Below are 72089 nucleotides of genomic sequence, written 5' to 3'. Positions count from 1 at the left end.
TCAAAATGATTTAAAAGTATTGACATATTCACATTATCTTCAGGGAAAGCAGAGTAATTGCTCTTGTTAAGAAAATCAAACTGGCTTACCAATCTATTGCATTTGTGACAACGGTTCCCTTAGAAGTGGTCAGTATAGTGGTTATCAAGTTGGTTATCCCAAGTTATAGAAAAATGCTTCTTGTGTGCTAAATTGTCAAAGCAGAATCTGAACCTAGTTCTACTGATAATACCAGACTATTATGAGATTTAAAAGAGGCAAATTCGATTTCAAATCTCACCTCTGTCACTTTAATATTGGCAAGTCACTTAATATCTCTAAACCTAATTTTAAAAATAGAGATTACAATTAAACTACTTTCTCACAAAAGTTGAAGTGAGAATACAGTAGTACAGTATCTGAGAAAGTAAGTGATGGGAGCTACATCTTATTTCATGAGCAGTGCAGTTTTAGTTCCTATTCATCTGTCTGTCTGTCTTTCTCATTACACATAGACATGTGTGAATTTTCACAGCCTAATCTTGCAGTTGTTATCTGGTATATTTTACCTTCTGCCAGAGTAGAAGCTGACTCTACTGGTCTTCCTTAGGAAGCACAGCAAGTGCAATGTTTTGTGAGGCATTGCAGCCTGCAATAGCTTTGTTCATTGAATTGGACTTCTGAAAATATTTCAGCAATTGCCACCAAAAATTTGGAAATCAAATACTTTGTTTCCTTGAATAATGTCTGAGACATCAATTTTTCCTCTTTCTCATTGTGTTATTTTTCCTTGCCTTTCTTCTGTTCTGCAAATAAAAGAACTCTGAGCTGTCTTTATTTTGGTGGCAGGGGCGTGGCCGGGGAGGAGGCGTGCTGCTAGGCATTTGGCTTCCCAGGTGGCACTATTGGTAAAGAACCCACCTGCCACTGAAGGAGATGTAAAGGATGCAGGTTCCATCCCTGGGTCAAGAAGACCCCTTGAAGAAGAGCGTGGTAATCTGCTCCGGTATTTTTGCCTAAATAATCCCATGGAGAGAGGAGCCTGGTGCCCTCCAGTCCATAGGGTTGCAAAGAGTTGGACATGACTGAAGATACTTAGCACACATGCACTCTAGGCACATGGGATCTTAGTTCCTTAATCAGGAATAGAATTCATGCACTCTGCAGTGGAAGTGAGCCAGGGAAGTCCCAAGCTGTCTTTTCTTAAGAGGCATTTCTGGCAGGAAGGAAAAACAGTGGTCTGCATGACATTCTTCTTATTTGGTATTTGTTTCCTAAAACCAAAGTCCACTGAAGCAATCAGTCTAGGTTTCTTAGAGGAAGAAGACATAAAGAAACATGAACAGAAAGAAAAGATTTCTTTCAGAATAAAGGCAAAATCAGGAGATTGAAAAAAGCTAGTTAGGTTGTAGTTCTATGGTGAGAACAATCAATGAGGCTCCTTAACCTGATGTGTAGAGATTTTCCAAGAAAATATCAAGAATTCCTAGTGGAAAAGTGGTGCAGTTCCAGCCTGTGCAAAGGTGTATGAGTTAGAGAAGCAGTAGGAAATATTGTGAAATGAACCAGTAGTTTTCTTAGAGGGAAGCAGTACCCTCTGATGGCCAAAAAGTACAGGAGATATCCCAGGAATTTTTTGCTCCTGCCTATGTCCAAATTCTCCTCTTTCACTTTCATCAAGAGGCTCTTTATTTCTTCTTCACTTTCTGCCATAAGGGTGGTGTCTTCTGCATATCTGAGGTTATTGATATTTCTCCCGGCAATCTTAATTCTAGTTTGTGCTTCCTCCAGCCCAGCGTTTCTCGTGATGTACTCTGCATGGAAGTTAAATAAGCAGGTGACAATATACAGCCTTGACGTACTCCATTTCCTATTTGGAACCAGTCTGTTGTTCCATGTCCAGTTCTGACTGTTGCTTCCTGATCTGCATACAGGATTCTCAAGAGGTAGGTCAGGTGGTCTGGGATTCCCATCTCTTTCAGAATTTTCCACAGTTTATTGTGATCCACACAGCCAAAGGCTTTGGCATAGTCAATAAAGCAGAAATAGATGTTTTTCTGGAACTACTTGTTTTTTCAATGATCCAATGGATACTGACAATTTGATCTGTGGTTCCTCTGCCTTTTCTAAAACCAGCTTGAACATCTGGAAGTTCAAGGTTCATGTATTGCTGAAGCCTGGCTTGGACAATTTTGAGCATTATTTTAATAGCATGTGAGATGAGTGCAATTGTGCGGTAGTCTGAGCATTTTTTCGCAGTGTCTTTCTTTGGGATTGAAATAAAAACTGACCTTTTCCAGTCCTGTGGCCAATGCTGATTTTTCCAAATTTGCTGCCGTATTGAGTGCAGCACTTTCACAACATCATCTTCTAGGATTTGAAATAGCTCAACTGGAATTTCATCACCTCCACTAGATTTGTTTGTAGTGATGCTTCCTAAGGCCCACCTGACTTCACATTCCAGAATGTCTTGATGCAAGCGAAAGAGGGGAGTGAAAAAGTTGGCTTAAAGCTCAACATTCATAAAGCTAAGATCATGGCACCTGGTTCCATCACTTCATGGCAAACAGATGGGGAAGCAATGGAAACAGAGGCTGACTTTATTTTTCTGGGCTCCATTATCACTGCAGATGGTGATTACAGCCATGAAATTAAAAGACACTTACTCCTTGGAAGGAAAGTTATGACCAACCTAGACAGCATATTAAAAAGCAGAGACATCACTTTGTTAACAAAGGCCCGTCTAGTCAAGGCTATGGTTTTTCCAGTAGTCATGTATGTATGTTGGAGAGTTGGACTATAAAAAAGCTGAGTGCTGAAGAATTGATGCTTTTGAACTGTGGTATTGGAGAAGACTCTTGAGAGTCCCTTGGACTGCAAGGAGATCCAACCAGTCCATCCTAAAGGTGACAAGTCCTGGGTGTTCATTGGATAGACTGATGTTGAAGTTGAAACTCCAATACTTTGGCCACCTGATGCAAAGAGCTGACTCATCGGAAAAGACCCTGATACTGGGAAAGATTGGGGGCAGGAGGAGAAGGGGACTACAGAGGATGAGATGGCTGGATGGCTTCACCAACACAATGGACATGGGTTTAAGTGGGCTCCGAGAGTTGGTGATGGACAGGGAGGCCTGGCGTGCTGTGATTCATGGGGTCGCAAAGAGTCAGACACGAATGAGCGACTGAACTAAACTGAACTGATATCCAAATTTCTCATGTCTCTTGATGGTCCAGTCAGTAAAGAAGTTACCTGCCAATGCAGGACATCCTGGTTCAGTCCCTGAGTTTGGAAGATCTTTTGAAGAAGGAAAAAGCAGTTCACTCCAGTATTTTTGCCTGGGAAATTCCATGGACAGAGTGGTCATAAGAGTCAGACATAACTTAGAGGCTAAAAGCAGCAAGTTCAGTTCAGTTCAGTTCAGTCGCTCAGTTGTGTCCGACTCTTTGAGACCCCATGAATTGCAGCTCACTAGGCCTCCCTGTCCATCACCAACTCTCAGAGTTCACTCAAACTCATGTCCATCAAGTCAGTGATGCCATCCAGCCATCTCTTCCTCTGTAGGTCCCTTCTCCTCCTACCACCAGTCCCTCCCAGCATCAGAGGCTTTTCCAGTGACCCGACTCTTTGCATGAGGTGGCCAAAGTATTGGAGTTTCAGCTTTAGCATTAGTCCTTCCAATGAACACCCAGGACAGATCTCCTTTAGAATCGACTGGTTGGATCTCCTTGCAGTCCAAGGGACTGTCGAGAGTCTTCTCCAACACCACAGTTCAAAAGCATCAATTCGTTGGCGATCAGCTTTCTTTACAGTCCAACTCTCACATCCATACATGACCATGGGATAGACGGACCTTTGTTGGCAAAGTAATGTCTCTGCTTTTTAATATGCTATCTAGGTTTGTCATATCTTTCCTTCCAAGGAGTAAGTGTCTTTTAATTTCATGGCTGCAATCAGCATCCACAGTGATTTTGGAACCCCAAAAAATAAAGTCTGACACTGTTTCCACTGTCTCCCCATCCATTTCCCATGAAGTGATGGGACCAGATGCCATGATCTTGGTTTTCTGAATGTTGAGCTTCAAGCCAACCTATTCACTCTCCTCTTTCAATTTCATCAAGAGGCTTTTTAGGTCCTCTTCAATTTCAGCCATAAGGGTGGTGTCATCTGCATATCTGAGGTTATTGATATTTCTCCCGGCAATCTTGATTCCAGCTTGTGCTTCTTCTAGCCCAGCGTTCCTCATGATGTACTCTGCACATAAGTTAAATAAGCAGGGTGACAATATACAGCCTTGACGTACTCCTTTTCCTATTTGGAACCAGTCTGTTGTTTGTCTCTTTCAGTTCAGTTCAGTCGCTCAGTCGTGTCCGACTCTCCACGACCCCATGAATCACAGCACGCCAGGCCTCCCTGTCCATCACCAACTCCCGGAGTACACTCAAACTCATGTCCACAGAGTCGGTGATTCCATCCAGCCATCTCATTCTCTGTCGTCCCCTTCTCCTCCCGCCCCCAACCTTTCCCAGCATCAGAGTCTTTTCCAGTGAGTCAACTCGTCGCATGAGGTGGCCAAAGTATTGGAGTTTCAGCTTTAGCATCAGTCCCTCCAATGAACACCCAGGATTGATCTCCTTTAGAATGGACTGGTTGGATCTCCTTGCAGTATAAGGGACTCTCAAGAGTCTTCTCCAACACCACAGTTCAAAAGCATCGATTCTTCGGCGATCAGCTTTCTTCACAGTCCAACTCTCACATCCATACATGACCACGGGAAAAACCATTGCCTTGACTAGACGGACCTTGGTTGGCAAAGTAATGTCTCTGCTTTTTAATATACTATCAAGGTTGGTCATAACTTTCCTTCCAAGGAGCAAGCGTCTTTTAATTTCATGGCTGCAATCAGCATCTGCAGTGATTTTGGAGCCTCTTTAGGTAAGTTTATTCCTAGATATTTAATTCTTTTTGTTCAATGGTGAATGGGATTGATTCCTTCATTTCTCTTTCTGATTTTTCATTGTTACTATATTGAAATGGAAGTTGCTTCTGTGTATTGATTTCATATCCTGCAGTTTTGTTAAATTCACTATTTACCTCTAGTAGTTTTCTCATACTCTCTTTAGGGTTTTCTATGTATAGTACCATGTCATCTGCAAACAATGAGAGCTTTACTTCTTTTCCAATCTGGATTTCTTTTATTTATTTTTCTCCTCTGATTGCCTTAGCTAAGAATTCCAGAACTATGTTGAATAATAGTGGTGAAAATGGACACGCTTGTCTTGTTCCTGATCTTAGTGGGAATGCTTTCAATTTTTCACGGTTGAGAATAATGTTTGCAGTAGGCTTATCATATATGGCCTTCATTATGTTAAGAAGGTTTCTTCTATGTTTTAAAGAGTTTTAATCATAAATGTGTGCTAATTTTTGTCAAAGGATTTTTCTGTATCTATTGAGATAATTATATGTTTTGTATCTTTCAATTTGTTAATATGTTGTATCACATTGATTGATTTTCATATATTGAAGAATGCTTGCCTTCCTAGTATAAACCCAACTTGATTATGGTGTATGAGCTTTTTGATATGTTGCTGAATTCTGTTTGTTAAAATGTTGTTGAGGAGATTTGCATCTACGTTCATCAGTGATATTGGCCTGTAGTTTTTGTATGTGTGTTGTGTCTTTGTCTGGTTTTTGGTATCAGGGTGATGGTAGCCTCATAGAATGAGTTTGAAAGTGTTCTTTCCTCTGCAATTTTTTGAAAGAATTTTAGAAGAATAGGCATTAGCTCTTTTCTAAATGATAGAATTTGATAGAATTCTCCTGTGAAGACATCTGGCCCTGGGCTTTTGTTTTTTGGGGAGATTTTTGATCACCGCTTTAATTTCAGTGCTTGTAATTGGGTTGTTTGTAATTTCTACTTCTCTCTGGTTCAGTCTTGGAAGACTGAACTTTTCTAAGAATCTGTCCATTTCTTCCAGGTTATCCATTTTATTGCCATACAGTTGTTCATAATAGTGTCTTATTATCCTTTTTATTTCTGCATTATCTGTTGAAACATCTCGCTTTTCATTTCTAAATTTTTTGGTTTGATTCTCTCTCTTTTTTTCTTGATGATTTTGGAGAAAGGCTTGTCAGTTTTGTTTATCTTCTCAAAGAACCAGCTTTTAATTTTATTAATCTTTACTATTGTTTCTTTCACTTCTTTTTCATTTATTTCTGCTCGGATCTTTATTTCTTTCCTTCTACTAATTTTGGCTTTTCTGTTGGTGTTGTTGTTATTGTTCTTTTCCCAGTTGTTTTACGTATAAAGTTAGGTTGCCTATTAGATGTTTTCTTGTTTCTTGAAGTAGGATTGCATTGCTATAAACTTCTCTCTGAGAACTGCTTTTGTTGCATCCCATAGATTTTGAGTTCTTGTGTTTTCATTTTGTTTCTAGAAATGCTTTGATTTCTTCTGTAATCTGTTGGTTATTTAGAAACGTGTTATATAATCTCCATGTGTTTGTGTTTCTTACATTTTTTTCCTTGTAATTGATATCTAGTCTCATAGCGTATAGTCAGAGAAGATGATGCAATTTCAGTTTTTTAAAATTTACTCAGGTTTGATTTGTGACCCAAGATGTGGTCTATCCTGGAGAATGCTCCCTGTGCATTTGAGAAGATGGTGTATTCTTCTGCATTTGGATGGAGATATCAATGGTCTGAAGATATCAATGAGATTCATCTAATCAAATGTATCACTTAAGACTTAGGTTTCCTTATTAATTTTCTGTTTTGATAAACTGTCCATTGATGTGAGTGGTGTGTTAAAGTCTCCTACTATTATTGTATTGCTGTCGATTTCTCCTTTTATGTCTGTTAGTGTCTGTCTTATGTATTGAGGTGCTCTTATCTTGGGTGCATGCTGCTGCTACTGCTGCTAAGTCACTTTAGTTGTGTCCGACTCTGTGTGACCCCAGAAATGGCAGGCCACCAGGCTCCCCTGTCCCTGGGATTCTCCAGGCAAAAACACTGGAGTGGGTTGCCATTTCCTTCTCCAATGCATGAAAGTGAAAAGTGAAACTGATGTCGCTCAGTCATGTCCGACTCTTCGCAACCCCATGAACTGCAGCCTACCAGGCTCCTCCATCCATGGGATTTTCCAGGCAAGAGTACTGGAGTGGGGTGCCATTGTTGGGTGCATAGATATTTACAATTGTTATGTCTTCCTTTTGGATTGATCCCTTGATCATTATGTAGTGTCTTTCCTTATCTCTTGCAATCTTTTTATTTTAAGGTCTATTTTGTCTGATGCAAGGATTGCTACTCCAACTTTATTTTGATTCCCATTTGCATGGAATATATTTTTCCATCCTCTCACTTTCAGTCTATATGTGTCTTTAAGTGTGAAGTGGGTTTCTTGTAGACAGCATATATATGGGTCTTGTTTTTGTATCCATTCCGCCAGTCTGTGTTTTTTGGTTGGAGCATTTAATCCATTTACACTTAAATTGTTGATATGTATGTTCCTATTGCCAATTTCTTAATTGTTTGGGGTTGATTTTGTAGATCTTTTTTCTTCTTTTGTATTTCTTGACTATATAAGTCCCTTTAATATTTGTTGTAATGCTGATTTTGTAGTACTGAATTCTCTTAACTTTGCTTATCTGAAAATCTTTTTATTTCTCCATCAATTTTGAGTGAGATCCTTACTGCTAATCTTGGTTGTAGATTTTTCCCTTTCAATACTTAAAATACATCCTGCCATTCCCTTCTGGCCTGCAGAGTTTCTGCTGAAAGATCAATCGTTAAGCCTATTGGGTTTCCCTTGTATGTTACTTGTTGCTTCTCCCTTTCTGCTTTTAATATTCTTTGTGTTTAGCCTTTGTTAGTTTGGTTAGTACATGTCTTAGTGTGTTTCTCATTGAATTTATCCTGTATGGGACTCTTTGTGATTCTTGGGCTTGACTGACTATTTCATTTTCCATGTTGGGGAAATTTTCAACTATAATCTCTTCAAAAATCTTCTCATACACTTTCTTCTACTTTTCTTCTTCTGTTCAGTTCAGTTCAGTTCAGTCGCTCAGTCATGTCTGAATCTTTGCGACCCCATGAATCACAGCATGCCAGGCCTCCCTGTCCATCACCATCTCCCAGAGGTCACTCAACTCATGTCCATCAAATTGGTGATGCCATCCAGCCATTTCATTCTCTGTCGTCCCCGTCTCCTCCCACCCCCAATCCCTCCTAGCATCAGACTCTTTTCCAGTGAGTCAACTCATCACATGAGATGGCCAAAGTATTGGAGTTTCAGCTTTAGCATCAGTCCTTCCAATGAACACCCAGGGTTGATATCCTTTAGAATGGACTGGTTGGATCTCCTTGCAGTCTTCTTCTGGGATCCTTATAATTTGAATGTTGGTGCATTTGATATTGTCCCAGAAGTCTCTGAGACTATCCTCAGTTCTTTTCATTCATTTTACTTTATTCTGCTATTCAGAAGTTATTTCCACCATTTTCTCTTCCAACTCACTGATTTGTTTTTCTGCTTCAGATATTCTGCTATTGAATCCTTCTAGAGTATTTTTAATTTCAGTAACTGTGCTGTTTGTCTCTGTATGTTTACTCTTTAATTCTTCTAGGTCTTTGTTAATTGATTCTTGAATTTTCTCCATTTTGTTTTCAAGGTTTTTTATCATCTTTACTATCATTATTCTGAATTCTTTTTTGGGTAGTTTGCCCATTTCCTCTTCATTTATTTGGACTTCTGTATTTCTATCTTGTTCCTCCACTTGTGTAGTATTTCTCTGCCTTTTCAATTTTTTTTAAAACTTATTGTATTTGAGGTCTCCTTTTCCCGGGCTTCAAGATTGAATTCTTTCTTCCTTCTGGTTTCTCCTCTCCTAAGGTTGGTCCAGTGGTTTTGTAAGCTTCATACAGGGTAAGATTTGTGCTGAGTTTTTGTTTGGTTTTCTTCTGATGAGCAAGACTGAGTGAGGTGGTAATCCTGTCTGCTGATGATAGGGTTTGTATTTTTGTTTTGTTTATTGTTTAGATGAGGTGTCCTGCACAGGGTGCTACTGGTGGTTGGGTGATGCCAAGTCTTGTGTTCAGGTGGTTTCCTTTGTGTGAGTTCTCACTGATTGAAACTCCCTAGGGTTAGTTCTCTGGTAGTCTAGGGTCTTGGAGTCAGTGTTCCCACTCCAAAGGCTCAGGGCTTGATCTCTTGCCAAAGACCAGCCTAGGTCTAATATACCAAGAGGAATTTCACCTGAAATGGAAGGACCTTGACTTAAGTTCCAAAAGTCAGTGCACAAGAACACAACGGAAATCTCCGACTCAGCAGAAGCTCTTCCTTGCTTTAGTTGCAGGAGATGTTGGTCCTCTTCTGCTTTGATCTGTCCCTCGTTTCTGTGACAGCTTCCCAGCAGAAGCCATATGATGCCACTTTGTTCATTACCTGGATGAAAGAGTGTCTCCCTCTCAGAGGAGCCTCTTACACATATTGGAAGGTTTCCTGGGGAGGCAAGGGTAGGGAATGGCTCACCGGCAGGCAGAGTCCTAGAAGTTGGAGGTAGAGGCTTCAAGGAATAAGGCCATCAGTTGATTTTTCAGCAGAAAGTTTTATACACAGTAGTCAAAGAAGGAATCTCTGAGGAAGTAATGACGCATAAGAAATCTATCTGAATGGTTGAATTCATCTTTTCCTTCAGTGTCACCACCTCTTTGCAAGGCCTGGGGAGGGCAGACTGCTGTCAGCGTGAACCCCACAATGTCCCAAAGCTGATACCCCCAATGGGTCCTGAGGAGACCAGATGCCTGACAGGAGCCATGCGGAGTCAGGTTCTCAACCCCCAAATACTCTTTTAATATACGATTTGTACTTTCATTCTTATTAGCATTTCTCAAAGAGCAGAAATTTTAAATTTGATGGATTATTTATGAGTATATTCTTTGCAGATCATGAAATAGGAAACCAACAAGCAAAATTCAGCCAAAACCTGCTTCATTGAGGTCAAAGACTCTCTGACTGTGGTTCCACTTCTAAGACCTGGAAACAGCTCTGTACCTTTGAAGATGCAGCTACAATCTTGTTTGACTTTGGTTCTGTCACCAGCACTATGCAGAAAGGGACCTGGAAGGAGTCATACCCACCCATACCTTGAGCAATAAGCATACAAACCTCAGTTACTGCCATAAACCCTGAAGTGTTACTCCTTTTCAAGAGTGTAAATGAATAAAGTTCTTTTTTACCTTTTTAAAAAAAACAATTATGGTATAAATGATTTGATTAACTAATGCCATATCTGTCACACTATGATATTAGATGTACAAATTATACCAGAGGTTTTGAGTCATGGATTTCACGATTTCCATCTTTTTCTACTGTATTTGTTTAACTGTGCATAACTCTGAGATGTATTTGTACAAGTGGGACATGTATTTGTGTATATATATATGCATCTTTACTTGATGAGAGAGATGTTCTCCTACAAAGTACTGGTCCCATTTTTTGGAATGAATTAATTATACTGCTCATGATACCTTATCATTATTGATCCATTTGAATATCCTCTCTTTTGCTCTGACCTCCCTCTCACTCTCCTCTCATTAGTCCCTTTCTTCCTCCCTACATCTCTCCTTCCCTCTTTCCCGCCTTACCTTCATCCCTTCTTTCTTTGCTGTCTTCCTTTATTTCCTGAACATTTTTCTCCATTCCTCCCAACAGGCAAAATTTCTAATATGTTTATTATGCATCTTTGTTTAGTGTTCTTTTAAAATACATATTGATTATGTCATTTAAAAATGTACATAATTGATATTGTGATTTGTAACTAATTTATGTATGTGTGTACTTAATTCAGAGCTATATTTGTAAGATCCAACCATTCTCTGTTATGCGTGTATTCCTTCTTCTGCAGTATGATGTGCATCCACTCCATTACTTCCATCTGCTTTCCAAATGATGGGGACTTCAATTACCTGTAATTCTTCACTATCACTCATGGAATAGTATTATACATCCTACTAAATGACCCTTTCTGAATGCATGTAAGCAGTTCTACATTATGAATTCCTAGAGGCAGAACTGCTAGGATAAAATATATGCATTAGAGCAATTTGATTGTGTCCTGGCAGGTTGCTGTGTGGAATAGATATCATAATCTACATAGTCACCACCCATGCTTGAGAACGGCTATATTTTAACAGTCGCCCACATACTTAGAATAGTTCAATTTTTAAAGTTTTGCCAGAGAAATGGGTATAAGCTGATATCTCATTGTTACTTGCATTTGCAAAGATATTGTGCATACCTTCGTATCATATTAGTACTTTAGTATTTCTCTTCTGTAAATTACAGTTTACAACCCCTCATTTGTTCCTTGGAACTGCTGTAGAATTCTTTTTCATTGACAAGATCTCCTTAATTTGGCAGGAAGGGATATTCAATAACTGAATTTTGGAGATGCAAATATTGTCTCCCATTTTGGCATTCTTCTAATAATTCTGTCTATAGTATTATTCACTTAAGTTATTTGTGATATGATTCAATGAATCTTTATAAAAAGCTTTATTGGTGAGAATTTTTTCATAAGAATTCCTTCACCCTAGGGAAGAAATAGTTTTCACACTTTCTTCTACTAACTTTATAGTTTTATCTTTCACTGTTAGATAATTAATTCAATAGGAGCTACTTGGTGTCATATAAAGATAGAGTTTTACTGTTTTTTGTTCATATTATGAGCCAATTCTTGTAGACTGAACAAACTGCCCTCATCCCTGTAATTTGTAGCAACATATTTATGTTATTTTATGCTTCTTATGGCTCAGATGGTAAAGAATCTGTAGGAAACCCAGGTTCGAACCCTGGGTCAGGAAGATCCCTGGAAGAGGGCATGGTAACCCACTCCAGTATTCTTGCCTGGAGAATTCCATGGACAGAGGAACCTGGTGGGCTACAGTCCATGGTTCACAAAGAGTCAGACATGACTTAATAAATAACACTTTCACTTTCACATGCCCCTGTGCATATGGTTCCATCTCTAAGCCCTTTAATCAATGCCCCCAACAAAACAATACTCTTTTATTAATAGGGCCTTGTATTATGTCTTAGTTATTTATTTCTGATATAGAAAAATGCTATTAATTTTCATAGTTTGATTTTATATGCCTTAGACTTCCCTATATATTTTCCAACTCTATCATTTCCTTAAGTTATCTGAGAATTCTTTAATCTGAGATTCCAATCCACTAATTTCTTCGTTACTGTATCCTACCTATTATGAGATCTGTCTATGTTGTTTCTATTTCAATCATTACATTTTTATATATATAACATCTCAAATTATTTTTACTGCCAATATCTTTGTTTTCTTTAAAAATGTTTACATCTCTTTTAATAATTTTTACTTTCTGTGGGCCAACTGCTTTCATGGTGTTTGTCTTCTTCAGAGATCTAGTTTCTGATTCTGTGGATTTAAGTTACCTTCAGGATGTCAGATATGGTCTGCAGATATGAACTGAATAAAGCTTCAAAGTCAGATCTTTTTTTTGGTGATAATTTTAGCCAGTTTGATTATTTCCATTTTCTATCAGGCCATGAAGAAGATCTTATGGTCAGATTGAAACAATAATGCCCAAGGGGTACTAAATTTTCACCTGTTTTTGGTTAACTCCAGGCTTTTCAATGCATAGAAATAACTCGAGGAAACTACTGTAGATGATTTAGGCAATAGTTGTGGGGTTTTGTTCTAAAGAAATAAGACTACCAGGGGCTAAGGTGGGAACAAAACCTAGAACATTTCTTGAAGCTATCTTCTCCCTGTAGGTTTCAACTATCTTCTTTCCCAGATTGCAGTCACATGTGCCTAAACACCCCAGTCTAAGACAATACTCAGTCATTTTATGATTGTTTTAACTGTGTTGTTGCTTGGTTGAAATAAAGTGAAGAACTGGTGGCTCAGTGGAGTCTGACTCTTTGCGATTCCATGGACCATAGCCCACCAGGCTCCTCTGTCCATGGGATTCTCCAGGCAAGAATACTGGATTCGGCTGCCATTTACTTCACCAGGGGATCTTCCTGACTCAGTGATTGAAACCTGAGTGAATGAAAGTCGTTTAGTCGTGTCTGACTCTTTGCGACCCCATGGACTATACAGTCCATGGAATTCTCTATGCCAGAATACTGGAGTGGGTAGTCAAAATACTGGAGTGAGTAGCCTTTCCTTTCTCCAGGGGATCTTACCAACCCAGGGGTTGAACACAGATCTGCATTGCAGGTGGATTCTGTATCAGATGAGCCACAGCGAAAGCCCAAGAATACTGGAGTGGGTAGCCTATCCCTTCTCCAGGGGTTCTTCCTGACCCAAGAATCCAACCGGGGTCTCCTGCATTGCAGGCAGATTCTTTACCAACTGAGCTATCCCAGATCTCCCCTGTTGCAGGCAGATTCTTTTACTGTCTGAGTAACCAACCATATTGGTTTGTTATTCATATTTTATTGCTATTGTTTATTTGATCAACTAGTTCTTTTTTTTTTATCCCAGTGCTTTTTTAATTTATTATTTATTTATTTATTTTTATTGGAGGCTAATATATTTTATAATATTATATTTGTTGGTTTTGCCATACATTGACATGAATCCGCCCCAGGTGTATATGAGTTCCCCTTTCTGAACCCCCCTCCCACCTCCCTCATCCCCTTATCCTTCCTCTGGGTCATCCTGATCAACTAGTTCTTAAAGGCCATGTTCCCCTCCTGTCTTTAATTTTCCTAGAGTTGAGTTTTGAGGAGGGAGTCATAAACCTCTTTGTGCCTTCTTTGCATGAAATTTGAACTTTCTCCTTAATCATCTTTCTTATGATGCTCATGCCAACTAGCCAATGCAGAAAAAAATAGCATATTTCAACATATATTCATAAAATTTCAACACATTTGAATTCACTTTTACTTCATTTTGAGTTTATTTTTTAATTCCCAGTTGTGCTTTTTTTCTTGCTTTCAAATAATATTTTATCCTCAGTTGTTCTCACAGTACCTGGCATACCATATAAAAATTAAGGTGCCTCTTTAACAACAATACCAATAATAATTGTAATCAGCATTTTTCCTCAAGAATTATCTCATTTAGTCCTCATATCAACTTATTAGTTTAGGTGTTATTTTCACCATTTCTTCCAATAGGGAAATTATTAGAGAAATAAAGTTTCCTGGATACTAGAACTTGGCTTGGAAAAGACTCTGAATTGCCCCAGAATCTGAGCTTGTAATAAGCACTACAGTCTTATTTTCTGACACTAAGTAAATGCTGGTAAATATTTACTGGTAAAAGTCAGAACATTTTTTTTTTTTTAAATAAGCTAAGAGAGAAAAAAAGAACAAGGAAGGAAAATTATTTTTTTCTACCACAGTTTGCCATAGATCATAGTTCAAAACTTTTCTAAGCTCTCTCTATCAATAGAATTAATCCAGTTTTGCCTTATTGACTTTATTCCATCTCATGCTATCTGCTGGGCCAATACTAAAGGCATAGGAAAACAGACTTGTCCTACCAATCTTGACGACAATGAAGTCTTCATACTAAGACCAGGACCAGTTAATTACATCAGGAGTGTCCTGGTGTTCCTGTATATGTTTATAGAGTATTTCATGCTAATGGGAGCCACTTTCTACTGTTGACTGTCATATACATTATTCATAACACATGGAAGTAAAACTGAATAATTAATATCTCTATATCACTGACAATTCACCCTCTTCTTCCACATGCCAATATAAAATTTGGAAATTCTTTTTGATGCATACCCAAAGCACATATCATACTGTGCAAGAGTTCGGCATTCTGAAAGATATATGCATGCACTATAAATCTGCAACATAGCTATTGTGAGTCTTATAACAACAATTATTTTTTCTGAGATGCCATAAATATAAATGAGAAACTTTACCCATATACTTTTTTGAAATTGGACAGTTGGTGCAAGTCCAGTTGGTGAAACCATACATTTTAAAAGAATGGTTATTGAACTTAATGCTACCACTTAAATGTCTGTGTAGAAATTTACCGTCTTGACAGTGCAATTTAAAAGCAGACTTGTTACAAGATTAAACTGGTAAAAATTGTAGGAAGGGATTTTTCACTAACAGATTTCAATTTTTAGATCACTCTCTGTGTCTGAGAATAAACATACATTTTTAAAAGGAGTTGGGTAAGGAGGACTTTTTCCCTCCTCTAGCAGATAATAGTAGCCTATCAATTATTATTTTGTAACAATATAAAATTTAAGTTAAAAGATATGATATGCTCACTTTTAGCAATTATCATCTTTTACCATTCATTAATATCTTTATTACCATCAATTAATATTAACTGAATACCTAAAGCATTGATGCCACTCTAGCAAGAGATCTGATCCCTACAGAATACTGACTTTTGATCTATAGTCAAATAATCTACTATTGTAGTCATGAGATCACAATTAATTACAAGAATGATATGAATTATATAATTGTAGGAAACCATCTCCATTTCCTGAATTCCAAAAATGTATAAGGCAAAACCTAGTATAACTATTATTCTCATATCTAATTCAGATTACAATTGAAATTAAAAAGACAGAAAACACAAAGGCAAAGAGAGGGACTAGAAATGGAAACCCAAAATAGCACCCTTGTCAAAATGACCTTAAATTATGGGGACAGAAAAAATATATAAAAATAGATATATGGAAATAGCCAAATTGATTAAAAAATGGCTTTCTGAATTAGCTCCATTTGGAAGTTAATGTCAAATTCTGACTCTGTTCTGACATATTAGGAAATGTGTCATATTTGCACCCCAGGCCATTTAAATATCCTTTATCTAATGGTACCCAGGTTTTCTAAGGAGACATCTTCATTCCTCTTGAGAGCCCAAAAGCCTACAGCATAGAGACCCAAATCACCTTTTAATAGAAACTCACCCCCAATATAACCAAGACATTATTCTTTTAACCAGTATGTACAGAGAGCTCCCTGCTGTTCTCACCATTGTAAATGTCATTGTTGCTCACTCTCCCTGAAGTTGTAGAATTTTTTTTTTTATTTCCATTAACAAGAGAACATTTCACTTCAGTTGGTGTTTCTTTAGTCACTGAGGGGACATTATCACTAGTGTTAGCACTTTGAAACGGTTACAGACAAGTTTTAGATCACAATCCTCATACCATTACTGAGGGGTAATGGTTTTCAAACAATACAACTGTAAAAGAGAGGCAGGAACTTGCCTGGGAAAGGAGAGGTGGGAAAGTAGCTCTATTGAAAGGTAAGAATCTCCTGTGACTGAAAAATCTCCTTTACGCATTGATTGAACCCCAAAATGGACCTTTCCTATTGACAAGCCAAAGGTATTTCTGAGAACAGAGTAGTCAAGTAACAAAAACTCATTTCCTCAAAATTGAAGTGAATTGCTAAAGCTGCTGCTTGAAAGAATGACCTCTTCAGAAGACAGGGCAGAAGAATTTATCTATGTTCCTCCTCCAACTTTGTACAGTTAGCAGAACTGTCAGCCATTCCTGGCATCACTGGGAGCAGCCCCTTTGAGCAAGAAAGTGTTAAGAGGTCCAGTACTGCAGTGTGAGTCTGTGGAGAAAAATCATTAAATACTTATTACTGCTCTCTTGGTCATTCAGCTTCATCATTTCCCAAGTAATTTAGGCTTTTGTAAGGAATATACAGATACTTGCATGAATTTAACATTTTATCTTTTGCATAAGTGCAAAAATATAAAGTGTCAGTGCCTCAAGTGAGTCCCCATGGGACTCTGTGTTTACCAGATACTTGTACTATGCCATAGACTGATGGACAGTGTCTCTAGGTTGACACTTCTTCCTGTTCTTTTGCATAGGTTGGCTCAGAAAGGTTAAGAAAGTGACAGTTAAACATTTCAGCATTTCTTGATCCAACTCAAAGCAATGTTTAGAATTTGACTCACATTTTTTCCACTTTATAAATATGGATTCTCAATATTAACTATGGCTTTCCATTATTATCCAATACATTGCACCTGTTATTTTTAAAAAGAAAAAAAATCACATAAAGTCATATGAAAATAACCAGTCTCTCATACATAAATCCCACCAGAACGACAGCAGTATCCATATCTAATTTTTTGCATTTGCCTGGTTTTGCAATGAAGGGGTATGTCTTGATATATTTGATTATATTTCCCATATTTTATAATTATTTCCTAGACATTAGAGAAGACAAGTACTCTTAGACCAAAAAACAACATGAAGCTATTTCACCAAAATATTTCAGTTCAGTTCAGTTCAGTCGCTCAGTCGTGTCCGACTCTCCGCGACCCCATGAATCACAGTACGCCAGGCCTCCCTGTCCATCACCAACTCCCGGAGTACACCCAAACTCATGTCCACAGAGTCGGTGATGCCATCCAGCCATCTCATTCTCCGTCGTCCCCTTCTCCTCCCGCCCCCAACCTTTCCCAGCATCAGAGTCTTTTCCAGTGAGTCAACTCGTCGCATGAGGTGGCCAAAGTATTGGAGTTTCAGCTTTAGCATCAGTCCCTCCAATGAACATCCAGGATTGATCTCCTTTAGAATGGACTGGTTGGATCTCCTTGCAGTATAAGGGACTCTCAAGAGTCTTCTCCAACACCACAGTTCAAAAGCATCGATTCTTCGGCGATCAGCCTTCTTCACAGTCCAACTCTCACATCCATACATGACCACGGGAAAAACCATTGCCTTGACTAGACGGACCTTGTTTGGCAAAGTAATGTCTCTGCTTTTTAATATACTATCAAGGTTGGTCATAACTTTCCTTCCAAGGAGCAAGCGTCTTTTAATTTCATGGCTGCAATCAGCATCTGCAGTGATTTTGGAGCCCAAAAAAACAAAGTCTGCCACTGTTTCCACTGTTTTTCCATCTATTTCCCATGAAGTGATGGGACCAGATGCCATGATCTTTGTTTTCTGAATGTTGAGCTTCAAGCCAACTTTTTCACTCTCCTCTTTCACTTTCATCTACATTTCTCAAATTCTAGTTAAGTAACTTACCCATTCAGAGTATTCTATGAATTTGTATTCCTAACCAAATGGTACCACATTAGTCATGAAATGATATAGCGATTTTTACCTATTCTTTTGGTGAGATCCTTTCTGAGCTTAAATTTCTAAGCTGGGCAAGGATATGCATCAGCAAAAGTAAATGGAAAGTGATATTAAGCATGCTGATTTGTTTTAGCTACTACACCTTCATTGTGAAAGTCATTTGTATGTGTTTGCATGCTCAGTTGCTTCAGTCATGTCTGACTCTTTGCAAACCCATGGACTGTACCCACCAGGTTCCTCTGTCCATGGGATTCTCCAGGCAAGAATACTGCAGTGTGTTGCCATGCCCTTCTCCAGGGGATCTTCCTCATGCAGGGATTGAACAGTGTCACTGTGGCACCTGTATTACAGAAAAACTCTTCACCATTGAGCCACAGGGGAAGCCCAAAGATCACCTCAATGACATTTAAAGTGGAAATGAAAAGTTAAGTTTGGGGTGAGGACACATCAACATCAATGGAGATAACCAGGGCTCCTGAGGAAATCTCTCATTAGAATGGAATATAAATAAGTCAGTCTTACCCAAGACTTTTTCTTACAGAGGTGAAATGAGGTACTCACTTATGATGATTAGTACCCTGTGAGTTTGAACTTGAGCTCTATTGACATGATTTTTGAGAAAAATTATCAGTAAAGTAGTATGGTCAGGAGAAAGGCATCAAGGAGAACAGGGAGGGCTAATTTAATTGCCTTTGTTCCTCAGTGACATAGCTTAAATTGAGCTTGCATTTCTGAGAGCACAGGGATATTTGCATGCTTGGATTTTCAAAAATGGAAAATGAACTCAAAGCACTTGGCCTAAAGATAATGTATCACTTTATAGTTGAAGGGCAAAAAATAAAAGAGGGTTTGAAGGGAATCTGAAAGTTCCTCTTTTTTACTCTCATTTTCTGCTGATTGTTTTTTTTTTTTTGGTGGGAATGGTATTAAGGTTTAGTTTAAATATAAAATAAAATGTAATGGATATAGTACAAAGCTGAAAAATGGGAAATTGAAATACACACCCTATACCTTTGTTCTTGAGGAAGAGCGATAAATATTGACCATAGGTAAAATCACTGCAGATGCTAATTGCAGCCATGAAATTAAAAGACACTTACTCATTGGAAGGAAAGTTATGACCAACCAAGACAGCATATTAAAAAGCAGAGACATTACTTTGCCAACAAAGATCCGTCTAGTCAAGGCTATGGTTTTTCCAGTGGTCATGTATGAATGTGAGAGTTGGACTGTGAAGAAAGCTGAGCGCTGAAGAATTGATGCTTTTGAACTGTGGTGCTGGAGAAGACTCTTGAGAGTCCCTTGGACTGCAAGGAGATCCAACCAGTCCATTCTAAAGGAGATGAATCCTGGGTGTTCATTGGAAGGACTGATGCTAAAGCTGAAACTCCAATGCTTTGGCCACCTCATGCGACGAGTTGACTCACTGGAAAAGACTCTGATCCTGGGAGTGATTGGGGGAGGGAGGAGACGGGGACGACAGAGAATGAGATGGCTGGATGGCATCACCGACTCGATGGACATGAGTTTGAGTGAACTCCTGGAGTTGGTGATGGACAGGGAGGCCTGGAATGCTGTGATTCATGGGGTCGCAAAGAGTCGGACACGACTGAGTGACTGAACTGAACTGAAAGCAAATCATTTCACTTCCTGAAGATTCTTTTATTAATGAATTAAAAACATTAAAGAGCCTTTGAAACTAATACCCAAGTAAGTTCTGACCCTAAAATATTATGCAGAAGACACTTCGTCTGTACTACTGAAATACCAGGAAAATGATTCTAAGCTGTTTTAAGGAAATAAGGAAAAAATTAGAAAATTTCCAATAACATTTAACGATTAAAAAACTTGGAAATCTTTCCACTAAAAATCTGGTACTACTGTGTTCCTGGAAGGGGACCTAGTTAGAACACATAAAAAAAGCAATTTATATTTCTGCCTTACAAATCCTCCAGTCAATTTAGGTGTTATTTGAGTTGATTTCTTCTGCATTTCCCATAGCTTGTTTTCACTTAAATTTCCTATCTATGATCATTGTTTAAGATTTTATTAGAATTCAATTTCATCTAACTAATGAAAAGTTAATAAAGCTATTATAAATATAATGAAAACTATAACTTTTCTATAGAGGTAAATAATTAAGTGTTTGTGAAACACTGAATCATAATTCAGTGGAGTTTATGAGCCATATAAATTAATAAAATTCGAATAAATGAAACATCAATAATGTTGCAATTTGAGGAGAGAACAATAAACAGCATCCTTCTTTTTTCCTGCTCAAGTTGGAATCAATTGAGAGACTCAGGGATTAAACAGATGGAGATCAAAAGAGCACACAGAATACTGATAAAGTTTAAATTGGAGAAATTGTCTTTCAGTCTGTTGGCTATGTGGGCTTGCTCAGATTACATCCTGAAATTGAACTTGCCCAGTCAGTTTTAACTGGGGCTGGGGACTTACAAGACTTTTCCATGGAGTCCTGCTCCTGTAAAATTTTAAGAAAAGTGAGGCAGGGACCATGTGTTTTCCTCCAGCAGACAGAGAGAGAGAATAGGCTAGATCACAATTGTTAATTCTCTCCTCTCAATCTCATCCAAGCCAAGAGTGACTCTTCCTCTTGTGGTCAATGGTGACCCTAAGGAGGTCTGTATTTTACTGTACTGGAAGAATTTTCTTACTGGAATTAAAAATAATAGTGATAATGATAATTTCTCGAGTTTTTTTTAATATATCCATATTTGGAATAAAGTACATGAACTATCTGAATACTTTCATTTGCTACCATGCAATGTCAGTATGACTACTAGAGGAAATAGCAACAGAATAGTAGCTGCTTCATATCACTTTCTTGTATGAAAATTCCTTTCATTGTATTACAAAAGGAGACAGCAATTAATGCAGGTTTTAGCTATTGTTATTAAGTGCTTAACAGCAATTATATATCTCTTTGACTGCTATGCTACGTATATGCCAAGAGCAAGGACTGATGTATGCAACATAGATGGTACATTTGAAAATTATCACTATAGTCTGTCCCCATGGGCCTTTGCTTCTCTTATATGTTTGATGGGTTGAAGAATGAAGAGACAAAGGAGTTGAAGGCAATGAGGAAAGTCTATGCTGTTTCACCAAGAAAACTGCAATAAAGCTCCATTATTTCTCAAGTGAGATTTTGAATAGAGACAACAATGTAAAGTATAAAACAGAAAACTAAATCGAATTATTTAAGGTTTATTAAACTTGTGGTTGTCATATGATACTGAAAGAGCATGGCAGATATAGAAACCATCTTTTATGTTGTATGTAAAGCTCATTAGAGCTAAACAGGTGTGACACATTCATGTTGCTTGGGTGGACTGTCAATGCAAAACCAGATACTGATAAGCAGTACATATACAAGGCAATTGTTAAGCTAAGTGGTGGGCAACACATTGATGAAAATTGATGTTGCTGTGTCACAGACTGAGATGGCCAGATATTTGAGGCCAAATCCTAGCTCTTATTGCATTGAATTAAGACACTGTTTCATGTCTCTGTAAAAAAGTCACTTATTTTCATGTTCTTGATTGTATATCAATCATTCCAAGGTAGTATTAATGCAGTATTAATGTAGACAAAGATTTGTAGACAAAGATAAGTAATAATGTAGACAAAGATTTCAAAAGAATGAAATTTATGGTATAGAATCATTACGAGTTATAAAGAGGCCACAGAATTCCACTCTATTAGTATGACCATCTCTTCTATGTTACATTTATTCTATCCTGGGGGTTACTAAGCATAACCACTTAACTCCAACATTAACTGACTTTTTCTGGCTTAGTCTTTATCAGCTAATGAGATGACATTTGGCTTACATCTTCTTTTCCTTTGTTTTAGATATCAATTTAAAACATTTGATATGTTTTAAAGAAGAAGAGAAGTGTTATTTACTGGGAAACATCAAAGACACCATTGTTTTTTATGTATAGGTATTTATCTTTTAATAAACCACTTTCAATACCAAAATAACATTCATGAATACATAAAACCAAGAACATACTTACAAACATACACTTTTTATAGGTTACCAAAATAACTTCAAAAGTTGAAATCTGTATATTTTGAATAATTTCTTATTTGGAAAAGATTTAACATTACCTTTTCCCCCTAATCAATAAAATGGGATACAAGCAGAATGAAATCTCACACACAAAATTAATGACTCAGGAGTAGAATATGATTATTTTATTATTTCACCCAACTTAACCTATGCCAAACTGTGGAATAGTATTAATAAAACTAATGAATCATTTGCATAAATTTTTTCATCTTAATATTTTCTGAATTTGGGCCTCTTTTTATTCTAAAAAGCTTACTTATTTGGCTTCTGAAATCTTGAAATTCAGAAGATTCAGGACAATCACAGGTACTCAAATTATAAATTGTTATCTTTTTAAAATTTATTTTTAACTGGAGGATAATTGCTTTACAATATTGTGTTGGCTTCTGTACAACAATTCAGATCAGCCACAAATATACACATGTTTCTTCCCTCATTAAACTCCCCCTCAACCCCCACCCTGTCCCACCCCTCCTGGTTGTCACAAAGCACTAGGTTAAGCTCCCTGTGCTATACAGCAACTTCCCATTAGCCATTCATTTTACACATGGTAATGTACATGTTTCAACGCTACTCTCTCAATTTGTCCCATCTTCTCCTTCCCACATTGAACCCAAAGTCTGTTTATTTGCATCTCTATTCCTGCTCTGCAAACAGGCTAATCAGTACCACTTTTTTAGATCCCATATATATGTGCTAATATATGAAATTTGTTTTTTTCTTTCTGACTCACTTCACTCTATATAATAGACTCTAGGTTCATCTAGGTTCATTCAGTTCACTAGAACTGATTCAAATGTGTTCCTTTTTATGGTTTATGGCTTTTATGGTTGTATTTCATTGTATATATGTACTGAAAATTCTTTACAGTCACTATGGAGAACAGTATGGGGATTTCTTAAAAACCTAGGACTAAAATTATCATTGGAGAAGGAAATGGCAACCCACTCCAGTGTTCTTGCCTGGAGAATCCCAGGGAGGGGGGAGCCTGGTGGGCTTCTGTCTATGGGGTCACACAGAGTCAGACACGACTGAAGTGACGCAGCAGCAGCAGCAGCAGCAGCAAAATTATCATATGGCCCAGCAACTCCACTACTGGGCCTATCTCCTGAAAAAAAATCATAATTGAAAAAGACATATGTACCCCAATGTTCATGGCAATATTATTTACAATAGCTAGGACATGGAAGCAACTTAGATGTCCACTGACAGATAAATTGTTATCTGTATATTTTTATAACTTATTAATATCTGTTTGCTGCAATTTTGACTAGTAGTTAATCTAGTTGTTTAAAAAAAGAGACTTATGTATTTCATTGTGTGTGCTTAGCTTTCAGACTTGGGCTTACCTGGTGGCTCAGATGGTAAAGAATCCACCTGCAATGCGGGAGACATGAGCTTGATCTCTGGGTTGGGAAGATCCCCTGGAGAAAGGAACAGCTACCCACTTCAGTATTCTCAGTTCAGTTCAATTCAGTTGCTCAGTCATGTCTGACTCTTTGAACCCCATGGACTGCAGCATGTCAGGCTTCCCTGTCCATCACCAATTTCCAGAGCTTTCTCAAACTCATGTCCATTGAGTCAGTGATGCCATCCAACCATCTCATCTTCTGTCGTTCCCTTCTCCTCCTTCCTTCAATCTTTCCTGGTATCAGGGTCTTTTCCAGTGAGTCCAGTATTCTGTCTTGGAGAATTTCATGGACAGAGGAGCCTGGCAGGCTACAATACATGGGGTCACAGAGAGTCAGACACGTTTGAGTGACTTTCACTTCACTACTTCAGCTTTCAGTCTTCCTGTCATATATTTCTTTGGTATCTCCCATTTTTAACTTCTGCTGCTGCTGCTGCTGCTGTCACTTCAGTCATGTCCAACTCTGTGTGACCCCATAGACGGAAGCCCACCAGGCTCCCCCGTCCCTGGGATTCTCCAGGCAAGAACACTGGAGTGGGTTGCCATTTCCTTCTCCAATGTGTTAAAGTGAAAAGTGAAAGTGAAGTCGCTCAGTCGTGTCCGACCCCTAGCAACCCCATGGAGTGCAGCCCACCAGGCTCCTCCATCCATGGGATTTTCCAGGCAAGAGTACTGGAGTGGCTTGCCATTGCCTTCTCCATTTAACTCCTAGATTGCATTATAAGCAGAATACAAAAATACAACTTGTGGCCTTCTCCTCATGTTCTACTTCTGGAAGAAAAATGTTATTCTTTCAGTTTCTTAAGACTACTCTGTTGTTGGCCCTTGTCCTAGGGTCCTTTACTTAGCTTATTAACATCAGCTCAGTCTTGTTGAGTATTGATTTTTGAGGCAGCTCAAATTCATCCAGCATTAGTGTCCAACATCACCATGTCCAAGTGCAAAAGCAGCCTAAAATGTCATTGGAATCTCCAGGGCAATATCATGAAGTGATGGGCCACTCCTCTCCCATATCCTTACCTGAACAAAATAGTACAAGAATGGAAGGATTGCCACTGAACAGTGACTAAAACACTGAGGGAATTATCTACATGTCTATGTCTTACATAATACAAATTGCTGCAGCCAAGAGTTTAACAGAAAGTGACCTAGAACTGGAGTCATGTTCAAACCCTGAGGCTATTCCAATTCTTAATATGATCCTTGGCAATTATTTAAATTATTTCAAACTAAGTCACTTCATTTAAACATAGAGTAGGGGTGAGCTGTTTATAACATGTACTGAGTACTGACTGTCTAGACTTCTCTATATTATTTGTATCTATCATATCATTTAATTTTAATGATAATTGGGTGAGAGCTGTATTAGTGTTTTCCATTTACATTTGAAGAAATTGAGTCCTAAGAAGGTAAAATGTTCTCATGGGTATATAACTAATAAATTGTGGTGGTGGCAGAACACAAACTTAGGTCTGTCTGTCTTCAAGGTGTGATAAAGCTCTAGTTGGTGTTAACAGTTTTTGATTACTGGTTATTTGGGTGCTCTGTGTTGTCTATGGGAAGTAATAAAAGGTCTTGCCATGTAGCATGATTTAGAATCTCTCATATTACTTATATAGTTTAAGGCATGAGGAGTAGTATTTTTCTTAGTAGGCTATCAGATAGGTGCTTCTTATCTGTAGCTTTTCTTTTAGATTGGAAGCTTATTGCAATCTTATTTCTATAATAAATATGGTACAGGACTTAGTATATTACTGTGCATGAATATAACTTGGGGATAATTGAAAAAGGCAAGGAAATCATCCCTGATTAAATTTGTAAATGGTTGTCTAGAGAACCATTGTAATTTACAAGGATTTGTTGCTCAGAGAGTAAATAATACCAGTGACAGCATTTCCTCAGAGAACAAAGATCAAATCTGTTGCAAGGTAAGTGCCAATATTTCCTCTCAAAAATACAGTGGAAGAGACAGAGGTAATAAATGACGCTTCATTTATCTCAATGCTTATGAACCTCCTGGCTGCTTAAGAGCAGAGGACAGCATTTAACTCTTCCCAGAGTAGTAGGACTTCTTACTCCTGTTGCCTACAGCAGTCTCAAATTCTCAGAGCGTAATTGGATGAGGCGAGTTTACCTAAGTGAACCCCATACAATCACATCTGGCATTTTTGGCATATAGAGAAATGTTTGCCACTTTCATGTAATAAGCTTTTTATCTGCCTTGTAGTAATAATGATGATAACAATGTTCATGGTATAAGTTATAGCAATACTGTGTTTATGTCATTTAGAATAATGAGAGGTACTTTTCAATTAGCATTTGTGAGTGTCTGCTAATGCAGCTTGCTTGTTGAAAATTATAATTTGCGGTCCTTTATTGCAGAGCTAAACGCTCCCCCTCATACAAGGTGCAGATTCTAGCTGATTTAATTCCACCTTTAGCTCTCCTACAGCATATAAATTGAAAGCTATGCAGCTTGTCATTCAAATGAGTTATTAAAAATTGAGACCCTCGATCTCACCACTTTAAAATCTGGTAGTGTCAGCACATATTAAGAATAATTTATGAAATAAGAACAGCCATTGGTCAAATGTTAGTCTCATATACTGATGCTGCCATTTTAATTAATACATGTCCTTTTTTAAATGGGCATTTGTTATATCCAGTAAATTATTCTTCTATTCATTTAGCAATATCTGGCCCTTCTTGGTATCTTATTACATAGCCTTAATAATCACTTGACATTTAGCATTTCCTAGCTAACAATGAAATGCAATGATTCATATCTCTCAAATGGATTATAAACTCCTAGAGGGAAGTCATTATGTTCTACATTAATTTTATTAACTGATTAATTAATCTGATGCAAAGTTAGGATATAGTAGAATTAGTAAATACCAGAAGATTGATAAACCGAGGCTCACTTAGTAAGCATAGCTGTATATATTCGTTAGTTGTATTTTTTGTGCTAAATTTGACATGAAATTAAATAATATATGTAAAACAGACAAAACAGTGCCTGTAATAAAAAACAGATGCTGTAATATATATGATTTCCTTTTATTCCCATCCTTAAACCTTTGTGTTCTCATAAAAGTGTGAGTATGGAAAACACACATACACAATTTTCTGTCTCGGCAAGATGTTTGCTTTTGTGTAGGCACAACAGACGTAATGAGATGGCTTCATTACAGGTAGTACTTATAATAAACCTTGCTGCTAAGTCACTTCAGTCGTGTCCGACTCTGTGTGACCCCATAGACGGCAGCCCACCAGGCTCCCCCGTCCCTGGGATTCTCCAGGCAAGAACACTGGAGTGGGTTGCCATTTCCTTCTCCAATGTGTGAAAGTGAAAAGTGAAAGTGAAATCGCTCAGTCATGTCAGATTTGTAGCGACCCCATGGACTTCAGCCTACCAGGCTCCTCCGTCCATGGGATTTTCCAGGCAAGAGTACTGGAGTGGGTTGCCATTGCCTTCTCCATAATAAACCTTGTGTATGCTCAAATCTGTTTGTAATAGCCAACTTTGAAACCCATATAAGCAGGCTAAGGAAGTAAGAAACAATAATCATCTCCATGTATTTTGTTGGGGAAAAAAAGCATCACAATGATTTGCTTTCTTAAGAGATAATGTAACACAGGTCCAGCTTCAGAAGAAAAAAAAAAAGGCCTGTTGGCTCCTCATTTTGCATTTTACATCAATTTGTCCAAATTTTGTTTGGTTGATTGCACTGAATTGTTTTGTTTTTGAAAAATAGCAACAGATTAAAAGAAAGCTCTCTGCAGGAGAAAAAATATGCTTCAGGGAAGAAGAAGAGCAGAAAAGGAGTGAAGGCATTATTAATATGGCTAGTTATATGAATACTCTCTTTGCAAGTCTTTTTTTAGTGCCCAGCGGCACCTTTTGTACTCAATTTGTTGATCACACACTTAATAGATTCTTGAGTAATCAAAGCAGTCTTTATCACACACAGTTAGAATATATTCACCTTAAGGAAGCAAACTAACAAACAAATAAGCATATACACAGAGGTCAGCAATAGTTGAGAATTAATTCCACTTCCTCAGATGCTATGTGTGCAATAATTCAAAGTAAATGATAGTATATTATACTCCAAGTCCATAACCTTAGAAAATAAAATCCTAGTTGGTGCTTGACTTACATGAGCCAAACAAGCTTACAGTGCATGGGTCTGTGTTGTTTGGCAAGTAGTCAATAAAACTGTACCTTATGACTTTCTCTCCTAAAGGTTCTAATCAAAACAATTTATTTCAGGCATGTAAACCCTGCTTTTCAGACTGTAGCTATTGTCAGCATGTGCAGCAGCAACAGCAGATGCAATTTTGGGATTGAGAGTCTCAGAGCTCCCCCATCTGTCTCAGTAATGGTTGGATTTTGTACTAGATCAATACAAAGTGTCAACTAGAGTGCAAGGATTTTCCCCTTAACCTTTATAACAGCAATTTCACTGCATTCTTGCCTAGCATAAAAGCAAAATCTGAGGATATTATGCAAAGGATCTGGAACTAATAGAGCTAGGAGGATATTAGCCACCAAGACACTAATTGCTGGAGGCCAAGCATTCAGACATTACAGCCTGTTTGATATTTTAAATCTCAGCCACAAAAAAGAGACTGTCTTTTCTTGCTAGATGTTAACTTGCTTGCTTCTCTGAGCACAGGACAGTGGGTAAACATAGCAAAAGGATCTGTAGACAAAGCCACCGTTTATTTTCGGGTGAGAAAAATCTGGCTGTTCTGGTTGGTTCTCTGAATGTATTTCTTCTCCCTCGTCAGCAGTGGGAGAGGAGAACTGAATGTGATGTGTTTGTCTTAGTAAAAGGTATAACTAGATCCTGGGGGGAGATAAAGTGTTTTGCTTTGTTTCTGCTCCAGTTCTCTACTGAGAAATAAAACCAAGAGGATTCAATTCTTTTCCTTGCTATGGACTTGGAGCTGCCATGACTCACTGCTCAGTCACAATGAGCTGATTGCTGTGTATCACTGCCCCTTAGTGGTTGGCCACTAGCAAACTTTTTTAACAGCTACTGAACATCACATGCTTATATGTAAATAGAGCATGCAGGCTCTCCTCTCTGCTTCTTAGATTAGAAAAGAGAGACTTTATGTGCACAACTACCCCTTTCTAAGGCAATGTTTTGTCCCTCCCTGTTGGATAATGCAGAGAAAAGGACAAGAACACTGGGGTCTGAGACCTGACATTATATCTCCCTGCTGTGTGATCTTGGGGAAGTTGTTTAATCTTTCTCAGCTTCTTTATTTTCTCCCTCCAAAATGGAATTAGCAACTGTCTAGCTAAACTGCTGCTGCAGGATTAATTGAGATAATGCAGGAGAATAACTAGCAAAATATCAGACATGGCTTGGCCTCCATGATGATTAATTATTATAATAAAAATGTATAAAGCACATAATCCTCCCACTGTTTTGTACAACCTAGAGAATATGACTATGTAAAGTAACCATCACTGTGAAAGACTCTTTGCGACCCCTTGGACTGTAGCCTACCAGGCTTCTCTGTCCATGGGATTTCCAAGCAAGAATACTGGAGTGGGTTGACATTTCCTTCTCCAGGGGATCTTCCCGACCCAGGGATTGAACCCAGGTTTCCTGCATTGCAGGCAAATGGTTTAACCTCTGAGCCACCAGGGAAGCCCTGTAGTCCCCATGAAATTACTAATATAGCCTGCTTTGTTGGGTAACTCTAGGAACAATGCAACATGATAATTTCTGCTTTCAGTCCAAATTACACATTGTAGAGGAACAAAATTTGCCACCCTAAAATGTGGCTCTTAGGCATGAGGGTTGTTTTGGGCTGGTTATTCGAGAAACAGAAGTCCCCCATAACTTTCTAAAATAATTTGGATATAGAGTCTGTGCCAAGAAGAAGCTATTAATATTATCAAAGATGACTTCTTTTTCCATCAGAAAGACTCTTTTGCATGGCACTGAAAACATATGTATATCAAACATTTTCTCTGTGAATTGTCTTCCTTTGAAATCCCACACCCTGATCTGCTTCTTCTTATCTCAGGATAGCATGGAAGCTTCAAACGCCTGCCTGTGGGTCACATATTTTTATGGGGTCTGTGTATGTATATAATCAAATTTTTTTCTCCCATTAATCTGTTTTGTGTTAATTTGATTTTTAGTTCAGACAAAGAACTAAGAAGGGTAGAGAAAATATTTTTTTCTCCCTTACAATCTCATTTTAGTTGTTGAAGTTTGTGGATTAGATTATTGTTCTTCGGAAATAGGATTTTAATTAAGTTCTTCACATATTTATTGGCAGCCTTCTATATTGTATAGTCATTGTACATAAAGAAGCAATATCAATGGTTTCAGTAAGCAGCTCCTAAGTTAACAGAAAAGACAGATATATAAACTTATCTAGATAAAAATTTGACTCTGCTGCTGCTGCTGCTGCTACTAAATCACTTCAGTCGTGTCCGACTCTGTGCGACCCCATAGATGGCAGCCCACCAGGCTTCCCCGTCTCTGGGACTCTCCAGGCAAGAACACTGGAATGGGTTGCCATTTCCTTCTCCAGTGCATGAAAGTGAAAAGTGAAAGTGAAGATGCTCAGTCGTGTCCGACTCTTAGCGACCCCCTGTACTGCAGCCCACCAGGCTCCTCCGTCCATGGTATTTTCCAGGAAGAGTACTGAAGTAGGGTGCCATTGCCTTCTCCTTTGACTCTGCTAAAGTAAACATATGCAGTAAGTGCTATCAGATTGTAGAGGAGAAAGTTATTGGCAACTTCAAAGTAGTTCTCACAGGAAGGTGATATTTGTAATGATACTTAAATAATACTTTTAGAGTTTGATAGGCAAGAGGGAAATATTCCAAGTAGGGATAATAGCAAAGGTAGGTATTTTCAACAAAAGAATTAAACATTCAAAGAATAATTGTAAATTAAGTGGGAGACAAAAACGTGGACCATGTGTTAGGAATAAGGTGCACAAGATAGATTTTGAAGAGCCTCAAATATATGCTGAAGTTTTGCATCCTATATCATAAGCAATGAGAAGTCACAGGGATCATACTTTATGTCTTAGGATATGTTCTTTTGGTTTAAGGTGGAAATATTTAAAAAGTATTTTTCCAGTAGCATCTTTTATGTCAAAGCTAAATACTTTGTATGCATTTTCAAGGTCATGCATCATTATATTACAAAGTCTACTTATCTTCTTTATAAATTTGGCCAATTTTAGTGCTTACTCTTTAATTTTTTTCAACAACCCAATCTTTCACTGGTCTGTAATTTGATTATTCTATTGTTAAAGTTAATGTTCTCCATTCCCAAATAAGGATATTCCATCCAGACAATAACTGGTTTCTGAAGACCCATTGAACTGAACACCTTACTCTTATCACTCTGTATGTGAAATGAAATCTTTGTCTACATTTTACAGATGCATAAATTATAAAGTATCATGGAAAAATGAATGCTATTCATCAAAGAGCCATAGGGAAATATGTCAGCGATAGTTGCAAATATCTGTCTTTTACTATTAATATTAATAACACCTAGGCCTAAGACACCATCATTTCTCATCTGGACTACTATGCTGGTGGTAATATTTTAAAGCCAACCACCTGAACTTCCTTGTTTAAAACAGTCTTTAATTCTTAATTTCATTGAAAATAAATCAGAAACTTTTATTCATGTCTCATAAGGTTTTTTATAACATCCTCAAATATCCCCATACTTCTATGTAGTCATTCTTCTCCAACAAACGTTTCCTTGTGCTGACAGCTAAACTCTTTTCTATCACAGCGCCTTTCTCTCTTTTTCCTGTTTATTTCAATGATCTTCTGTTTATTTCAGTGTCCCATCCCTTCACTTTATCAAAGTTTTTATTCAAGTTCTTCTGTTGTAGAAAATGTTCCTGATCATAAACTATAAGGATGATACTTTCTTCACTCCCTATTTTTTAGTCTCCATCACTTCATGCCATTTTATTTTCTTATTGGCATTTATTGCAAGCATAAATTATCATAACTTTTACTAATTTACTTTTTATAGTCTATCATCTCAGTGACAGCAGTCTCTTATTCCCCTTATGCTTCTCTAATGCTATATAAAGTACAGGTATGTATATTTTATTAAATATTTGTTGCGTGAATGAATGAGGGATTTACTAAAGCCAGACATGTGAGAATAAAAGTGAAATAGAAAGTCACAATGCTAAATTCAAAAGGAGAAAATAAAAGGCAAAGAGATAACCAAATGAAGAAAGCAAAAGCATATACTAACAATGCAACACAGGGGGAGAAAGGAGTCATAGCTAGTGTCCAAATGGCCATGTTACAGTCAGAAGACATGAAGTGAAAGTGTTAGTCGCTCAATCATGTCAGACTCTACAATCCAATGAACTGTAGCCTGCCAGGCTCCTCTGTCTGTGTGACTTCTCAGGCAAGAATACTGGAGTGGGTTGCCATTTCCTTCTCCAGGGAATCTTCCTGACCCAGGGACTGAACTTGGGTCTCTTGCATTTCAGGCAGATTCTTTACCATCTAAAGGCCATTTACATTTATTATGTCAGTGGATAAGTGGGAGCACAAGGAATGAATCCTCCTCTCTGTGACTGCATAAGGTCTGGAGGACCTGCAGAAGGAAATGTGAGAGGGTCATGTAAGCAGCCTAGGCATGAACTCTGGGGTGGCTGGAGGAAGAGGCAATGCGTGCTTATGTAGAACAGCAGCAGTGGCTGGAAGGTCACTGCCACATGGCTGGATCTCCCTATAGATCTTATCGTAGAACTCTGGAGAACACAGGAGCAGGAATTCAGTTCCATTGCTGAGTTGTGTCTGACTCTTTGCAACCCAATGGACTGCAGCACACAAGGCTTTCCTGTCCATCACCAACTCCCAGAGCTTGCTCAAACTCATGTCCATCGAGTCGGTGATGCCATCTAACCATCTCATCCTCTCTTGTCCCCTTCTCCTCCTGCCTTCAATCTTTCTCAGCATCAGAGTATTTTCCAAGGAGTCAGCTCTTCACATCAGGTGGCCAAAGTACTGGAGTTTCAGCTTCAGTATCAGTCCCTCCAATAAATAGTTAAAACTGATTTCCTTTAGAATGGACTGGTTGGATGTCCTTGCAGTCCAAAGGAATGTCAAGAATCTTCTCTAACACCATAGTTCAAAAGCATCAATTCTTCAGTACTCACCTTTCTTTATAGTACAACTCTCACATCCATACATGACTACTGGAAAAGCCATAGCTTTGACTAGACAGACCTTTGTCGGCAAAGTTATTTATAAGAAACCCAGCCAACAGGAGATATGGTCCTAATTTTAACAAGCTGGGTTTTATATCTGCTTTCTGACAGAGAAAAGAGAGAAGGGAGACAATGAGGTGAGAACCAAAGTACTAGATAACCATGTTTGTTGTTATTTTGAAAATTTTGTCAGGTGGGTAATTCCAAAACTGATAAAATTAGAAAGGAAGAAGTGAAAGTGTTAGTCACTCAGTCATATCCAACTCTTTGAGACCCCATGGACTGTAGCCCACCATGCTCCTCTGTCCATGGAATTCCCTAGGCAAAAATACTGAAGTGTGTAACTTCTTTTCCAGGGGATCTTCCTGACCCAGGGATTAAACCCAGGTCTTCTGCATTGAAGGCAGACTCCTTAGCATCTGAGCCACCAGGGAAGCACAGAAATGAAGAAACAAAGAATTAGACCAGTAGGTATTTAAGGTGTGTTCAGACTACTGGTTTAAGTATCTCTCTAAACCCCCTACTTAAGGCAGATATTAATGCTGGAGCTGTCTCTCTGGGTTTGAAAACAAGTGCCTTCAACTGAGAAGAGAAGCTAGAATCAGGGGGTTCAGGTAAAATGGTAGCAATACTTGCATTCTAGTTTGATCTTTTTTTCTGTTTTTTTTTTTTGTTGTTGTTCCTGAAGCAAATAATAATATTATTGCAAATAATTAATATATATAAATATATATAATTAGCCATGTTATTCATCATACAAACTTTCCTACAGACACTCTGTCTCATTTGGCTGAGCTACCTGTAGGAAGAACTGCCAGCTGGGGAAATGGATCTGTGTGGCCCAGAATGCTAATATAAATGCTGATCTCCTGAATCCGTGAGAACCACAAGGAATGAAAAGTAACACAGGGTATTGCAGGTTTTATGCAAGAAAAAAATGCCTGTTATTAGAGATAAGTTCAGGAGGAATAAAAGAATGGGGAGGCAGAATTACAGACTTAGTACAGGAAAATAGATTAAGGTTGAGAAAAACAGATAAAAAGAGATTTGGCAAGATGCTGAAATGCTTTTAAATCCATGCAAATAACTGACAAGGGGAAAGGAATAAGTTGAAAGGATAAAACAATGCATTTGAGAGCAAGACAAAAGATCAGCTACAGAGAGAAAACATTAAAAAAAAAGAAAAACTGCTTCTATTCTGATTTACAAGTTAGCCAAGAGTACAAAATTTCTTGAAAATGTTCTAAAATATGTACACTAAAAACAATAACCAAGCAAAGAACATTAAGTGATCAAACAATAAAAAAATTCAGAGTAACCTGGATTAGTGATATTATGCAAATGAAATGGAGAGACTGTACTTAAAAAATTCATTATAAATAATTAACGGAGCTCTTGGGAAGATTTTTTGTTTATTCAGTTTAAAGTGTGCATGAGACAGGTACTGATCAAATCCTTATGCATCACTGAGAAACAGGGTGACAATCTTCAATTCTGAGAGCCTTGGTGCTGAGACCTCTAGACTGAAACACTAGACACTCCGTATCTTGTCCCCAAGTAGCTAGCTAGAATGTTATTAATCTGGAGTTTCTATGGATTAGTTTTGTATATGGCAAAATTAAAGATTCATGAACAACTTAAACCATAAACAAACTAAAGGGGAGTAGGGCCTATCGCTATCCTCATTTTTTTTTAAAAGTCCTCAACTCTAAAGTTTCAAAAGGACTGAATGATTACCAAATGATGATATAAACAGTTTGCAATGTTTGTAGATCATAACATTTATAGACTACATACAAGCATAACATATAAGGAACACATAAATATGTGTGTATGAATGTATATATAGCTATTATATATTATCTATATACTATTAATAAGCATTAGTTTATGTTTTGTATCTTCATTTGGTCATCATTCATCAGTGCAGTTCAGTTCAGTTCAGTCGCTCAGTCGTGTCCGACTCTCCGCGACCCCATGAATCACAGCACGCCAGGCCTCCCTGTCCATCACCAACTCCCGGAGTACACTCAAACTCATGTCCACAGAGTCGGTGATGCCATCCAGCTATCTCATTCTCTGTCGTCCCCTTCTCCTCCCGCCCCCAACCTTTCCCAGAATCAGAGTCTTTTCCAGTGAGTCAACTCGTCGCATGAGGTGGCCAAAGTATTGCAGTTTCAGCTTTAGCATCAGTCCCTCCAATGATCCAGGATTGATCTCCTTTAGAATGGACTGGTTGGATTTCCTTGCGGTAGAAGGGACTCTCAAGAGTCTTCTCCAACACCACAGTTCAAAAGCATAAATTCTTCGGCAATCAGCTTTCTTCACAGTCCAACTCTCACATCCATACATGACCACGGGAAAAACCATTGCCTTGACTAGACGGACCTTGGTTGGCAAAGTAATGTCTCTGCTTTTTAATATACTATCAAGGTTGGTCATAACTTTCCTTCCAAGGAGCAAGCGTCCTTTAATTTCATGGCTGCAATCAGCATCTGCAGTGATTTTGGAGCCCAAAAAAATAAAGTCTGACACTGTTTCCACTGTTTTTCCATCTATTTCCCATGAAATGATGGGACCAGATATGTATACAATAACTTGTGGAGCTGAGAATAAAATGGTGAATCCTTAGTGAACTGTGGATTGTTTTGGAAGCTACATACTTGATGCAATAAGGAGTCATCAATAAAAGTACTCAGTGGATAGATGACTATCTCCAAAAGCACACTGAAATAACTGTTTCCATCCTTCTCTCAAAAATTCCCAAATACATGTGATGGTTGTATCTAATACAACCAGTTTAACTATTTTGCTCAAATTACAATTTAATTGTTTGTATTAATGAAACGCAAAAATTTCATCATTCACTCACTCTTTCAATAGTTTGAGATTAAATTATTCAGTGTTTTTACATATATTTTTTATATAATTTATGTTACTATTTTGCCAGATTTTTTTTCTTATAATGGCCAGAGAAAATTTTCATCTGGAAAAATCTTGTCTCTCTAAGGGCATAAAATCTCATACAGAAAAATGAAGGTCTTGATTCCAGCCGTCTATAAAACCATAAGGCTAATTAAACCAAACTGCTATTGTGTTGCAAGGGCATGATAATTAATCATGGGATAAGGCTAAAAGCCTAGACCAGAGAAGCTTTCTGTTCTTAGTGCAGTCAAAGTAGGTGGAGTGGGCATGGTGTTCATTAAAAACTTGAATCAGTGGCATTTGCTAATTACTAAATCAAATACTGGACTTAGAAGGTGGGTAATACATTTAAATAAATATGTTGTAAGCACACTTGCTTGGAATTCTGAAAGCTGGAACAAACATTTTAAGATTGGATCCTCGCCCTATTTCAGTTACAAAATAAATATCATCATATCCTCTGCATTGTAGAGAAAATGTATGGGAAATTTTCTGGAGCCTACTGTAGATAAATTGAGATTTTGTTGATATTCTGTCATCCAAGTATGAATTTGGGTAGACCTCTACAGATTATCTCATATGTTAACATTCTCCCTTACAAAACATCCTTTTGTTTTTAAACTCTAAATTTTGTTTTAGGTACAGGTCTCTCAATATTCAATCAGCGCTGAAATAAGAACAATTTGTATTTGCTTCCCTTAAATTTATTTCCTGTTATAAAACATTTTTAACAAAAGGATATGAGAGAAAATTCTCAAGTTACATTTCAAGTATAATTTGTAAAATGTCATATTTACATATGGAAAATTGGAAAGCTGTGGATTCCAATAATTGGAAAGTGTGTTTTGCTTATTGTGGGCTTAAGTGATGCATCTGGCAAAATGCACCATATCTGAGGCATTCTTTGCCATATTGTTATCTGAGCATGATTTCACTATGTCTGTATTTAGCCCTTGTTTTTGTCCATTACAATAAAATAAGTCCCAAAGAAGCTGAGATGGTATTGAAGGAAATTGTATAGAAGGAAGTAAAGCAGGTGAAAAAAGTTCATGTCTCTGTATATAAGACAACTGTCTGTTAATAGCTGTATCTGAATTTTAGATACCAAGTAGCAAAAATTAAAGCAATTTGCATTTTTACCTGATAGTTTCATACTTCTTTTCTGGCACTTTACAGAATTTATATACATTTGTAGATGGTGTTTGCACATTTTATATATACATGTGGCACTTTATAATGTTTCTCATTTAAAAAAATTGAACCTATTATACAGAGTGAAGTAAGCCAGAAAGAAAAACACCAATACAGTATACTAATACATATATATGGAATTTAGAAAGATGGTAACAATAGCCCTGTATAGGAGACAGCAAAAGAGACACAGATGTATAGAACAGTCTTTTGGACCCTGTGGGAGAGGGTGAGGGTGGGATAATTTGGGAGAATGGCATTGAAACATGTATATTATCATATGTGAAACGAATCACCAGTCCAGGTTCGATGCATGATTCAGGATGCTCGGGGCTGGTATACTGGGATGAACCAGAGGGATGGGATGGGGAGAGAGGTGGGAGGGGGGTTTAAGATGGGGAACACATGTACTCCCGGAGCAGATTCATGTCAATGTATGGCAAAACCAATACAATAATGTAAATTAGCCTCCAATTAAAATAAATAAATTTAAAAAAATTTAAAAAATAAAAACTAATGGAAAACTGAGTTGTTATTAGGATTTTAGATCAGGAAATCTGACCGTCAGTAAAGGATTATAGCTCTAAGTGGGTGATGCCTGATTTGGGTTCTTCCAGTGCTCTGAATGGGTGCTTTTCTTTGGAACCTGGAATCACTTTTAGGCAGATTTCAGACGCCTCAGTGTTGTTCTTGCTGTCCCAGGATAAGGGACAATATTACCTCTTAGGAGACAGAGCCAGCAGCTGCACTGTAGTGCAATAGTAAATGGAGTTTGGACAAAGCTGAAAGGAAGATCTCTGAACGTGGAAGTTAGTTTAATACTTAACCACCTTTGTGCGGGTGCTCAGATGCTCAGTCTTGTCTGACTCTTTGCGACCCCATGGATTGTAGCTCGCCAAACTCCTCTGCCCTTGGGATTTTCCAAGCAAGAATACTGGAGTAGGTTGCCATTTTCTTCTCCAGAGTATCTTCTCCATCCAGGGATCGAACCTGCATCTCTAACATCTCATGCACTGGCAGGCGGATTTTTTACCACTAGCGCCACCTGGGAAGACCAACTTCCACTAATATTGACCAAGACAATGGCTTCTTTTACCCAAGGGACTTTGTAAATTTAGATAACACATTTATTCACAGAGAAGTTGTGTCATTTGGAAAGCAAGAACAGGTATATTTGGAAACACTTAGGTAAAAAATCTAAGAAAATATATACATAAACTATTCATGAGAAGTGAGCAATTTAACTTCAAATTATTTTTTATTATTATTGAAACATGTATATTATCATATGTGAAACGAATTGCCAGTCCAGGTTAGCTGCATGCTCGGGGCTGGTGTACTGGGATGAACCAGAAGGATGGGATGGGGAGGGAGGTGCGAGGGGGGTTCAAGATGGGGAACACATGTACACCTGGGGCAGATTCATGTCGATGTATGGCAAAACCAATACAATAATTTAAAGTAATTAGCCTCCAATTAAAAAAAAAATAAATTAAAAAAAATTATTTTTTAAAACATGATTGAATAAATGGTAAAATTAATAATGATAAGACTAAAATGCTTACTTTTAGCAAAAATGCATATGTTAGATTTGAAAGGAAGTCGAAGAATACTGGAATGGGTTGCCTATCCCTTCTCCAGCGTATCTCCCCCACTCAGGAATCGAACGGAGGTCTCCTGCATTGCAGGAGGATTCTTTACCAACTGACCTATCAGGGAAGCTCCAATACTTATCTTATGTCTGTACTTATTAAAGTATATATCTTTATTATAGACAGTGGCTTTCAGAGAGAGGAAAGAATATTCTATTTCTCAGTTATGCAAATAATGACATTATATTCTTTTCAATAATGGTCCAAAATCAAGCAATAAAGTACACTTGCTTAAAACCTAGTGAAAAAAATCATTGTCTGTATTGACACCGTTGTGAAATAAGGATATTAATGACTCATATTCTCCTCATATTCTATACCCTCTTCATAGGCTAGTCTTCAAATTTGACTTTCTTTCCTTCTTCCTCTCCCTTCCCCTCTTCTGCCTTACTACTTTTGTTTTCTCACTCTCATTCTCAATTTTGTCCCCTCCCCCATTCGTAATTCTATGGCTTACAAACAGAGATTCCTGTCCCCACCATGAAAAGTAAATTTCTAACCCATCTGCTGCATCATGGCTATCAAAACGAGGATCTTTTTTAAACGCAAATGTTTAAACAAATTGGGCTTCCGTTGTGGCTCAGCTGGTAAAGAATCCGCCCGCTATGCGGAAGACCTGGGTTCAATCCCTGAGTTGGGAAGATCCCCTGGAGAAGGAAAAGGCTACCCACTCTGGTATTCTGGCCTAGAGAACTCCGTGGACTGTATAGTCCATGACGTCGCAAAGAATCAAACACGATTGAGTTATTTTCACTTTCACTTTTGACTTTAAATAAAATTAGCTTCAGTATTTGAATCGCCATTGTGTGTGAGCGTGTGTGTTAGCTGCTCAGTCATGCTGGACTCTGTCATTCAGTTCAGTTCAGTTTAGTTCAGTCGCTCAGTCGTGTCCGACTCTCCGCGACCCCATGAATCACAGCACACCAGGCCTCCCTGTCTATCACCAACTCCCGGAGTTCACTCAAACTCATATCCACAGAGTCGGTGATGCCATCCAGCCATCTCATTCTCCGCAGTCCCCTTCTCCTCCCGCCCCCAACCTTTCCCAACATCAGAGTCTTTTCCAGTGAGTCAACTCGTCGCATGAGGTGGCCAAAGTATTGCAGTTTCAGCTTTAGCATCAGTCCCTCCAATGAACATCCAGGATTGATCTCCTTTAGAATGGACTGGTTGGATCTCCTTGCAGTATAAGGGACTCTCAAGAGTCTTCTCCAACACCACGGTTCAAAAGCATCGATTGTTCGGCGATCAGCTTTCTTCACAGTCCAACTTTCACATCCATACATGACCACGGGAAAAACCATTGCCTCGACTAGACGGACCTTGGTTGGTAAAGTAATGTCTCTGCTTTTTAATATACTATCAAGGTTGGTCATAACTTTCCTTCCAAGGAGCAAGCGTCTTTTAATTTCCTGGCTGCAAACAGCATCTGCAGTGATTTTGGAGCCCAAAAAAATAAAGTCTGACACTGTTTCCACTGTTTTTCCATCTATTTCCCATGAAGTGATGGGACCAGATGCCATGATCTTGGTTTTCTGAATGTTGAGCTTCAAGCCAACCTTTTCACTCTCCTCTTTCACTTTCATCAAGAGGCTTTTGAGTTCCTCTTCACTTTCTGCCATAAGGGTGGTGTCATCTGCATATCTGAGGTTATTGATATTTCTCCCAGCAATCTTGATTCCAGCTTGTGCTTCTTCCAGCCCAGCGTTCCTCATGATGTACTCTGCAAAGAAGTCAAATAAGCAAGGTGACAATATACAACCTTGACGTACACCTTTTCCTATTTGGAACCAATCTGTTGTTCCATGTACAGTTCTGTTGCTTCCTGACCTGCATACAGGTTTCTCAAGAGGCAGGTCAGGTGGTCTGGGATTCCCATCTCTTATAGAATGTTCCACAGTTTATTGTGATCGACACAGTCAAAGGCTTTGGCATAGTCAATGAAGCAGAAATAGATGTTTTTCTGGAACTCTCTTGCTTTCTCCATGATCCAGCGGATGTTGGCAATTTGATCTCTGGTGCCTCTGCCTTTTCTAAAACCTGCTTGAACATCTGGGAGTTCACGGTTTACATACTGCTGAAGCCTGGCTTGGAGAATTTTGAGCATGACTTTACTAGCATGTGAGATGAGTGCAAGGACTCTGTCATTACCGTTGGTAAATGAACTTTTATAAATATTTTATCATGAAGAGCATTTTCATCCAAATTAGGAGACTAAGCTTTAATATACACTCTATTTGATTGGCAATCAGTTTCCTATTGGAAAACTGTTTAAGGGTATTTGATACATCACTTAGTTTAGTTACACTAGATGGGTTAGCACACCTTGGAAGACTCAGTTTTATTAGTCAGGAATATTAAGTTCATGTTTTGTGCATCTATAATTCTTACTTAGATCAGTCGTTCTCAAAATTATTCACTAGCAGTTTCAAGTAACAGTCCTCTTTGTGAAACACCACTGAAACACTGAAATATCCAGGAAAAGGTATGTTTAAATTCCAAGTACACAGTTTTGCAGCATATAAGATATGGCACACAAATATGTGTTGATGATCTAAGACAAATATATTTGAAATGAAGACATAAAATTTAAAAATATACATATCCATTAGGTGTTTTTTCTACAAATTGGGAAAAGACTCATTATTCAATTATAGAAGCAGAACACCTTGTTACTGGTAATTGAACATGTTCTGCACAATAATTATTTAAAAGCCATCTCCCTACATTAAAAGACAGAAAACAAGACCAAGCAGGTAAACAGCATGTACACGACTACAGTCAACACGAAAATCGGGTGGCTATTTAAATATACAAAACTTATGCTACACTGAATGATGTATGATCTGAACAGATTGTTTTAAGCAAATATAAGTTCATTACCTTAAAACCATTCCTTATTATTAATATCATTTATATATTTAGATTCCTTGGTGAATAACTTATATAAGAAGTAGTCCTATAATTTTATGCCAAAGAGTGCTCAAACTACCGCACAATTGTACTCATCTCACATGCTAGTAAAGTCATGCTCAAAATCCTCCAAGCCAAACGTCAGCAATACGTGAACCGTGAACTTTCAGATGTTCAAGCTGGTTTTAGAAAAGGCAGGTGAACCAGAGATCAATTGCCAACATCCTCTGGATCATGGAGAAAGCAAGAGAGTTCCAGAAAAACATCTATTTCTGCTTTATTGACTATGCCAAAGCCTTTGACTTTGTGGATCACAATAAACTGTGGAAAATTCTGAAACAGATGGGAATCCCAGACCACCTGACCTGCCTCTTGAGAAACCTATATGCAGGTCAGGAAACAACAGTTAGAACTGGACATGGAACAACAGACTGGTTCCAAATAGGAAAAGTAGTACATCAAGGCTGGATCTTATTACCCTGCTTATTTGACTTCTTTGCAGAGTACATCATGAAAAACGCTGGGCTGGAAGAAGCTAAGCTGGAATCAAGATTGCTGGGAGAAATATCAATAACCTCAGATATGCAGATGACATTACCCTAATGGCAGAAAGTGAAGAGGAACTCAAAAGCCTCTTGATGAAAGTGAAAGAGGATAGTGAAAAAGTTGGCTTGAAGTTCAACATTCAGAAAACTAAGATCATGGCATCCGATCCCATCACTTCATGGCAGATAGATGGGGAAACAGTGGAAAGAGTGGCTGACTTTATTTTTCTGGGCTCCAAAATCACTGTAGATGGTGATTGCAGCCATGAAATTAAAGGACGCTTACTCCTTGGAAAGAAAGTTATGACCAACCTAGACAGCATATTGAAAAGCAGAGACATTACTTTGTCAACAAAGATTCGTCTAGTCAAGGCTATGGTTTTTCCAGTGGTCATTGTATGGATTTAAGAGTTGGACTGTGAAGATAGCTGATCTCCAAAGAATTGATGCTTTTGAACTGTGGTGTTTTAGAAGACTCTTGAGAGTCCCTAGGACTTCTAGGAAATCCAGCCAGTTCATCCTAAAAGAGATCAGTCCTGGGTGTTCACTGGAAGGACTGATGTTGAGGCTGAAACGCCAATACTTTGGCCACCTGATGTGAACACCTGACTCACTGGACAAGACCATGAGGCTGGGAAAGATTGAGGGCAGAAGGAGAAGGGGACAACAGAGGATGAGATGGTTGGATCGCATCACCAACTCGACGGACATGAGTTTGTGTAATCTCCAGGAGTTGGTGATGGACAGGGAGGACTGGCATGCTGCGATTAACGGAATCGCAAAGAGTCGGACACGACTGAGCGACTGAACTGAACTGAACTGAGTCCGATAATTTTATCTTTCTACAATAAGATAAAATACAATGAAAAAAATCTAAAAAACATGCACAAACTCAGTAAGTAGCTGAAGCATATTTTGAGATGACTTTGTTATAATACTACAAAGAATGCAAAGAAGATATATTTATATGGAGTGCTATTTTGTGAACTGATTACTGGTGCAAAACATGTTTACTGGTGCAAGACATTCTCATATCATCATAATCATAGAAGAATGATCTGGCAAAAATCCACAGTCTATTCCTTCTAGAAAAGATTGGTAAATTTAGGAGAATTTATTTAAAGTTGAGTTTTTTCTTTATCGGTACTCTGTACTAGGCTTAACTTCTCAAGGTGGTGATCAAATAATTAAGAAATGCAGTTCTCATTCACATGAGAAGTAGAGAGATTAGGTACACAAAAAATTGAGAAAAATATTAAGAAATATATATAGAGATATATATACTTTACTATTATGGTTTGGTTAATTGATAAGTATCAAATATGAATGGACTATTAAAAAATAGAATTGCAGTTATTTGACCTGAAAATTCTAACTGAAAGTAATTTAATTTTACAAATGATGCAAATATACACTAATAAATAGATATAAAATATAGCATATAAATATATACAGTATTCATGTAAATAATACACTAAAATGAAAATAACTAACATATACTTCATGCTGAACTCTTTGCAACCCCATGGACTGTAGCCTGCCAGGCTCTTCTGCCCATGAGACTCTCCAGGCAAGAATACTGGAATGGGTTGCCATTCCCTTCTCCAGGGATCTTTCTGGCCTAGGGATCAAACCCTGATCTCCCACATTGCAGGCAGATTCTTTACCATCTGAGCCACCAGGGAAACCATAACATATACTTCTTGCTGTGTACAAGACAAGACACTGCTCCAAGAGCTTTATGTATTTTAACTCACTTATTTTCTGCATCAACTATGTGAGGTAGGTATTTTTATTACCTTTGACTGTTTTCTAGATGAGGAAATTTAGACCCAGAGAGATGGTGTAAGACTTTCCAGGATCACTAAGCTAGCAAGTGGTAGACACAACATTTGAAATCGGAGTCCCTCTGAAGACCATGCTATGTGGAACTTCCTCCATGTGGATAACAAAGATCTTTAGATTCAGTTCAGCTCTCTGAGATGGATTATGTACTCAGAAATATGTTTTTTCAGTCAGACATACCCACTGAAAAATAGCCAGATTAACTTAGCCTTCCATTATGCTCCTCCTTGCAGGCTCTGTTTGATGCTAGGGGAGGTAGTAAGATGCAAAAGTGAGCACAAAACAACCTTTGCTCTTAACAAAATTACGGTAGAAATAGATCCAGTAGAAATGAGTACATAAAACTTAATTTAAAATGTCTTTGATTCCCAAGAGATGAAAACAGAACACTCTGCTTTTAAAATACGTATCAGGTGGAAATGAAGTGAAATGAAAGTCTCTCAGTCATATCTGACTCTTTGCCACCCCATGGACTGTACAGTCCATGGAATTCTCCAGGCCAGAATACTGGAGTGGTAGCCGTTCCCTTCTCCAAGGGATCTTCCCAACCCAGGGATCGAATCCAGGTCTCCCACATTACAGGTGGATTCTTTAGCAGCTGAACCACCAGGTTGAAATACATTATATATAAAATACAATAAAAATATAATGTGTTTGATCCGAGCTTGAGTTTTAAAATTTGAATCTATACCCATTTACTACTCTCCCTGGCCCTTTAAGACAATTTCTGCAATACTTCTCAGGAAACCCTAAGTTCCCCGAGTTTCAGTTTGAAAGCCCTAAATTATGAGAGATTCAGAGAGAAATGGGAAAATAAATATTTATTGGACTTTCTAGGAAAGCAGAGCACTGAGTTAAGGGGAGTCCAAAAGTAATCTTTAAGGAGGATAGGATTTTATTTAAGCCTTGACAGATGCAGATGGGTGGTGGTGATGAACTAGGCAGAGGATTATTATGACCACAAATGCACAAACAGTATTCAGGAGACAGTGGATAATCTAGATTTGTTTGAACATACACCATATGCATGAGGCAATGGGAAGTTATAGAGCAATGGACTCTAGGGTTAAGCTGAAAAGTAAAAATAAATCATTAAGTTGTTACCTAGAGAGCAAAATTAGTAGAACTATGATTGGTGATTTAGGATTTAATAGTGTGTGTGTGTTCTTGCTTTGTGTGTTTCAGTGGTTTCCAATGGTGACAGAAAGGAGAAACAAAAATCAGCTAGAAGTCTGTTTCAGAATACTGCTAATTAGATTCAGTTAAATGAGAAATAAAGGAGAAATGTTTGCTGGATTAATAAAGGGATGAAAATGTTAATGAAGGAATGAATAAATGCATGATGTAATAAGGCAGCAGAATCCATATAGTTGAATCAGTTTTTACAGGTGAGAAAATCAGATGTTAATGTCAAAGGTTTATATAAACTTTTGAAGATATCTAGGGTAATGCTTCTATAGTTAACAGAAATCAAGGAGATTAAAAAAGAAGTGAAGATTTTGAGGTAGAAATGATACAGTTGTTTGAAATACTCAGACAAGATTACATTGGGACATCTTTGTGCTGATGTCAAAACGTTGAAATTGTAAGTCTAAATAAACATTAGGAGAGATTCAGATTATAAAATCTGACAATATATATGAAGAAAGAATAAACTAAACTGTAGAAATATATTCAGAATATTAGCAAAAAAAATAAATTAAAAAGAGAGAAGTTCTGAAAAATCAGTACCTATAGACTGGGGGTAAAATTACAAAAAATATCAAAGTAGCTTTATAGGAGACATGACTGAGCTTTGCAATGAGTCTAGAAGCCAAAAATGAGAAATTAAGGAATTGATTTGCAAAATAGGTTTGAAAAGAGCATCAAATACTGCCTTAATTAAGACATTTATACAACAAGTGATTAACTCTACTAAATAAAGAACATCATTTGACTGAATAAAACCTTTGTCAAAGCACCTTTAGCAATACCATATTGGGAAACAGAAGAATCCCTCTAGCTAGTTTTGAGATTTTTAGGCTTTGAAAATCTAACTTCATGATTAACCAAACTGCATAATTTCATCATTGAGTTTATGTTAAGTCATATGAAACAAGTCTAAAGGTTTAGAATTATTCTGCAGTTTAAGAAAATTAACATGAATATTTTTAGGAAGATATGTTTATACAAAGATGTCATTTTCTGAAGATATTGAAGAGCAGTGTTGAGATTATATTTCACACATATGAGATCTTGCAGTTGCTCAAATAGAACAGATGTCCAGCAAGTATTTCTCAATACCATCCTAAATATGATGATAACCAGTGCCTCTTATGTTGAGATACTGTGTCATTTTATTTGCTATTGAAATAGCAATAATATGGTAAGCATTTTCTACTATATTTAGATATCATGCTTCATACTATTCGAGCCATGCTTAAAGATCACAAAGAAAAAAACATCTAAACGAAAAATAACCCACTATGCAAATTTTCTAGGGCAAAAGGAAGAAAAGACAAATTTCTCTCTCTCATTCTCTCTCTCTCTCTCTCTCTCACACACACACACAAAAGCAGAGCTAAGATTTTTAAATTTTGTTTTAGAGCCTATTTATAGGAGTGTGTAGATAAACCCAATTTTCCAAGTTTGAAGCAGGGCAAAGGCTAATAGAGTTTTGTCAAGAGAACACACTGGTCATAGCAAACACCCTCTTCCAACAACACAAGAGAAGACTCTACACATGGATATCACCAGATGGTCAACACCGAAATCAGATTGATTATGTTCTTTGCAGCCAAAGATGGAGAAGCTGTATACAGTTAGTAAAAACAAGACCAGGAGCTGACTATGGCTCAAATCATGAACTCCTTATTGCCAAATTCAGACTTAAATTGAAGAAAGTAGGGAAAACCACTAGACCATTCAGATATGACCTAAATCAAATCCCTTATGATTATACAGTGGAAGTGAGAAATAAATTTGAGGGACTAGATCTGATAGATAGAGTGCCTGATGAACTCTGGACAGAGGTTCGTGACATTGTAAAGGAGACAGGGACCAAGAACATCCCCATGGAAAAGAAATGAAAAAAGCAAAATGGCTGTCTGAGGAGGCCTTACAAATAGCTGTGAAAAGAAGAGAAGCAAAAAGCAAAGGAGAAAAAGAAAGATATAAGCATCTGAATGCAGAGTTCCAAAGAATAGCAAGGAGAGATAAGAAAGCCTTCCTCAGTGATCAATGCAAAGAAATAGAGAATAACAACAGAAAAGGAGAAACAAGAGATCTCTTCAAGAAAATTAGAGATTCCAAGGGAATATTTCATGCAAAGATGGGCTTGATAAAGGACAGAAATAGTATGGAGCTAACAGAAGCAGAAGATATTAAGAAGAGGTGGCAAGAATACACAGAAGAACTGTACAAAAAAGATCTTCACGACCAAGATAGTCACGATAACGTGATCACTGGCCTAGAGCCAGACATTTTGGAATGTGAAGTCAAGTGGGCCTTAGAAAGCATCACTACGAACAAAACTAGTGGTGGTAATGGAATTCCAGATGAGCTATTTCAAATCTTGAAAGATGATGCTGTGAAAGTGCTGCACTCAATATACCAGCAAATTTGGAAAACTCAGCACTGGCCAGAGGACTGGAAAAGGTCAGTCTTCATTCCAATCACAAAGAAAGGCAATGAGAAAGAATGCTCAAACTACCGCACAATTGCACTCATCTCACATGCGAGTAAAGTCATGCTCAAAATTCTCCCAAGCCAGGCATCAGCAATATGTAAACCGTGAACTCCCAGATGTTCAAGCAGGTTTTAGAAAAGGCAGAGGCACCAGAGATCAAATTGCCAACATCCGCTGGATCACGGAGAAAGCAAGAGAGTTCCAGAAAACCATCTATATCTGCTTCATTGACTATGCCAAAGACTTTGACTGTGTGGATCACAATAAACTATGGAACATTCTGAAAGAGATGGGAATACCAGGACACCTGACCTGCTTCTTGAGAAACCTGTATGCAGGTCAGGAAGCAACAGTCAGAACTGGACATGGAACAAGAGACTGGTTCCAAATAGGAAAAGGAGTGTGTCAAGGCTGTATATTGTCACCTTGCTTATTTAACTTATATGCAGTGTACATCATGAGGAACGCTGGGCTGGAAGAAGCACAAGCTGGAATCAAGATTTCTGGGAGAAATATCAATAATCTCAGATATGGTGATGACACTACCCTTATGGCAGAAAGTGAAGAGGAACTCAAAAGCCTCTTGATGAACGTGAAAGAGGAGGTTGAAAAGGTTGGCTTGAAGCTCAACATTCAGAAAACAAAGATCATGTCATCTGGTCCCATCTCATCATCGGAAATAAATGGAAAAACAGTGGAAACAATGTCAGACTTTATTTTTTTGGGCTCCAAAATCACTGCAGATGCTGATTGCAACCATGAAATTAAAAGACGCTTACTCCTTGGAAAGAAAGTTATGACCAACCTTGATAATTTATTAAAAAGCAGAGATATTACTTTGCCAACCAAGGTCCGTCTAGTCAAGGCAATGGTTTTTCCCGTGGTCATGTATGGATGTGAGAGTTGGACTGTGAAGAAAGCTGATCGCCGAAGAATCGATGCTTTTGAACTGTGGTGTTGGAGAAGACTCTTGAGAGTCCCTTGTACAGCAAGGAGATCCAATCAGTCCATTCTAAGGGAGATCGATCCTGGGTGTTCATTGGAAGGACTGATGCTAAAGCTGAAACTCCAATACTTTGGCCACCTCATGTGACGAGTTGACTCCCTGGAAAAGACACTGATCCTTGGAAAGGTTGGGGGCGTGAGGAGAAGGGGACGACCGAGAATGAAATGGCTGGATGGCATCACTGACTCTGTGGACATGAGTTTGAGTGAACTCTGGGATTTGGTGATGGACAGGGAGGCCTGGCGTGCTGTGATTCATGGGGTCCCTGTGAGTCCGACACCACTGAGCGACTGAACTGACTAACTGGCTGATTATGAGGGATGAATTAATATATACAAACATGATTATACAAATTATAAAACAGCCTAAAACCATTGTTTTGCTGATCTTACTAAAATTTACATAAAGCCAAGGGAGAATATTTCTTAATCCAGCATAGTAGATCATGAAATAGAAAGTAATACTAACAATGGGAGAAGGAACAAGATGGCGGAGGAATAGGACGGTGAGACCACTCTCTCCCCCACAAATTCTTCAAAAGAACATTTGAACGCAGAGTAAAGTCCACAAAACAACTTCTGAATGCTGGTAGAGGACATCAGGCACCCAGAAAAGCAGCCCATTTTCTTTGAAAGGAGGTAGGAAAAAACATAAAAGATAAAAAGAGGGACAAAAGAAGGACGGAGGTCTGTCCCACTAAAGGAAGCTTTAAAAAGAGAGAAGTTTCCAAACACGATGAAACCCTCTCACTGGCGAATCTGTGGCGAGCCTTGGAACCTCAGAGGGCCACATAACCCTCTTTTTTTTTTTCAGATTTTTTTAAAACCCACAGATTACCCGCCAAATGGTAACTCCCAGCAGAGAAGCAGCGCAGATGCATGCATACACCATTAGCAAGCGGATGCTGGGCAGGGAGGAGTTGGCTGAACTGCTTATAGAGAGGACTGGGCTTGAATGCAGCAAAAACAATCTGAGAGAACTGGGAATAGCAAAGCAGACTGGGATAGCTTCCCCACGAAAAGGCGGAGAGCTCTAAGATTCCGCCAGCCCCGCTCACAGAACAAAGGACTGAGCAGAGTGAGCCGGCTGTGGTCAGCCCATCCCCCGCCCCCTGCCAAGACAGGCAAGGGAGGGCAGCCAGAGCCGGAGGGCGCAACCGCGGCCCCAGAAAGGCATCCAATACAAACTGCAGGCATGCTTGTTGCTAATCAAGACTTCTTGGGCTCAGATCGGTCGATATCCGCCTGAGAAGGTGCGCTGGTTGTACACCCAGAAAACCGAGTGGCAGGGACTGGGGAGGCGATAAGTTGCAGCGATCGCGCTCGCCAAACACCTAGTCACCTGAGCTGCTCCGACCAGGGAAGGCACAAAACGCAGGCCCAACCAAGCCTGCGCCTTTGTGGAGTACCTGAGAACCTGAACTTGAGCTACTCAGACCTGGGAAGTGCATACAACCCAGCGCCGGCCTCGGACAGTTCCCAGAAGAGCAACCTAGAGCCTGTGCAGTATAGACTGGGACAACACATGCGCTGTGAGCGGGGGCAAACCCAATGTGACAGAGACACTGCAAGGACTCCCCACAGATGCCAGAGATATTTGTCTGCAGCGTTCCTCCCTTCCCAGAACATGACTGAACAACTGAGCCTTAAAAAGTGTCCACCCGCACCCTAGTATCAGGGCAGAAATTAGACACTGAAGAGACCAGCAAAGAGAAGCTAAAACAGAGGGAACCACCTTGGAAATGACAGATAGACTAGTCTAGAGGCTACTCCAAGAATAAGACCAAAAACCAGAGGCAAGAGGCTTAAGCCCGAATCCTGAGAACACCAGAGAACTCCTGACTCCAGGGAACATTAATCAATAGGAGCTCATCAAACGTCTCCATACCTACACTAAAACCAAGCACCACCCAAGGGTCAACAAGTTCCAGGGCAAGACATACCACGCAAATTCTCCAGCAACACAGGAAAATAGCCCTGAGCTTCAATATACAGGCTGCCCAAAGTCACTCCAAACCCACTGACATCTCATAACTCATTACTAGACACTTCATTGCACTCCAGAGAGAAGAAATCCAGCTCCACCCACCAGAACACTGACACAAGCTTCCCTAATCAGGGAACCTTGACAAGTCACCCGTCCAACCCCACACACAGTGAGGAAACTACATAACAAAGAGAACTCCACAAACTGCCAGAAGAGGGAAAGGTCACCCCAAGCACAGCAATACAAGCAAAATGAAGAGGCAGAAAAATACCCAGCAAGTAAAGGAACAAGATAAATGCCCACCAACACAAACAAAAGAGAAAGATATAGGGAATCTACCTGATAAAGGATTTCGAATTTTGGTGATGAAAACGATTCAAAACCTTGAAAGCAAAATGGAGTTATAGATAAATAACGTGGAGAAAAGGATTGAGAAGATGGAAGAAAGGTTTAATAAAGACTTAGAGGAAATAAAAAAGAGTCAATATACAATGAATAATGCAATAGATGAGATCAGAAACACTCTGGAGGGAACAAACAGTAGAATAACAGAGGCAGAAGACAGGATAAGCGAGCTAGAAGATAGAATTGTAGAAATAAATGAAACCGAGAGGAAAAGAGAAAAACAAATTAAAAGAAATGAGGACAATATTAGAGACCTCTGGGTCAACGTTAAATGCTCCAACATTCGAATCATAGGAGTCCCAGAAGAAGAAGACAAAAAGAAAGACTGTGAGAGAATACTTGAGGAGATAATAGTTGAAAACTTCCCTAAAATGGGGAAAGAAATAATCACCCAAGTCCAAGAAACCCAGAGAGTCCCCAACAGGATAAACCCAAGGAGAAATACTCCAAGACACATATTAACCAAATTAACAAAGATCAAACACAAAGAACAAATATTAAAAGCAACAAGGGAAAAGCAGCAAATAACATGCAAGGGGATTCCCATAAGGATAATAGCTGATCTTTCAACAGAAACTCTTCAGGCCAGAAGGAAATGGCAAGACATACTTAAAGTGATGAAAGAAAATAACCTACAGCCCAGATTACTATACCCAGCAGCGATCTCATTCAAATATGAAGGAGAAATCAAAAGCTTTACAGACAAGCAAAAGCTGAGAGAATTCAGCATCACCAAACCAGCTCTCCAACAAATGCTAAAGGATCTTCTCTAGACAGGAAACACAGAAAAGGTGTATAAACTCGAACCCAAAGCAATGAAGAAAATGGCAAAGGGATCATACTTATAAATAATTACCTTAAACGTAAATAGGTTGAATGCCCCAACCAAAACACAAAGGCTGGCTGAATGGATACAAAAACAAGACCCCTCATATATGTTGTCTACAAGAGACCCACCTCAAAATGAGGGACACATAGAGACTGAAAGTGAAGGGCTGGAAAAAGATATTCCATGCAAATAGAGACCAAAAGAAAGCAGGAGTAGCAATACTCATATCAGATAAAATAGATTTTAAAACAAAGGATGTGAAAAGAGAAAAAGAAGGAAACTACATAATGATCAAAGGATCAATCCAGAAGAAGATAAAACAATTATAAATATTTATGCACCCAACACAGGAGCACCACAATATGTAAGACAATTACTAACAAGTATGAAAGGGGAAATTAACAATGCAATAATAGTGGGAGATTTTAATACCCCCACTTACATCTATGGATAGATCAACTAAACAGAAAATTAACAAGGAAACACAAACTTTAAATGATACAATATACCAGTTTCACCTTACAGATATCTATAGGACATTTCACCCCAAAACAATGAATTTCACCTTTTTCTCAAGCGCACATGGAACCTTTTCCAGGATAGATCACATCCTGGGCCATAAATCTAGCCTTGGTAAATTCAGAAAACTGAACTCATTCCAAGCATCTTTTCTGACCAAAATGCAGTAACATTAGATCTCAATTACGGGAGAAAAACTATTAAAAATGCCAACATATGGAGACTGAAAAACACGTTGCTGAATAATGAACAAATCATAGAAGAAATCAAAATATGCATAGAAATGAGTGAAAATGAAAACACAACAACTCAAAACCTCTGGGACACTGTAAAAGCAGTGCTAAGGGGGAAGTTCATAGCAATACAGGCACACCTCATGAAACAAGAAAAAAGTCAACTAAATAACCTAACTCTACATCTAAAGCAACTAGAAAAGGAAGAAATGAAGAACCCCAGGGTCAGTAGAAGGAAAGAAATCGTAAAAATTAGGGCAGAGATAAATGCAAAAGAAACAAAAGAGACCATAGCAAAAATCAGCAAAGCCAAAAGCTGGTTCTTTGAGAAGGTAAATAAAATTGACAAACCACTAGCCAAACTCATCAAGAAACAAAGGGAGAAGAACCAAATCAATAAAATTAGAAATGAAAATGGAGAGATCACAACCAACAACACAGAAATACAAAGGATTATTAGAGAATACTATCAGCAATTATATGGCAATAAAATGAATAACCTGGAAGAAATGGACAAATTCCTAGAAAAGTACAACTTTCCAAAACTGAACCAGGAAGAAATAGAAAATCTGAACAGACCCATCACAAGCACGGAACTAGAGGCTGTAATCAGGAATCTTCCAGCAAACAAAAGCCCAGGTCCAGACGGCTTCACAGCTGAATTCTACCAAAAATTTAGAGAAGGGCTAACACCTATTCTACTCAAACTCTTCCAGAAAATTGCTGAGGAAGGGAAACTTCCAAACTCATTCTATGAGGCCACCATCACCCTAATCCCAAAACCTGGTAAAGACCCCCCAAAAAAGAAAACTACAGGCCAATATCACTGATGAACATAGATGCAAAAATCCTTAAAATTCTAGCAATCAGAATCCAACAACACATTAAGAAGATCATACATCATGACCAAGTGGGCTTTATCCCAGGAATGCAAGGAGTCTTCAATATCCGCAAATCAATCAACATAATACACCACATTAACAAACTGAAAAATAAAAATCATATGATTATCTCAATAGATGCAGAGAAAGCCTTTGACAAAATTCAACATCCATTTGTGATAAAAACCCTCCAGAAAGTGGGAATAGAAGGGACATACCTCAACATAATAAAAGCTATATATGACAAACCCACAGCAAACATTATTCTCAATGGTGAAAACCTGAAACCATTTCCCCTAAAGTCAGGAACAAGACAAGGGTGCTCACTCTCACCATTACTATTCAACATAGTTCTGGAAGTTTTGGCTACAGCAATCAGAGCAGAAAAAGACATAAAAGGAATACAAATTGGAAAAGAAGAAGTAAAACTTTTACTGTTCGCTGATGACATGATCCTCTACATAGAAAACCCTAGAGACTCTACCAGAAAACTACTAGAGCTAATCAATGATTACAGAAAAGTTGCACGATATAAAATCAACACACAGAAATCCCTTGCATTCCTATACACTAATAATGAGAAAATAGAAAGAGAAACTAAGGAAACTATTCCATTCACTGTTGCAATGAAAAGAATTAAATACTTAGGAATATATCTACCTAAGGAAACAAAAGACTTGTACATAGAAAACTATAAAACACTACTGAAAGCAATCAAAGAGGACACTAATAGATGGAGAAATATACCGTGTTCATGGATTGGAAGAATAAATATTGTGAAAATGAGTATACTACCCAAAGTAATCTATAAATTCAATGCAATCCCTATCAAGCTACCAACGATATTTTTCACAGAACTAGAACAAATAATCTCACAATTTGTATGGAAATACAAAAAACCTCGAATAGCCAAAGCACTCTTGAGGAAGAAGAATGGAACTGGGGGATTTAACCTTCCGGACTTCAGGCTCTTCTACAAAGCCACAGTCATCAAGACAGTATGGTACTGGCATAAAGACAGACATTTAGATCAGTGGAACAAAATAGAAAGCCCAGAGATAAATCCATGCACCTATGGACACCTTATCTTTGACAAAGGAGGCAATATAAAATGGAGAAAAGACAGTCTCTTTAACAAATGGTGCTGGGAAAACTGGTCAGCCACTTGTAAAAGAATGAAACTAGAACACTTCCTAACACTATACACCAAAATAAACTCAAAATGGATTACAGAGCTAAATGTAAGACCAGAAACTATAAAACTCCTAGAGGAGAACGTAGGCAAAACACTCTCCGACATAAATCACAACAGGATCTTCCAAGACCCACCTCCCAGTATATTGGAAATGAAATAAAAAATAAACAAATGGGACCTAATTAAAATCAAAAGCTTCTGCACAGCAAAGGAAACTATAAGGTGAAAAGACAGCCTTCAGAATGGGAGAAAATAATAGCAAATGAAGCAACTGATAAAGGATTAAGCTCTAAAATATACAAGCAGCTCCTGCAGCTCAATTCCAGAAAAATAAATGACCCATTCAAAAAATGGTCCAAAGAATTAAACAGACATTTCTCCAAAGAAGACATAAACATGGCTAACAAACACATGAAAAAATGCACAACATCCCTCATAATCAGAGAAATGCAAATCAAAACCACAATGAGATACCATTTCACACCAGTCAGAATGGCTGCTATCCAAAAGTCTACATGCAATAAATGCTGGAGAGGGTGTGGAGAGAAGGGAACCCTCTTACACTGTTAGTGGGAATGCAAACTAGTACAGCCATTATGGAGAACAGTGTGGAGATTTCTCAAAAAACTGGAACTAGAACTGCCATATGATCCAGCAATCGCACTCCTGGGCATACACACCGAGGAAACCAGAATTGAAAGAGACACATGTACTCCAATGTTCATTGTAGCACTGTTTATGTCCCTCCAGGACATGGAAGCAACCTAGATGTCCATCTGCAGACGAATGGATAAGAAAGCTTTGGTACATATACACAATGGAGTATTTTTCAGCCATCAAAAAGAATGCATTTGAATCAGTTCTAATGAGGTGGATGAAACTGGAGCCTATTATACAGAGTGAAGCAAGCCAGAAAGAAAAACATCAATACAGTATCAGATCAGATCAGTCACTCAGTCGTGTCTGACTCTCCGCGACCCCATGAATCACAGCACGCCAGGCCTCCCTGTCCATCACCAACTCCCGGAGTACACTCAAATTCATGTCCACAGAGTCGGTGATGCCATCCAGCCATCTCATTCTCCGTCGTCCCCTTCTCCTCCCGCCCCCAACCTTTCCCAGCATCAGAGTCTTTTCCAGTGAGTCAACTCGTCGCATGAGGTGGCCAAAGTATTGGAGTTTCAGCTTTAGCATCAGTCCCTCCAATGGACATCCAGGATTGATCTCCTCTAAAATGGACTGGTTAGATCTCCTTGCAGTATAAGGGACTCTCAAGAGTCTTCTCCAACACCACAGTTCAAAAGCATGGATTCTTCGGCGGTCAGCTTTCTTCACAGTCCAACTCTCACATCCATACATGACCACGGGAAAAACCATTGCCTTGACTAGACGGACCTTGGTTGACAAAGTAATGTCTCTGCTTTTTAATAAATTATCAAGTTTGGTCATAACTTTCCTTCCAAGGAGCAAGTGTCTTTTAATTTCATGGCTGCAATCAGCATCTGCAGTGATTTTGGAGCCCAAAAAAATAAAGTCTGACACTGTTTCCACGGTTTTTCCATCTATTTCCCATGAAGTGATGGGACCAGATGCCATGATCTTTGTTTTCTGAATGTTGAGCTTCAAGCCAACCTTTTCACTCTCCTCTTTCACTTTCATCAAGAGGCTTTTGAGTTCCTCTTCACTTTCTGCCATAAGGGTAGTTTCATCTGCATATCTGAGGTTATTGATATTTCTCCCAGCAATCTTGATTCCAGCTTGTGCTTCTTCCAGCCCAGTGTTCCTCATGATGTACTCTTCATATAAGTTAAATAAGCAAGGTGACAATATACAACCTTGACGTACACCTTTTCCTATTTGGAACCGTCTGTTGTTCCATGTCCAGTTCTGACTGTTGCTTCCTGACCTGCATACAGGTTTCTCAAGAGGCAGGTCAGGTGATCTGGGATTCCCATCTCTTTCAGAATGTTCCACAGGTCGGTAGGTGCCCAGTATGTTACTGGAGCTCAGTGGAGATATAACTATAGAAGGAATAAAGGGATGGAGCAAAAGCAAAAACCAATACCCAGTGGTGGATGTGACCAATGATAGAAGCAAGGTCCGGTGCTCTAAAGAGCAATATTGCATAGGAACCTGGAATGCTGGAATGTTAAGTCCATGAATCAAGGCAAATTGGAAGTGGTCAAACAGGAGATGGCAAGAGTGAACGTCGACATTCTAGGAATCAGTTAATTAAAATGGACTGGAATGGGTGAATTTAACTCGGATGACCATTATATCTACTACTGTGGGCAGGAATGCCTTAGAAGAAATGGAGTAGCCATCATGGTCAACAAAAGAGTCCAAAATGCAGTACTTGGATGCAATCTTAAAAATGACAGAATGATTTCTGTTCGTTTCCAAGGCAAACCATTCAATATTACAGTAATCCAGGCCTATGCCCCAACCAGTAATGCTGAAGAAGCTGAAGTTAATCGGTTCTATGAAGACCTATAAGACCTTTTAGAACTAACACCCAAAAAAGATGTCCTTTTCAATACAGTATACTAACGCATATATATGGAATTTAGAAAGATGGAGATGATAACCCTGTATATGAGACAGCATAAGAGACACAGATGTATAGAACAGTCTTTGGGACTCTGTGGGAGAGGGTGAGGGTAGGATGATTTGGGAGAATGGCATTGAAACATGTATGTTGTCATATGTGAAACGAATCACCAGTTCAGGGTTGATGCATGTTACAGGATACTCAGGGTTCGTGTGCGGGGATGACCCAGAGGGAGGATAAAGGGAGGAGGGAGGTGGGAGGGGGGTTCACGAGGGGGAACTTATGTACACCCGGGGCGGATTTATGTCAATGTATGGCAAAACCAACCAATATAATATTGTAAAATAATTAGCCTCCAATTAAAAAAAAAAGTAAAAGAAAGAAAGTAGTACTAACAATGATTTCAGTTTTTATAGTCCTTACAGTTCTACTCATTTTGTCTAGTTTGTTCTCACATTCATCCCACAAAGAAGGAAATATTAAACCCTACTATTTTTCTAATTGAATGGCAACACTAATAACTACATGTAGTCATTTTCAAGCATCACATAATTATAAAATTATGGAAAATGGCAGAAATATGCAGGATCATGTTTCAATATATTGTGCCCCCAAAGTAACTTTTTCAAGATTAAAAATCAAGTGATAGGAATTGTTCCTTGATGTTTTATCATCCACCATATTTCTTGAATTTGTGTATATATCAGGATTTTTTTCTGACAAAATCATTATTTTTTCAAAACAAAATTATTAAAACTGATTTTCTGACATTTTGATTAGTTCAATAAAGATTTACTGAAAGCTTAGTATCTTCAAGGTAGATGTTTAAGACACTGTGATTTGTTACAAATCAATCATGTATATTTCCCACTGATATCTCCCCTCTTCTAAATAGCACAGTTTCTTAAGTTACAAAATGAGATAAGTATTTTTAAATTGTTAATAATATAAATAAGACTTGTATAAATTATGTAATAAGTATTCAGATAAAGTGCTATAGGACTGTGGGGGATAAAGATGAGAAGTTTTTCCTGATACAAGTGATGTGGGAAAGAATCTAGAATTAGGTAGAATTTGGTAATAGCATGAAAGGGAAGTCAATGCAGACAGGAAAATAAAGGACAGCAGGTGTGAATGGCATTCTTCAAAGATTAGACCCAAGTGAAAACTTCAGAGATTTGGGATTAGACTCAGAAAATTCACAACATCTATCCATAGAATTGCCTACTTTGTGTTCAGCAAAGAGCAACCGAGAGAACTACTTTGAACACTCATTATAGACACATGTATTTGGGGCAGTCACATCAAATAAGTGGAGGGTACTTTTGAAAAGGAAAAAAAAATCTAATTATATAGAGATGGTATCAATTGATAGCACTGACTGTACAACAGAATATTATGCTAACTAATATAAACAGTTATGTAATGGACTTGACACATAAACTTAATAAGTTCTTCACCTGAGATCTGCCTCTTTTCTGCTAAAAATGAAAGGAGACTTTTATCTGACATTATTGAAGACTAATTTTAACAGATGTCTTTGGAAAATACGTAGTCATCTATCTTTTCTTAACCATGAGGCAAAAATACATCTTTTTGAAAAATTGAGTATAAATCAAAAAATATTGAGCAGCTGCATTCATGACAATTTGGAGAACTTGGAAGTACTTCAGGACCTTAGATGACTATGTTCCAGTTTTATGATTTATCTTTGAAGATTTATTAATCAGAGGTATATTTTATTTTATGCAGATTTTATATTCTTTGTCAAATTGCAGTCATCCTCATATAAATGTAGTTTTATAAAAGAAAGATGCAGAAATTTAATACCAAAGAATAAGAAAATAATGTGCCTTTTAAATGTTATAATATGTTCTCTGCATAAATAACAAATGGTTCCATGGTATTTGGATGTCTTATGCTGATATTTCCCAGCTCTTTTCTTATTTTACTTAAAAACCAATGATTGCTTTTCCAGAAGTTTCCTTGTATCAGGTGGCTTCTCTGTCCAGTAACTAGTTTGGCACTCCATTGCCCAACCATTTCAAACCCTCTTTCTGACACTCAAAATCATGTAAAATATGGTTACATGTTTCCAAAATATTTTTTTTTTCCCTCCCTCAAGTCTTTATCGTTCTAATGAAGTTGCTCAGTTGTGTACGACTGTTTGCGATCCCATAGACTGTAACCTACCAGGTTCCTCCATCCATGGAATTTTCCAGGCAAGCATACTGGAGTGAGTTGCCATTTCCTTCTCCAGGTTATCTTCCCAACCCAGGGATCGAACCCAGGTCTCCTGCTTTATCATTCACATGATTTCAAATCTGATGATTTTCCACACCATTTTCAGTATATGTCAAACCTACTTCTGTATTTGTCCATCACGAACACATATTCGATCAATTTCTACTATCTGAACTTTTTCTATTATTCATGACCTACTTCTGTTTAGGTGGCTCAGTGTTAAAGAATTCACTTGCAAATGCAGGAGACACAGGAAATGCAGGTTTGTTCTCTGGGTTGGGAAGATCCCCTGGAGACTAAATTGGCAATCCACTCCAATATTCTTGCCTAGAAAACCTGATGGAGAGAGGCCTGGTGGGCTAAAGTCCATGGGGTCCCAAAAAAGTTTGACACGGCTGACCATACACACATGACATGACCTCTGCTTCACTAGGCCTTGTTAAGAGATTACTAACTGACTGCTATATTAAAGGCAGAATGCACCTAAATATTATCCTTGCCGTTACAAATCTTAGAGTTTAATCAGAACAAATCAAAAGAGTACATCAGTAAGTTTACTGATGACTTACTGATAGACTTCTGAGAAAAAGGAATTCTGTGGCATAGAAGTGAGGGCAAAAACAAACAGTGTGTGTAGGACGGACCATATTCCAGGAGGCAAAGGCTCTATTTTCAGGCAGGATGTTGGACACATGAACACTGAGTGACTTCCTCAACCCTATCCCTAATAGAACAAATTGTGCATGTGACACAGCTATAAAAATGTTATTTATTTGAAATACAAATTCAACTGGTATCCTGCATTTTTTTAATTTTCTAAATCTGGCAACCCTATTGATAACTGAGTGACATTATATCAGAAATGAAAATACTGACTTTTACTATACACTCTATTTGGATTAAGGTATCTCAAATTAATGTTATTGACATTTGGGACCAGACAATTCTTTGTTGGGGGTTGGTTATTCTATGCATTGTACAGCAAAGAGAAGTATTCTTGGCCATCTCTACCCTTGAGATGCCAAAAGCATCCACCCAGTTGTGATAGTCAAAAAATATCTTCAAATATTGCTTAGTTTCCCCTGAGGGCAAAACAACCCCCATTTATACAGACATAGATTTAAAGAAACATTGATTTAATGATCAGGATTATTCAGGCCAAATCTTTCCCCTTCAATTAGATAATGGCACCAAACAAAAAAATTACACACTGTGAAGTTATTTAAATTAGTTGCACTTTATTCAGTGTGTAACATAAATTTCTAGCTAATCTATTTGCTGATACATTTGACTGTTAAGAGCAGACCATGAAGGAGTTTCTGTTGCATGATCCTTCTGGAAAAGTTACTGACTCAGTTCTCAGCACCAAACTAGTTAGGGGTCAAAATATTTAATCTGACAGGTAAGATACTTGCAGATCATGACATGCATGTCCTACACACTTCTACATGTGCATGTGGCCAACTGAGACTCAAATACTCTTCATGGCTCATTGGTCTTTGATGCAGTCATGATGAAAGCTTCATGGTGAGCTAGGGTGCAGTTTAAGATGATTAAAATAACAAGAATGCCTGCTGAGGTCTGTTCTAACACAACAAGTAAAACAGCCATGGGATAAGGATGAGTGAGACAAGCAAGGGATGATGGAGCTTGTTCCTGTTTATGTTACTATCAAAGAAGAGGGTGTAAACTCTAGGGTGGATACTTCATCTGTTTCCATCTTTGTTACTTCTTCTGAAAGAACCTAGAACAGTATATGGCCCATAGAAGGTGCTCAATAATATATCTACTATTAACAAAAGGATGGATGATTATTTATTTCATAATTTTTTATGAATGAAATGCAACAGATGGAGATGACACAGTCACATATGATATTGTTAATTCAGAACCCTGCCCAGTGAGAAACAGTACGTTGTTTGGCAGACAGTATTACCTTACTTATACAGTTGTCTTGGTATTTTGTAACTCTTAGAATTTACGTGTATGGATAGATAAAACAAATCATTGCATGCATTTACTCAGAAATGACAGAGCAACTTCCAGATGAAAATGTGTGTGAGTGAGAGAGAGAGAGAGAAAGAACGAACTTGAGAAAGAAGCTATTTCATTATTTGAGGGGAAAATTTATGTGCTTCATATTAAATATTGCAAAAAGAAATAGGAGCAAATTTTGCCTTAAAAATGCCAGGACGGGGTTCTGGGTGTACTGCTCACTTATTCTAAAGCTGGTAAGATTTTAGTAGTGCCTCACAATTTTGCATAATACAATAACTAGCTGTGCTCTAGCCTTAGATGCATTAAAGGCAAGTAATTTCTCAAATATTAATGTTAATGAGGTTGATTAAACCAGTTTTATCATTTTGAAAACATCTGTTGCACATGACTAGTTGGAAAAAGAATAGTGATCAGAATTTATGAAACATCCTTTTCATATTTTACTATAAAGAAGCAATTACCCTATAGAAGTATAAAATGAATATAGAACACAATTATGGGGGTTTTTATTATTCAGATTTCAATGCAAATATTCAAAGACAAAAAATTAAGTTTATACCAGTGGTTTATAAATCCTGTTTGCTACTCCATTTTCCCTTCATATCTAAGTTAGAATAGGCATTGCATATTTTCGAGAGCAGAAGAGAGAATGTTTTCTTCCACAGGCACTAAATTTGTGCTTTCATTCTCAGCCCTGCATTGCAAGATATTACCAAACTGGCAGTATGGTGTGAAATAGGGCAAATATCCTATTGGAACCAGCTTGTGATAGTCTCAAACTCTTGTGTGCCTCAGTTTCCTTAACTATAAAGTGGAAATAATGTTTGCAAACTGTTTAGGATCATGTTTCAGTTCAGTTAAGTTCAGTTCAGTTGCTCAGTCATGTCTAATTATGATCCCATGGACTGCAGCACACCAGGCTTACCTGTCCCTCACCAATTCCCGGAGCTTACTCAAACTCATGTCCATCAAGTCAGTGATGCCATTCAACCATCTCATCCTACGTCATCTCCTTCTCCTCCTGTCAATCTTCCCCAGCATCAGGGTCTTTTCTAATGAGTCGGCTCTTCACATCAGGTGGCCAAAGTATTGGAGTTTCAGATTCAGCATCTGTCCTTCCGATGAATATTCAGGACTGATTTCCTTTAGGATGGACTGGTTTGATCTCCTTGCAGTCCAAGGGACTCTCAAGAGTCTTCTCCAACACCATAGCTCAAAAGCATCAATTCTTTGGCACTCAGCTTTATGGTCCAACTCTCATATCCATTCATGGCTACTGGAAAAAACATAGCTTTGACTATCAACCTTTGTCGGAAATGTTTGGCAAATAGTTTGGCCATGTTTGGCAGATAGTAATTGACAGAAAGCTACTGTTAAGTGGTTTTCAAAAAAAGTTTAATCCAGGTCTTCCCTGATGGTTCAGTGGTTAAGAGTCCAAGCTCCCTGGGTTTGATCCCTGGTCAGGGAACTAGATCCCACATATTGCAGATAAAGATCCCATGTGCTGCAACTAAGACCCGCAGCAGCCAAATACATAAATAAAAATAAATATTAAAAATACTTCAATCCAGATACAAAAATAATCTTTTGATTTTAAGTAAATACTTTCAGCTATTATATAAATATTTATGGTCTAATATATTAAAGTGTTCCTATTTTGATTATATGGTAAAACAAATACAAGGACTTCCTGGGTGACTCAGTGGTAAAGAATCCGTCTGCCAATACAGGAGACATGGGTTTGATCCCTGGGTCAGGAAGATCCCCTGGAGAAGAAAATGGCAGCCCACTCCAGTATCCTTGTGTGGAAAATCCCATTGACAGAGGAGCCTGGTGGGCTACAGTCCATGAGGTTGCAAAAGGGTCAGACATGACTTAGCAACTAAACAACAACAATAATGCAAATATAAACTCAAATATATATGAGGTATTGATGTTGCCATTTGTTGGGTTCTAAATAAGTTCAAGTCAATACATTTAGCTCAAGACAACTAAGATTTATGGAGCAAGTATCAAATGCCAGAAAAATGCTCAGCACTGTATAGATAAAAATCATCAAAATTCCATTGAACTCATAGCTTTGGTTGTGAAATAGAAGCAATCATTTTACTTTAATATGCACAGCAAAACTTACCTATTTTTTCTAAACTAGACTATAAAACCTAGACTCTGGTGTTTACCTCTGTATATTGGAAGGGTCATTTGAGTGTGTGCCTGTGTGTGCACATGTGTGTGTACTTTGTTTTGTTTCTTTGATTATGGAAACTGCATTTCCAAAGATGAATGTTATCTCGATTCCTAGAGCAATTAATGAAAACAGAGGCAGCTTTTAAAACATCAATTCTTTTCCATAAACTATGTATCAGCAGATACATTCATTTAATCACCAAGTATTTATTGAATACCTTCTTGACATTCTGATAAAAGCTGAGAGATACAAATATACAAAGAAGTAAACCAGAAAAGACTCCACACGTCCAGGGTTCAGACTTTATGGGACCTACAAATATACATCATATAAACACACTTATTAAACACAAATATATACGTGTGTGTGTGTATATATACATATAGATAACAGGTATTTCCTCTATCTCACAACTTAAAATTTTATCAAAAGAAGAAAAATAAAATGTTTGTGTACATTCAGGATATCTGTACCTTCTCATGAGAACGCATCCATTAATTTGTGTAATAAGTATTTACTGTGCAGCCAGACACTTTGCTGAATACTGGTTTCAAAGAGCCAAAAAATTCTTGTCCTTGGCTCAAGTTGATCTCAGGATTTCACTCTAGTGACAAACAACGAATAAAGAACATTAAATCTTGGAGTTTGACACCCCTCCTCCATGTCTGTCACCACCCACTAACATGGATATTCTTTATAATTCAACTCTTGAGTCACTGATCTTAAAGTGGGAGCTAGACAATGAAAGTAAATAAATGCAATAAATGCTAGAGGTATTATGGTAGAAACATTTACAACGTTCAATAGTCTCACAAGTGTTGGTTTGAATAATTTAATCTTGCAGAAGGAAGGTGTTTGACATACAAGAAATAAATGAGTGGACTTTTGAAATAAAATTTTAAAGGTAAGTAAAATAGTCTAACCTGATTTCCTAAGCTATTGATGGTGGAGAAGAAGCAGGCATTTAGAAAGCAGGAGTTATGCTGTCTGAGGTTAAAATAAAGCATAGATGAGATGAACTTCAAATGGTGAGATGTGAGTAGAAATTAATTTTAAAGAAGGTGGAGAAACAGAGCCTAATTTTACGAAAGCACACACATACGCACACACACACATTTATACCATGTACGGAATAATGTGGGCTCTTTCTAATGGGTGATATTGAATTATTTTAAATTGGCAATAAAACAATTAAGCTAGTTATTTTGAAAGACTTCCGTGGCAGCAACACAGAAGCTGCATTACAGGAATGTAAAATTTCAAATCAAAATTGCTACATGATGATTTCAACAAACTTGAGTTAGACTATAAGAATATCAAAGAAGGAAAGCTCAAGCATCCAAAAACTCAGTTAGTTTTGTTCATAGGCAAATGAGATACAGACATAAAAATATTTTGTTCTCTTAGATGGAAAAGTATACTTGATAGTCTTCTTCAAAAGATTTTACAATCAGTTGTTAAGGGACTGGCACATAGAACATGTGGGAACCAGTTCTTTGAATTCTTCCTTTGCCAATGTAAAGACATAATGTAAAAACCTTTGGTAAACATTCATTTGAACCAAGTTTTATCTGTTAAATGTCTCAACTGAAAAAATATCCTGCTATGCTATATTATTATTCATAGCTTTCTAAACAAAAGGTCAAATATTTTATTTTCAGGTTGTCATATAAGAGCTGCAAGAATTTTAAAATAACTGGCAACTTGTGCATAAAAAGTTGACTTAAAGATATCTGCCTATACAAAAGCTAATAAATATGTAAATTTTGTCTGAATGTGAATTTTGCTTACTTACCAAGATTCTTGGACTGTTAGTTTAATCCATAGGGTAGTAGAATTCTCTAGGCTATTTTTCTTGCTATATTAAGAGTGTTCCTGAGACAAATACTAATTCAGCATAAAGATAACAATTTCAAGGAATAAGTCCCAGAGAAAAAGAAGTTTGAATGGAAGATAAAACCTGTTAAATTTCTAGTGAATGTGGAGAACATCTTAAAAGTCTAACAATGTTTGGTAATGTTTGTTTATAAATTATAGAATCAGTCTGCAAAAGTGACTAAATAGTTTAAAATTTATTTTGCTTCAATTATTATTAGATATTAAAAACGATTCCTAATTTGGCATCAGTGACTTGTAATCTATACATAGAATTTGACTATTTTTTTCAAAGAGTACCTTTGAGTACACACATGGAGCCCTCACTCTTAAATAATAATAATAATAAAAGAGTAATGTAAGTTTCTATGAGATAGCAGTATAGAAGTAGTAGTAATCATTTTCCCCCCAGCTACTATCGTCAGTTGTTAATCTACAAACACCTTTAAGTTTTCTTTCATATTTCAATATCACTTCCTAATCTCTCTTAACCATCTCTTTCACCAACATTGGAACTTACTTTTTCTTAGTCTCCTTTACTATTTTTTTTCCTTTTTTCACACTTTAAATATACACAGTTACATTACTTTTATAAATGTATTTCCTGGTCAACATTGCTAATTCAGTTCACAGAATCAGAAATTTTCATCCAGTTTTAGAATAGTAGAACTGTAAAATTCAACTGAATTATGTAGTTGATGCCAAAAACTCTCAGAAGTCTTTGAGTTTTTTTTTATCTCTAATGACAGTGAACTCAGGGTTTCTCTCAAAACTGTCAATTCCACTTTAGAATACTATCTTAGAGAGTTTTGCTTATATAGAGATATGGTTGTTTTTCCTAAATCTTAAAAACTGTATTAGCTTACTTGGGCTGCCATAATGCAGTACTACATACTGAATGGCTTAAACAACAGAAATCTAGTTCTCACATTTCTAAAGGATGGAAGTATAAAATCAAGTTACCAGCAAGGAAAGTTTCATTCTCAGGTATCTCCTCTTTTCTTGTAGGTGGCCACCATTTCACTGTGAGTTCCCATGACCTCTTTGTGTGTGCATGGGGAGATAAAGAAAAAAAGAGAAAGAGAGTGGGGAGAGTGAGCTCTGTGGTGATTCTTCTAATAAAGACATCAATCCCATGAAATCAAATGAAAATGAAAGTGTTAGTCACTCAGTTGTGTCCGACTCTTTGCAACCCCATAGACTATGGCCCACCAGGCACCTTTTTCCATGGATTCTCCAGGCAAGAATACTGGAGTGGGTATCCATTACCTTCTCCAGGAGATATTCCTGATTCAGGGATCAAACCCAGGTCTCCAGCATTGCAGGCAAATTCTTTACTATCTGAGCCACCAGGGAAGCCCATGATATCAAGGTCCCATCTTTATGACTTCATTTAACCTTAATTACTTCCTTACTCCAAATATAGCAACAATGAAGATTAAAGTATCAGTATGTGTATTTGGGGGTACACAAATAGTCCATGAAATATACAAGACCCCTTGAAACTGTATGGAAACGTCTATTTTTCATACCCTATAACTGCTATAATTATCTGAAACATGCGATGTTCTTTGGTTTTCATACACCTCCCAGTAGCTACAAATGTTCTTCCTAGAACATCTCATTGGTACATTTCCTACAGCATTAGTTATTAATTCACCTTTCTTCTCCATTTGAGGAGCCATGGAAACTTCTGAACACTGCTTCCCTAATCTACTATACCCATATCCAAGAATAAGTAAGTATAACAGAAAACAGTTCAGTGAATTTTCTCAGACAATGGTTCATGAAAAAATAAAAATTTTTATGGAAAGTAATATAAAAGGAGTCTCCCCATGTGCTGCATAAAATATTAAGGTGCCATGTTTTACAAATATTGACGAGAAAAGAATAAAAATGTTCACTCTGAGAAGCTGTTTTCTTCCATCCCAAAGTTGATAGCTGGCAGTCTGGCATCTTTGTTTACATCCTGGACATTAAACCTGAGCTATAAATATACTCAATGAGGTTTTCAATAGTTTTGTTTATCTCCCTGAGGACAGAAGAAACCTGATGCTTAGAAATGTCAGATCTTAAACCTTGTTTCCGTGAGCTGTTTTTATTTATGTTCCTTCTTGTGTTTCTCTGACACACACGCAAAAGTCAACTTCAAAAGCTATTTGTCATATTTGAAATTCTTAAGTATTTAAGCTTTAGTTTGAAGAATCACCTGGAAAAATGTAGACAGGCAGCAAGTACATCCAGCACATTAAAACCAGACTATGAATATCTAACATTTTTTACACCACGGTTTTGTATTCCAAAACACCAAGCAAACTTGACATTATATAACATCATAAATATAGTGTTATATTGTGTAACACTATAAAACATTACTTTCTTCATGTTCTACTGTGAAGGAATTTTGTTTGTGTATACCACTGTAATATTTTTAATAACTTCAAAAATTCTATGATATAATTAACAATTTTCCATATGCAGAGATTCTGGGTGATGAACAAATTTCATCCTGAGTTTCAAGCATAACAAATATGCTTTGCTCATACATTATCAAAGTCAGGATTTTTAGACATATTGTCTATGTCAATAGACATTGAATGTTTATTCAAATGATTCAAACTATCATCTATATCACTGATTTATCCTCAGTGATAGATCAGAGTTGCTGAACTTAGACATAGAGTACTAGAATGTTGTAGTTGTAAGCACCGTGGGGTAAATTTTCAAATAATTGATTTTGCAGAAGTGTTTTAGAAGTGAAGTCATGAAGCTAGTGAGTAGCAAAGCCAAGGAATTAATCCAGCATTTCTATAGGTTAACACAGTAACCTGCCTTGGACTCTGTCTAATCCACATTATAGTAGGCTATTTTCTTATAATTTTTCAAAATCACCTGTTGGTTTCTAATAAACTATGAAATTATTTATTCATTGCTTATCGTGTGTTCCATTTTCCCTTATAAATTGTAAATATAATAAGGCAGGAGTTTTTTTAATGTGTCTTCCTTACTGATATATCTTAAGTGGTTAGCAAGTGAGCAATAAATACTTACTTAAAGAATGAATGAGCTAACTGTTGTTCAGTCACTAAATTGTTTCTGACTCTGGGACCCCATGAACTAGGCATGCCAGGCTCCTCTGTCCTCCACTATTACCTGGAGTTTGCTCAAAGTCATGTTCATTGAGTCAGTGAGGCTAACTGACCATCTAGTCCTCTGCCACCCCCTTCTCCTTTTGCCTTCAATCTTTCACAGCATCAGGGTCTTTTCCAGTGAATCAGCTCTTTCCATCAAATTATTGGAGCCTCAGCTTCAGTGTCAGTCCTTCTGATGAATATTCAGGTCAATGTTGATTTCCTTTAAGATTGACTGGTTTGATCTCCTTGCAGTCCAATTGACTCTAAGAGTTCTCTCCAACATCACAATTCAAAAGTGCCTGAAATATATGTAAACTTGTAGAAATCTTTTTTATCTTATTTCACATATATTTATTTGATGCCTATTTATTCCAAAGACTGTCAAGATATTAAAACTGTAACAGCCTCTTCAGTCATGGTACTTAACAATACATTGAGAAGGCTGAATATTACATAAGTAATCATAATTTATAACTGACATTTTAAAACCAAATCAGTTGTCATTTATGTCAGTTCACATACTGTTCATACTGTGATATTGCTTTGTATTATTAAATAATACTTCTTATTACAGAAAGTCAAATGGTTTATTGAGTTGGTAGAAATAGCAGCACATTTAAGGCTTTTGTGCAATTATCTTTGTTTATCTGGTTATGGCCTTGATGTCAAACTCCACCATGATTGAATTTTCAAATCAACTCTCTTTCAGAATCACCTGTTGTTTTCTAATAAACTATGAAATTATTTATTCATTGCTTATCGTGTGTTCCATTTTCCCTTATACTTTGTAAGTACAATAAGGCAGGAGTTATTGTATCCATGTCATCCATGTCAACATAACTCTGACACCCTGAATGCACTCTCATCTGTTAAATGTCAATCAGAGGTTAAGGGAGGATTCATTTAGTTCTAAGGGAGCATGAATTTAGTTCCATCAAGGCAGTATTTTACCTGAGAATCTCATCTTAGATATCTGGATACCAAAAATCCAGTCTGACTTCTCTTTCAAACTTTGAGTATTAAAAAGTTACACTAAAGGAAATTCTAAAGTCATTAAATCTATTTCAAGAAAATATTCAGAGTTGTGAAAGGGTTGCTTTTAAATATTCTTTTAATATTTACTTAAATTATTTCATAGAATTTCTCTCTTTTCCTCTTATCTTTAATTTTTATCAGTAAGTTACTCTGGAAATGACATTGCTAATATCTCAATTAGAAACTTATTATGTTATTGCAATGAAATTCCGGTTTTGGACCATGAATTTTAAATCTTTATTAATAGGCTCAAAAACATCAGTATTAATCAAAATAAGAACCATTACAATCAACATATTTTTGCCAATGAGAAATGTATGCTTATTCATGTAGCATAAAAATCCACGTGTCCAGATTTATAAACTCTTGGAAAGAATTTTCTGCTTTTTGCTAGTTGTGGAAGTGTTTTCCCTGCAAAAGTTATCAATTAGCTTGAAGAAGTAGTAGTCGGTTGGTGAGAGGTCATGTGAATATGGTGGATGAGGCAAAACTCCATAGCCCAATTCGTTCAACTTTTGAAGTGCTGGTTGTGTAGTGTGCAGTCAGACACTGTCGTGGAGAAGAATTGGGCCATTTCTGTTCACCAATGCCAACTACAGTCATTGCAATTTTTGGTGCATCCCATTGATTTGCTGAGCACACTTCTAAGGTGTAATGGTTTCTCTGGGATTCAGAAAGGTGTAGTGGATCAGTCTGGCAGCAGACCACCAGAGTGACCACAAACTTTTTTGGTACAAGTTTGGCTTTGGGAAGTGCTTTGGAGCTTCTTCTTGATTCAGCCACTGAGCTGGTTTACTGTAGGTTATCATATACTTTTAATTGCATGTCACAATCTGATCAAGAAATGATTTGTTGATGCTTTGCAGTTGTTGCATAAAATAAGAGAAGACAACACTTCAAATTGATGATTATTTTTGATTTCTACTCAGCCCATGAGATACTCACTTATCGAGCTTTTTCACCTTTCAAACTTGCTTCAAATGCTGAAGAACCATAGAATGTTTGAAGTTAAGTTCTATCTTTAAGAACTTCTTGGGAAGTTATAAGGAGATCAGCTTCCACAATCCTTTCAATTTGCCATTGTCAACTTCCAATGGCCAGCCAATGTTCTCCTCTTGAAAGTTTTCATCTACTTTGCAAAACTTCTTGAACCACCACTGCACTGTATGTTCATTAGCAGTTCCTGGGCCAAATGCATCATTGATGTTGTGAGTTGTCTCTACAGCTTTATGATCCATTTTGAACTCAAGTAAAATAATTGCTCAAATTTGCTTTTTTCTAACAGAATTTCCATAGTCTAAAATAAATACAAAGTAAACAGCAGAAAATAAGTTATTAGCAAAAAGACATAAAATGAGAAATTCACATAAAATGATATATAATATAACCATATTCATTTAAATTGTATTCCAATATTAAATGACAAATTTCAAAAATGCAAAAACATTATTTTTGCATCAACCTAATAGGAACTAAAAAGCCTCTTGATGAAAGTGAAAGAGGAGAGTGAAAAAGTTGGCTTAAAGCTCAACATTCAGAAAACTAAGATCATGGCATCTGGTCCCATCACTTCATGGGAAATAGGTGGGGAAACAGTGGAAACAGTGTCAGACATTTTGTTTTGGCTCCAAAATCACTCCCAATGCTGATTGCAGCCATGAAATTAAAAGATGCTTACACCTTGGAAAGAAAGTTATGACCAACCTAGATAGCATATTAAAGAGCAGAGACATTACTTTGCCAACAAAGGTCCATCTAGTCAAGGCTATGGTATTTCCAGTGGTCATGTATGGATGTGAGAGTTGGACTGTGAAGAAGGCTGATCGCTGAAGAATTGATGCTTTTGAACGGTGGTGTTGGAGAAGACTCTTGAGAGTCCCTTGGACTGCAAGGAGATCCAACCAGTCCATTCTAAAGGAGATCAGTCCTGGGTGTTCATTGGAAGGACTGATGGTAAAGCTGAAACTCCAATATTTTGGCCACCTCATACGAAGAGTTGACTCACTGGAAGACTCTGATGCTGGGTGACATCACCGACTTGATGGATATGAGTTTGAGCAAACTCTGGGAGTTGGTGATGGACAGGGAGACCTGGCGTGCTGTGATTCATGGGGTCGCAAGAGTAGGACACGACTGAGTGACTGAACTGAACTGAATAAAAGCCAATAATGCTCATAGTTTCGAGTGAGGAACTGATTTGAGTTGTCATAACATTGGGAAGAATCAAATAGTATTTGGAATTAATTAAGTGAACTATTGAAAGTTTTCAATCACTTGATTATGAACACAGAATATAATGTACACAATATGGTCATAATTACTGAAATTTTTCTTTTTTAAAGAAAAAAATGTAGAATAATTCTAAACTCAATATTATGAGAAATGAATGTCTTCACTAGACATTTTGTAGGTGAGGCTATCTATATACTTCTAAGAAGAAGTAT

Source organism: Moschus berezovskii, chromosome 5 (assembly GCF_049115385.1).
Source record: "Moschus berezovskii isolate FMDL1 chromosome 5, NW_MosBer_1.0, whole genome shotgun sequence".
Classification (NCBI taxonomy): Eukaryota; Metazoa; Chordata; class Mammalia; order Artiodactyla; family Moschidae; genus Moschus; species Moschus berezovskii.
This window is presented reverse-complemented; position numbering follows the sequence as displayed.